Source organism: Hemiscyllium ocellatum, chromosome 27 (assembly GCF_020745735.1).
Source record: "Hemiscyllium ocellatum isolate sHemOce1 chromosome 27, sHemOce1.pat.X.cur, whole genome shotgun sequence".
Classification (NCBI taxonomy): Eukaryota; Metazoa; Chordata; class Chondrichthyes; order Orectolobiformes; family Hemiscylliidae; genus Hemiscyllium; species Hemiscyllium ocellatum.
The window spans coordinates 29,800-98,943 of NC_083427.1; the positions used below are offsets into that span (position 1 = coordinate 29,800).

At 47.8% G+C, this 69,144-nt stretch overlaps 30 non-coding genes across 30 annotated transcripts; 1 reads left to right on the plus strand and 29 right to left on the minus strand.

Moving 5' to 3' along the window:
* Positions 1–14,448: 14,448 nt before the first annotated feature.
* On the minus strand, positions 14,449–14,520 carry trnae-cuc (transfer RNA glutamic acid (anticodon CUC)). The gene has a single exon. It is a non-coding gene; the product is annotated as a tRNA-Glu (tRNA).
* Positions 14,521–18,890: 4,370 nt separating this feature from the next.
* Positions 18,891–18,962, plus strand: trnae-cuc (transfer RNA glutamic acid (anticodon CUC)). Its single transcript has one exon. It is a non-coding gene; the product is annotated as a tRNA-Glu (tRNA).
* A 1,617-nt stretch (positions 18,963–20,579) lies between these two features.
* Positions 20,580–20,651, minus strand: trnae-cuc (transfer RNA glutamic acid (anticodon CUC)). Its single transcript has one exon. It is a non-coding gene; the product is annotated as a tRNA-Glu (tRNA).
* A 655-nt stretch (positions 20,652–21,306) lies between these two features.
* On the minus strand, positions 21,307–21,378 carry trnae-cuc (transfer RNA glutamic acid (anticodon CUC)). The gene has a single exon. It is a non-coding gene; the product is annotated as a tRNA-Glu (tRNA).
* Positions 21,379–22,033: 655 nt separating this feature from the next.
* On the minus strand, positions 22,034–22,105 carry trnae-cuc (transfer RNA glutamic acid (anticodon CUC)). Its single transcript has one exon. It is a non-coding gene; the product is annotated as a tRNA-Glu (tRNA).
* A 656-nt stretch (positions 22,106–22,761) lies between these two features.
* trnae-cuc (transfer RNA glutamic acid (anticodon CUC)) lies at positions 22,762–22,833 on the minus strand. The gene has a single exon. It is a non-coding gene; the product is annotated as a tRNA-Glu (tRNA).
* Positions 22,834–23,488: 655 nt separating this feature from the next.
* trnae-cuc (transfer RNA glutamic acid (anticodon CUC)) lies at positions 23,489–23,560 on the minus strand. Its single transcript has one exon. It is a non-coding gene; the product is annotated as a tRNA-Glu (tRNA).
* Positions 23,561–24,216: 656 nt separating this feature from the next.
* On the minus strand, positions 24,217–24,288 carry trnae-cuc (transfer RNA glutamic acid (anticodon CUC)). Its single transcript has one exon. It is a non-coding gene; the product is annotated as a tRNA-Glu (tRNA).
* Positions 24,289–24,943: 655 nt separating this feature from the next.
* trnae-cuc (transfer RNA glutamic acid (anticodon CUC)) lies at positions 24,944–25,015 on the minus strand. The gene has a single exon. It is a non-coding gene; the product is annotated as a tRNA-Glu (tRNA).
* Positions 25,016–25,670: 655 nt separating this feature from the next.
* On the minus strand, positions 25,671–25,742 carry trnae-cuc (transfer RNA glutamic acid (anticodon CUC)). The gene has a single exon. It is a non-coding gene; the product is annotated as a tRNA-Glu (tRNA).
* A 655-nt stretch (positions 25,743–26,397) lies between these two features.
* Positions 26,398–26,469, minus strand: trnae-cuc (transfer RNA glutamic acid (anticodon CUC)). Its single transcript has one exon. It is a non-coding gene; the product is annotated as a tRNA-Glu (tRNA).
* Positions 26,470–27,124: 655 nt separating this feature from the next.
* On the minus strand, positions 27,125–27,196 carry trnae-cuc (transfer RNA glutamic acid (anticodon CUC)). The gene has a single exon. It is a non-coding gene; the product is annotated as a tRNA-Glu (tRNA).
* A 656-nt stretch (positions 27,197–27,852) lies between these two features.
* On the minus strand, positions 27,853–27,924 carry trnae-cuc (transfer RNA glutamic acid (anticodon CUC)). The gene has a single exon. It is a non-coding gene; the product is annotated as a tRNA-Glu (tRNA).
* Positions 27,925–28,579: 655 nt separating this feature from the next.
* On the minus strand, positions 28,580–28,651 carry trnae-cuc (transfer RNA glutamic acid (anticodon CUC)). Its single transcript has one exon. It is a non-coding gene; the product is annotated as a tRNA-Glu (tRNA).
* A 655-nt stretch (positions 28,652–29,306) lies between these two features.
* trnae-cuc (transfer RNA glutamic acid (anticodon CUC)) lies at positions 29,307–29,378 on the minus strand. The gene has a single exon. It is a non-coding gene; the product is annotated as a tRNA-Glu (tRNA).
* A 655-nt stretch (positions 29,379–30,033) lies between these two features.
* On the minus strand, positions 30,034–30,105 carry trnae-cuc (transfer RNA glutamic acid (anticodon CUC)). The gene has a single exon. It is a non-coding gene; the product is annotated as a tRNA-Glu (tRNA).
* Positions 30,106–30,760: 655 nt separating this feature from the next.
* trnae-cuc (transfer RNA glutamic acid (anticodon CUC)) lies at positions 30,761–30,832 on the minus strand. The gene has a single exon. It is a non-coding gene; the product is annotated as a tRNA-Glu (tRNA).
* Positions 30,833–31,487: 655 nt separating this feature from the next.
* On the minus strand, positions 31,488–31,559 carry trnae-cuc (transfer RNA glutamic acid (anticodon CUC)). The gene has a single exon. It is a non-coding gene; the product is annotated as a tRNA-Glu (tRNA).
* Positions 31,560–32,214: 655 nt separating this feature from the next.
* trnae-cuc (transfer RNA glutamic acid (anticodon CUC)) lies at positions 32,215–32,286 on the minus strand. The gene has a single exon. It is a non-coding gene; the product is annotated as a tRNA-Glu (tRNA).
* Positions 32,287–32,941: 655 nt separating this feature from the next.
* Positions 32,942–33,013, minus strand: trnae-cuc (transfer RNA glutamic acid (anticodon CUC)). The gene has a single exon. It is a non-coding gene; the product is annotated as a tRNA-Glu (tRNA).
* A 655-nt stretch (positions 33,014–33,668) lies between these two features.
* Positions 33,669–33,740, minus strand: trnae-cuc (transfer RNA glutamic acid (anticodon CUC)). The gene has a single exon. It is a non-coding gene; the product is annotated as a tRNA-Glu (tRNA).
* A 655-nt stretch (positions 33,741–34,395) lies between these two features.
* trnae-cuc (transfer RNA glutamic acid (anticodon CUC)) lies at positions 34,396–34,467 on the minus strand. Its single transcript has one exon. It is a non-coding gene; the product is annotated as a tRNA-Glu (tRNA).
* A 655-nt stretch (positions 34,468–35,122) lies between these two features.
* Positions 35,123–35,194, minus strand: trnae-cuc (transfer RNA glutamic acid (anticodon CUC)). Its single transcript has one exon. It is a non-coding gene; the product is annotated as a tRNA-Glu (tRNA).
* Positions 35,195–35,849: 655 nt separating this feature from the next.
* On the minus strand, positions 35,850–35,921 carry trnae-cuc (transfer RNA glutamic acid (anticodon CUC)). Its single transcript has one exon. It is a non-coding gene; the product is annotated as a tRNA-Glu (tRNA).
* Positions 35,922–36,576: 655 nt separating this feature from the next.
* Positions 36,577–36,648, minus strand: trnae-cuc (transfer RNA glutamic acid (anticodon CUC)). The gene has a single exon. It is a non-coding gene; the product is annotated as a tRNA-Glu (tRNA).
* Positions 36,649–37,303: 655 nt separating this feature from the next.
* trnae-cuc (transfer RNA glutamic acid (anticodon CUC)) lies at positions 37,304–37,375 on the minus strand. The gene has a single exon. It is a non-coding gene; the product is annotated as a tRNA-Glu (tRNA).
* A 655-nt stretch (positions 37,376–38,030) lies between these two features.
* Positions 38,031–38,102, minus strand: trnae-cuc (transfer RNA glutamic acid (anticodon CUC)). The gene has a single exon. It is a non-coding gene; the product is annotated as a tRNA-Glu (tRNA).
* A 655-nt stretch (positions 38,103–38,757) lies between these two features.
* On the minus strand, positions 38,758–38,829 carry trnae-cuc (transfer RNA glutamic acid (anticodon CUC)). The gene has a single exon. It is a non-coding gene; the product is annotated as a tRNA-Glu (tRNA).
* Positions 38,830–39,484: 655 nt separating this feature from the next.
* On the minus strand, positions 39,485–39,556 carry trnae-cuc (transfer RNA glutamic acid (anticodon CUC)). The gene has a single exon. It is a non-coding gene; the product is annotated as a tRNA-Glu (tRNA).
* A 655-nt stretch (positions 39,557–40,211) lies between these two features.
* trnae-cuc (transfer RNA glutamic acid (anticodon CUC)) lies at positions 40,212–40,283 on the minus strand. Its single transcript has one exon. It is a non-coding gene; the product is annotated as a tRNA-Glu (tRNA).
* Between the last annotated feature and the right edge of the window lie 28,861 nt (positions 40,284–69,144).

Here is a 69,144-nt window from a genome sequence, read left to right on the forward strand (position 1 = left end):
GTGCTGGGACCGCAGCTTTTTACAATATATATTAATGATATAGAAGATGGTATTAATAGTAATATTAGCAAATTTGTTGATGATACAAAGCTGGGTGGCAGGGTGAAATGTGAGGAGGATGTTAAGAGATTACAGGGTGACCTGGACAAGTTAGGTGAATGGACAGATGCATGGCAGATGCAGTTTAATGTGGATAAATGTATGGTTATCCACTTTGATGGCAAGAACAGGAAGGCAGAATACTACCTAAATGGAGTCAAGTTAGGTAAAGGGGCAGTACAAAGAGATCTGGGTGTTCTTGTACACCAGTCAATGAAGGCAAGCATGCAGGTACAGCAGGTAGTGAAGAAAGCTAATAGCATGCTGGCCTGGAATATTGTGTGCAGTTCTGATCTCCAAATTTGAGGAAAGACATTCTGGCTATTGAAGGAGTGCAGCATAGGTTCATGAGGTGAATTCCTTGAATGGCAGGACTATCTTATGTTGAAAGATTGGAGCGACTGGGCATGTATACCATTGAGTTTATAAGAGTGAGGGGGATCTGATTGAGACGTGTAAGATAATTAAAGGATTGGACACTCTGGAGGCAGGAAACATGTTTCCGCTGATGGGTGAGTCCTGAACCAGAGGACACAGCTTAAAAATAAGGGGTAGGCCATTTAGGACAGAGATGAGGATAACCTTCTTCAACCAGAGAGTGGTGGGTGTGTGGAATGCTCTGCCCCAGAAGGCAGTGGAGGCCCAGTTTCTGGATTCATTTAAGAAAGAGTTGGATAGAGCTGTCAAGGATAGTGGAATCAAGGGTTATGTAGATAAGGCAGGAACAGGATACTGATTGAGGATGATCAGCCATGATCATAATGAATGTTAGTGCAGGCTCGAAGGGCAGAATGGCCTACTCATGTGCCTATTGTCTATTGAGTTCATGTGCCATTGCAGGGGGATTGAAGGAACGACGGCTGAGTGCCATTATCGACTGGACTATCAACCCAGTTCCAGGGATTCCCGGGGTTTGAATCCCGCCGAGGCAGATGGTGGGATTGGAATTCAATCAGAAATTTGAAGTTCTGAATCTAATAATGAAACCATTTTTGGGGGGAGAAACTGCCATCTAATTCACTCATGTCCCTTTTAGGAAAGGAAACGGCCATTGTGGGAAAGGCTCCCCCCCCCCCCCCCCCACCCTTTTGGCAATGAATGGGAGTAAATTAAATGGATACGGTGTGTGGGTTGAAATTGCTGAGTGAGGCAATACTTCCTTCAGCTTAAGGCTGTACCAAGGACCAATTATAAAGGGACAACTCGGTGCTGACCAACAATAAAGGAAGTGGATTTGGGAGGAGTGTGTGAGCTTTGAGCTGTTTTAAAAAAAAGCTTCTTTTCAAACACTTTTTTTTGGCTGGGGAGATCTGAAGCTGTAACAAAGTTGGGTGGCAATAAAGGTTACTTGAACTTAACCCCAGTCTCAGACTGTCAATGAAACCTATGAGATCCAATAGGTTTTTGTTTTGAAGCTGCTCATTTCTTTCAACCTCTTGCACTAAGTTTCCAATATTGTGTATCAGAAGGAGAAGTGAATGAATAGCTAATACCATTAGAAATTGTAAACTTTTCATCTCTACAGGTATTGCATCATTTCATCGACATTGTAAGGTTTACTGGCAGCACCTGGAGGTGTGGGGTGTATTCACGAGAAACAAAGTTAAAAATCATACAACACCAGATTATAGTCCAACATGTTTATTTGGAAGCACTAACTTTCGGAACACTGCTCCTTCATCAGGTGTTTGTGGAGCAGGATCAGAGGAGAATTTATAACAAAAGATCGCAGTTTCATGCAACAGAAATGATATAGAACAAACTTAGATTGTTTGAAATCTTTCATCTTTTAGGATGGGTTGCAGGTTTTGGTTCATTAATATGTAAATCCCAGAACTTGTTTGAAGACACATTCTCGAGACAACTTAAGGTCTGTATCCCAATCTTGAGTGAGACTGGTTCTATTTCCAAAGTAGGAATTTATAAAATCTCACATGGATTGACTGCCTGTAGATTGTATTTGGCTCAAAAAGCGCACAATATATCTGCAAATACAAAATCACACCAAAGCCTTGTATGTAAGTGTGCACGCATGAGAGTATGTGTAAGTGTGTGCATGCTTGATAAAGTGTGTGAGTGATAGAGTATCAGCCTGTGAGAAGGTGTATATGTGTGTGTGTCAGAGAGGGATCTCTGTGAATGTGAGAACGTGTGCTTTGTGTGGGTGTGAGAGAGCGTGACAGTGAAGTGGGGTTACCTGTCATGTGACAGGAATCCAAGGTCCTGGTTGATGCCATCCTCATGTGTTCCGAACTTGGATACCAGCCTCTGCTGGACCACTAAAACTGAATAAGCAGTTACATAGCACACATTGGAGAGGGCAGGGTGGGACTTGTCTTTCGATTTGCAGAAAGTTGGAGGTTTTGGGTGCTGGAAACTAGGGAAAACACATGCTGGAGGACCTTCGGCTCAGAGAGATGCAGCTAGAAGCCAGGCTGCAGACACGTTGGGGGAATCATCAAACCCCCTACACTGTGGAAACAGGCCCTTTGGTCCAATAATACACACTGACCCCTCTTAGAGCATCCCACCCAATAACCTCCACAGCTAATCCCTGAATTTAGAACATCCAATCCACTCTAAACTGCACATCTTGGGACCTTGGGAGGAAACCAGAGCACCCAGAGATTGGGGAGAGGGGGTAGTAAAATGCAAACTCCACACAGACAATCACCCTGAGGGTGGGATCAAACTCAAGTCCCTGGCACTGTGAGGCAGCGACGCTAACCACTGAGCTGCTGCCGCGCCGCCCACAGTCTTGGATTGAAGGAATCGATTGACTTCATTCCAGGATTGAAGGAATGGATTAGCTTCATGCCAGTCCTGGTGACACTCCAGCCCGTTTGGGGAATTGAATTTGCTTCCACAGAGTTTCCACTGTGCAGGGGTCATTGCGTCTCAGCAGCTTCAACGATCCAAAGAAGGGCTCGTCTACAGCGAGAACACTAGTCCACATTTCGCTACAGAGTTAAAGTTCTCTGCACAGTCAGAACCCTGGAACACTCCCACGCAGGCTGTGTGTAATCACGGGGCTTCTCAAGTCACGTTGATGTTTCAAATAATTTCCCCTCCTGGATTCAAACGCTGGTGATATTCAGGCCCTGAGTAAATTTCTTGTGTGCGCCTGAACAGCAAATCCTCCTCTGCTAATACCTTGAGAAAACAGATCATTGCTGTCAGTGCAGGGCAGGAAATAGGATAGGAGAATTCTAGTTTGTACCGAACAGCCTTCCCTATCTCCTACCCAAAATCTCTGTTTCCCAATTCCTCCACCTTTCAATGGATTCCAACTCGAATTCATCCCTCCATCCTCCTGTTTTTGCCTAGCTCCCCTCACCGGAGAGCGCTCTCAGTTCAGTTTCTTAGTCTCTTCTTGCTTTTCCCAGTATATTTCCCACATCCTTATTTAGTTTTTAAAACAGAAAGGCAGTGGTTTGCTGATGCCAGGATCTGAGGGTAACTGCGCTCACGCTCCAGATTCTCTCTCGCATCATTCACAACAATCTGCACTGCACATGTGGAAAGAAGGGGATGCTGGGAGTGGGTGGGACGCATTCACCAACTCCCCATTCAATCAAGATCCAATCATGCCCACAGCACCCCCAGTCTATTCTCTCTCACTATTCCTAGCTTCCCCCGCCCTTTGACACACATGCCACTCTCTGCACCTCCGTCCATTCTATCTCCATACCATCTGTCCCCGTCCAGTCCAGTCTCTCATCCACCCTCTGCCTTCCTACATCCAGTCCCTCTCCCCACACTCGTTCTCTCTCTCCTCCCACTCTCTGCCCCCTCCATTCTCTCTCTTCCCCACCCTCTGCTCTCCATCCATTCCCTCTCTCTCTCCCACCATCTCCTAACATTCATTGTTGCTCTCTTTCTCCACCACCCTCTGCCCCCCTTCCATTCTCTCCCCACCCACTGACCCACGTCCATTCTCTCTCCCCACACTCTGCAACCCCATTCTCTCTCTCTCTCTGACAAACGTTCTGCCGCCCATCCTGTGCACCCCCAGGGTTTCTATAACTCCAATACTCTGTCCCCATGTCCATTTCTCTCTCTCTCTTCCGCCTAGCCTCTGCTTCCCATCCAATTTCTCTACCCACACCACCCCGCTCCCCCATCCTTTCTTGTGCCTCGAACCCTCTTCGTTCACTGTGTCAGCCCTTCTCAGGACAGAGAGAGAGCGGATGGTGATGACTTTATAGGGAAATAAACCTACCCTGGTAAGTTTGCGCTACACCAGCTTCCGGGTCCGCTCCGCGCTTTTTTCCAATAAAGGCGCGCAGGTGAGTCCCGGAGATGTGACTTGACTCTCCAGTCTCCCCAATGTTACAGAGATCGGATCAAGTCTTCTTACTGCCGCAGCCCGGGTTCGATTCCCGTGCAGCGAGGCAATTTTCAGCACAGCTACAAGAGCGGATTTACGTCTCCCTGGTGGTGTAGTGGTTAGGATTTGGCGCTTTCACCGCCGCGGCCCGGGTCCGATTCCCGGTCAGGGATGTAGTTTTCAATGGGTCTTAATGCGCTGTACAGTTGTTTCTTGATCTTCGTTGTTCCTGGGCACTGCAATGTGAAGTAGCTCGTTGAAATGGCATCCTGATGCAGATTTGTTTGCATGTGTTGGGATGATCGCTTCTGCAGCGACAAACAAGTGAACAATCCTCACTCTCACTGTTAGGCCCAACTTGTCATCTGCTTTGTAGGTAGAATCACAGGTCCTCAGCACTGCACACACCTTTGCAGTCATTCATGGCTTCTGATTGGGGCAAGAAGTGATGGTCTGGGACACAATGACACCGTCAATACACTTGCTAACGTAGGAAATCGTCGACACCATGTACTCCTCTAAATTGATGGGATCGCTAAAATTTGGGGTCTCCCTGAACACCCACCAGTCAGTGCGCTCAAAACAGTCTTGAAGAGCAGAAATGGCTCCACCTGGCCAGGTCTTACCTGCTTCAGAACGGGTCTAACACCCCTTATATACTGGGATGAGCATAATAGAGATGTTCTCTGAGGAGCTGAGGTAAGGCCGGGATATCATTTTAACCCCAGAATGAGAAAATAAATTGAAAAGGATGGGAAGGGTGTAGAAAGAAAGTGCCGTACTCACAGATGTTGGACAGAGGAAGGATGTTGCAGTCTCGGGTGAAGCTCTATCTTCATTCAGAGAAGTAGAGGCAGCTTCTGCAGCTCATTTAGACAATAGGTGAGCTCTGATTGGGAGGAGGACCAGACTCCTTTCGGGTCCTCCAGGGTTTGCAATTGGTCAGTCGCCAAGTATGGTTCATGTCTTTGTGCGACGTACGGGCCGTTGGCCAAAAGAACTTGTAACACAGCGACATCACTGGTCGGCGCTGCGATTCCTATTGGCTCCTTCATGACGCCCTGCCCTCCATCGTGAACGTCACAACGCGGGACGAGGCCACTTTCAGAAGGAAACTCCCTCCCTCTGGGCAACATCTGCTAGCAAATCAATGACTCCCCTTTCCATTCCTCATGCTGGCTTGGAGACGGGGAATGAGAGGGGGAGGGGTAAAACTATTCAATATAGCAGCTGGAAAAAGAGGAAGTGAATCAAATGGAAGAGGTTTCAACTTATCTTTGGCTCTCAGATCCGCAAAGCATTTATCAGGACTGGAACTAGAGAAGGAATAGAGATTGATCTAGTGTTATTAGATTACTTACAGAGTGGAAACAGGCCCTTCAGCCCAACAAGTCCACACTGACCCGCCGAAGCGCCACTCACCCAGACCCATTCCTTTACATTTACCCCTTTACCTAACACCACGGGCAATTTAACATGGCCAATTACCATTTTTGGATGGTGGGAGGGAAGGACAAAGGGAGAACGTGCAAACTCCACACAGTAAGTCACCTGAGGTGGGAATTGAACCCGGGTCTCTGGTGGTATGAGGCAACAGTGCTAACCACTGTGCCACCCATAAATGGCTTTATATTCATTATGCTAGTCTCCGAGATTCAAATACAATTATCTGTTGTATTTTTGTTCTTTAGCTATGTCATATACTTCCAATTATAGAATTATTGAAGGGAACAGTAAGTGACCATGGGACAGAGACCTCCCAATTCATATACTCGATGCTCTGACCAATATAGGGCTACTTTCTCTGGAGTGTCAGAGGGTGAGGGGTGACATTATACAGGTTTATAAAATCATGAGGGGCATGGATAGAGGAAATAGGCATGGTTTTTTTCCCTGGGGTGGGGGAGTCCAGAACTAGCAGGCATAATTTTACGGTGAGAAATGAAAGATATAAAAGGGACCTAAGGGGCAACTTTTTCACGCAGAGGGTGGTGTATGCATGGAATGCGCTATTAAAGGAAGTGGTGGAGGCTGCTACAATGACAGCATTCAAAATGGCATCTGGATGGGTAAATGAATAGGAAGGGTTCGAGGGATATTGGCCAAGTACTGGCAAATGGGACTAGTTTAGGTTTGGACGTCTAGTCAGCATGGACAATTTGGAATGAATGATCTGTTTCTGTATGTACATCTCCATGATTCTAAGATTCTTTGACTCTCCCGAGAGCTCAAACCCTCCAAGCCTGGCAACATCCTTGTGCAACTTTTCTCAACCCTTTCAATTTTAACATCCTTCTGATAGCAAGAAGGCCAGAATTGAACACAATATTTCAGAAGTGGCCTCACAATTTGGGATAACTGGTCAGCATGGATGAGTTGAACGGAAAGGTTTGTTTCCATGCGGTCAGGTTCTATGACTCTATGGTAGGGATATAAACCATGTCTGCATTCCCTTCTCCATCCTGCCATTTGTGGTGTGGCTCAGACTCTAGGAACATCAGTGGGTCACACAGACCCTGAAAATTTCAAAAATATCTCCAAAAGTCACCAGGATTGTAAGACATTATCAGAAACTCTCATTTTGCCAATTTGTCCAACCTTCAGTACCGGACAAGTATTCTCTGTTTCCCATGTTATCGTTCTGATAGCCTCCTGGGGAAGGGACAAACTGGAGCCAACCTTTCCATGGGATAGATTTCTTCACAGAGTAAAACATGACAAGTATACATTTCCTGACTCCACTGCTTCAGTAAGTGTGTCTTAATAGGTGCTCACCTGACCAGTGAATGTCAGCACTCTTGAGTACTATTAGTCGAGAGTGCGTTGCTGGAAAAGGACAGCAGGTCAGGCAGCATCCCAGGAGCAGGAGAATCAATGTTTTGGGCATAAGCCCTTCATCAGGATCGACGTTCGGGCAGACGACCTTCATCAAAATCAGCTATTCCGCAGAACTGCCTATGGAACTATCCGATCTCACATGGACTCCAGACCACATTCAGCCCAACACAGTTTGAACCTGATCAGGAAAGCCAGTACACCTACAAATTCGAAACCTTCAGCAACAATTCTCTTTCCGAATCCTCTGCTCCATGCTAGCAGCCATGCACCGCCACCTACTCTACCTGCATTCAGTCCAGCCTCAGCAATACTCCCCTTCCTCTTGAATACTAATACAAGTCACACCCACAAAGAATCCAAACGTGCTCTACTTGGTGTGACTGGATTGGTGTCTGAGCAGATGGGATGACTGACTAAATCCCTTTCTGCACGTGGAGCAGGTGAAAGGCCTTTCCCCAGTGTGAACCCGCTGGTGTCTCTGCAACTGGAATAATCTGTGAATCCCTTACCATACACAGACCAGGAGAACGGTCTATCCTCAGTGTGGATGCGCCTGTGCGCCAGCAGGATGGATGAATGGCTAAACCCTTTCCCACAGACGAAGCAAGTGAACAGCCTCTCCTTGGTGTAAATGTGCCGGTTTGTCTGCAGGTCAGAGGGGTTAATGGATCCCTTCCCACACTCGGACCAAGTGACTGACCTCTCCCCAGTGGGAACCTGCTGGTGAGTCACCAGGGTGGATAAATGAATGAACCCCTTCCTGCACATGGAGCAGGAGAGCAGTCTCTCCCTGGTGTGAACTCGAATGTGCATAAACAGGGCAGACAAGTTAATGAATACCTTCATGCAGACAGAGAAGGAGGATGGTCTCTTCCCTAGTATGATCTATTGGAGGACCAGCAAGGCAGATGACTGGGTGAATCCGTTCATGCACTTAGAGCAGGCGAACGGACTCTATCCGGTGTGAGCCGGCTGGTGGGTCACCAGGGGGATAAATAAATGAACTCCTTCCCACACACGAAGCAGATGAAAGGTCTTTTCCCCGTGAAACTCTACCGGTGGAGCACCAGGGTGGATAAATGAATGAAGCCCTTGCTGCATAGAGAGCAGGCGAAAGGCCGCTCTCCGGTGTGACCGTGGCAATGACGTTCAAGCAAATATGGCATTTTGAATTCCTTCCCACAGTCCTCACATTTCCACGGTTTCTCTATGATGTGGGAATCCATGTCTCTGTCCAGCTTCGACAACTGTTTGAAGGACGACTCACACATGGAACGTGTTAAATCTGTTGCCACTGCCATTCACCAGGCTTACTTTCCAATTAAGAAGATCATGCATGTCCCGCTGTAGTGCTAACTTCATTTGCCACCTGTACTCCATAACATTTCATTCCCTGTCACTCAAACTTCAGTTCAATTCAGCCCTGAATACATTCAAAGAGCCTGTCTCTATTACTCTTTGTGTGGGAGCATTGCAATAAAGAAGAGCGAATAAATTCCTCATTCTGCTGATATGGGAAAGCCCTTATTTATAATCTGTGTCATCGAGTTCTAGATTCTCTGACAAGGAAGCATTTTATTGGCATCTATCCTGACAAGCCTCCCCTCCTCAGAAAGTGCCGTACTCACATGTTGGACAATGGAAGGAAGTTGCAGTCTGGAATGAAGCTCTATCTTCATTCAATTTCAGTGTAAAACTCCCTCCTCTAGACAACACCGAGGAGCAAAGCAATGTCTCCCCTTTTCCATTCTTCATCTTGGGAGGGAGAGATGGGGGAAAACTGTTCACTTATTGCAACTGCAGTGAATCCAGGGAGGTACAAGACTCTGCAAAGGTGCTCAGATGCTCTCTGTCCCACTTAAATGTATTTTCACTTTTTTCTTTAATTTGACACATTCATTTGAATACAATTTGCACCCTAGAAATGGATAGCTTCTTTCCTCATGTACACAATTAAAAGGGTAGTTTCTGATGGAACCGAGCTGCATTTAAGGGATTAGCACATTGATATAAAAAGTACATATGTGTTGCTTCATTTTGAGTATATCTAATATGATTCACTGTTGTAAAAGTTTAATGGCTAATATGCTTTATCTTCTAATAACATTCTATATTTCTTGTCATCTTTTTCATTTAATAGAATAGAAGGAAGTCAATCAGCAACTTAAATGGCTTTCTTTTCTCAAGCGGCCTTGTTATTTCATTTTCATGTCCTTGATTCAGCTCCATTTGCAACATCTTTGACAGCATCTTGTTCTAGGTCATTGTGTATGGAGGAAAGCTTCACTTAGGTGCTTCTTAAGGCTGGCTGACTGGCTGCATGACAGTTTTCAGTTTTGGTGTCCTGGATAACGTGTGATCAGAAGGTATTTGGCAGTTTACATGAATTTGGTGCCTATGCTATGTTCATTTAACAGTACACTTACTTTGTTAATTTTTCTGAAGAACATCAAGTGGAAGACCAGGGTTGTCTCTACTACCCTTCTTGAACAAGGGAACCACATTTGCTATCCTCCAGTCTTCTGGCACTATTCCTGTAGACAACGAGGACATAAGAATCAAGGGCAATGGCTCTGCAATCTCCTCCTTTGCTTCCCAGAGAATCCTAGGATAAATGCCATCAGGCCCAGGAGACTTATCTATTTTCACCCTTTCCAGAATTTCCACACCTCTTCCCTACATACCTCAAAGCCATCCATTCTAATTAATTGTGACTCAATATTCACATCAGCAACAATGTCCTGTTCCTGAGTGAATACTGACGAAAAGTATTCATTCAGTGTCTTCTCAATCTCTTCAGCCTCCATGCGCAACTTCCCACTACTATCCTTGACTGGACCTATTCCTACCCCAGTCATTCTTTTATTCCTGACATACCTATAGAAAGCCTTTGGGTTTTCCCTAATCCTACCAACCAAAGACTTTTCATGTCCCCTCTTTGCTGCTCTTAGCTCTCTCTTCAGATCCTCCATGGCTACCTTATAACCCTCAATCACCCCAATTGAACCTTCACGCCTCATCTTTACATAGGCCGCCCTCTTCGCTTTAACAAGGGATTCCAATTCATTATTAAACCAGGGCTGCCTCACACGATGCTTTCCTCCCTGCCTGACAGGTACAAACTTATCAAGGACACTCAATAGTTGCTCCTTGAACAAGCTCCACATATCAATTGTGCCCTTTCCTTGAAGCCTACTTTTCTGAGCCGCGCTTCCTAAGTCATGCCTCACCGCGTCATAATTTCCCTGCTCTCAGCTATAACTCTTGCCCTACAGTGCACACTTATCCCTCTTCATCACCAGAGTAAAAGTCACCGAATTGTGGTCACTGCTCCCAAAGTGCTCACCTACCTCCAATTCTAACACCTGGCCTGATTCGTTAGCCAGAGCTAAATCCAGTATGGCCTCACCTCTTGTTGGCCTGTCAACATATTGTGTCAGGAAACCCTCCTGCACACATTGAACAAACACCGTCCCATCTAACGTACTCGAGCTATAGCTTTCCCAGTCAATATCTGGAAAGTTAAAGACCCCATCGCAACCACCCTATTACTTTCACTCTTCTCCTGAATCATCCTCGCAATCCTTTCTTCTCCGTCTCTCGGACTATTAGGAGGCCTGTAGAAAACGCCTAACAGGGTGACCTCACCTTTCCTATTTCTAACCTCAGCCCAAACTACCTCAGATGGCGAGTCTTCATCCATCGTCCTTTCCACCACTGTAATACTACCCTTGACAAGCAATGCCACTCCTCCCCCTCTTTTGCCCCCACCTCTGACCCTACTAAAGCATTTAAACTCTGGAACCTTCAACAGCCAATTTCTGTCCCTGTTCTACCCATGTCTCCAAAATAGCCACAACATCGAAATCCCAGGTACCAACCCACGCTGCGAGTTCACCTACCTTATTTCATATACTTCTCGCATTGAAGTATACACACTTCAAGTCACCTTCCTGTTTGCAGGCACCCTCCTTCGAGATTGATGCCATGTTCCTAACCTCCCTACACTCAAGGTCCTGCACCCTAAAGCGACAGTCTAGGTTCCCATGCCCCTGCAGAGTTTCACCCCCCCCCCCAAAGAGCACTAGCAAACCTCCCCCCAAGGATACTGGTGCCCCTCAGGTTCAGGTGTAGACCATCCTGTTTATAGAGGTCCCACCAGTCAACAATCCACAAGCCAGGGACACAGCCAGACAGAACGGACTCAGGATGATCCAGGTAATGATTACAGACGCTCACAACAGACTTCAAAAATACCGACAAGAAATTGCGCGCCAAAAATCGTTAATTTCAAAAACCACCAATCAGGAATGGACCCGGACCATAGAACAGGCCGTCACCATAGGACAGAACAGGACCACACACTGCAAAAAAAGGCACTAAAAGAAAAAAATGGCCAAACTAACACACAACGACGAGGACACCACAACACACACCTGGGTTAAAAACCTCTCCCACAGACAGCTCACAGACATGGAAAGAATAATACTGGCCAAGGGACTCAACTACAACCACAGGGACGCCAAGACAGCAGACGTCCTAGCAGCACTAGAATGCACACTCAGGAACAATGGACTGACAGAAGAGACACAACAAATAGTGAGACAAAGTATCACACCTCTGATAACAAGGAAAAGACAAACAAATAACCTCAAAACCCAGGAGAGAGAAGCACTAAAAACACTAAGAAACGATAAGAACATAATCATACTACCAGCAGACAAAGGCAGAATGACGGTCATCCTGGACAAAGCAGTGTACATCCAAAAAGCGCAACAACTACTTGCAGATATCAACACCTCCCAAAAGAGGGAGTTTGACCCCATCCCACAGCTCACCAATAGGATAAACAACACACTGAGGAATCTACAAAAAATGGACAGATAACCAGGTCGGACTACAAAGAATGAAACCTGAAAGCAACAACACCCCAAGATTCCATGGACTACCTAAAGTGCACAAACCAGACATCCCACTCAGACCCATCGTATCACTAACAGGGACACCATCACACAAACTGGCTAAAGAACTACAGCAGAAACTGAAACACCTGATCAGCGGATCCTGACACTCTATACAATCAATACAGGAATTCTTGGACATCATCAGAAATATACACATAGACAAGGAAGAAACCATGGTCTCCTTCAATGTAACAGCACTGTTCACCTCTATCGACAAAACCCTAGCCAGAGAAACAATAGCCAACCTGCTGGACATACAGAACAGACAACAGGACGCTGAACCTATCAACAAAGACGGCATACTTAAACTACTGGACCTGTGCCTCACAACACATTTCACATTCAACAACCAGATATACGAACAAATCAACAGAACACCCCATGGGCTCACCGATCTCTGGACTCATAGCAGAAGCAGTAATGCAAAGGTTAGAACAAACAGTCTTACCGCAAATTCAACCCAAACTCTGGGTCAGATATGTTGGATGACACCTTTGTAATCATTAAGAACACAGAAATAGAGAACACACACCGGATCATCAACGCCACACTCACAGGAATCCGATTCACGAGAGAGGAAGAAAAGGATAACCAACTCCCATTCCTAGACGTGATGGTACAGAGAACACCGAACGGAGAATTCATCACGAAGGTTTACAGGAAAGCCACACATACAGACCAAGTCCCGAACTACGAAAGAAACCACCCCAACACACACAAACGGAGTTGCATCAAGACACTATTCAAAAGGGCCACAACACACTGCAGTACACCAGAACTGCAAAAAGAGCAAGAAGAACACCTATACAATGTATTCGCCAAAAACGGATACCCACGCAATTTCATCAACAGATGCCGAAGGGAAAGACAACGGAACGAGGACATACCGCAACCCAAAGGACTAGCCATACTACCATACATAAGGAGCATTTGAGAACTGACAGCCAGACTACTGCGACCACTAGGACTCATAACAGCACACAAACCAACAGCCACTCGCAGACAACAACTCACCAGAACGAAGGACCCGATACCCATCCTGCGCGCCTTTATAGCAAAAAAAACCTACCCAGGTAAGTTTGCGCTACACCAGCTTCCGGGTCCGCTCCGTGCTTTTTTTGAAAAAAAAATTAAATTTTTTGTTGTTGTTTTTCTGTCGACGCTAGTTTGAAGTTCCCCATTGACTGTTCGCTCTACTGTGACATCTAAGAATGGGACTTTGTTGCTGTTCTCCTCCTCTTCAAACCAGGAGCACCCCTCAGGCCACAGTCTCACCACTTGGAACACCAATATACACACTAGTCAAAGACCTCCACTGAAGACGAAAACACCAAGTCGAAGATGCACGCCACTCCAGTTACTCCATCCAAGAATTCTTTAACACCAAAGACAACACGCGCAAACCAAATACTTAACCGCAGAAGCAATCATCCCAACACCCACACACGAGTGAACAATCCCCACTCTCTCCGTGGAGCAGGTAAGGGCAGTTTGGCACTGTCTGTTTGAAGACGAGGTTACGTTTGTTTAACGGTTTAAATTTAGTTTTTTTTAAAAAAAAGCGCGGAGTGGACCCGGAAGCTGGTGTAGCGCAAACTTACCTGGGTAGGTTTTTTTTCGTATAAAGGAGCGCAGGAGAGTCCCGGAGATGTGACTTGACTCTCCAGTCTCCCCAATGTTACAGAGATCGCATCGGGAGCAATGGATAAAAAAAAATTGCTGATGACGTTGGTGCTGTTTGGTGCTTGTGTCTTTGGTTCTTCAAGTAGTCTCTTCAGTTTTCTTTGGTCACGTTGATGTTAATGGATGTGAACAGGGCTGTATGTCAAAGGACAGCTTCATTCCATCCTCTTCTATCTTGGTGTCTTTGGTGTTCAAGAATTCTTGGATGGAGTAACTGGAGTAATCGTGAGTCTCCCTCGCCCCCTCAAAACCGCGTATCTGTGCCCCAAACAAGAGAGTCCCCAATAACTAATGCTCTGCTCTTCTCCACCCTTCCCTTCTGAGCAACAGGAACAGGCTCCGTGCCAGAGGCCTGAACCCCATTGCTTAACCCGGTAAGTCGTTCCCCCGACAAGTATCCAAAACAGTAAACTTGTTCTTGAGGGGAACGACCACAGGGGGTCCCTGCACTGGCTGCTTCCTCCAAGTCCCTCTCACTGTCACCCATTTGTCTGCAACCTTTGGAGTTAGTACTTCCCTAAAGCTGAAAACTGCTTCCCTGACCGGGAATCGCACCCGGGCCGCAGCGGTGAGAGCACTGAATCCTAACCACTAGACCACCAGGAAGACCGAGACCGGCTTTTGTAGTTCTGCTGAAAATTGCCTCGCTGCCTGGGAATCGAACCTAGGCTGCGGTGGTAAGAAGACTTTCACCGGTACATCCATCAATGTAATTTTTTTTGTATCCATTGCTCCCGGTGCGATCTCTGCAACATTAGGGAGACTGGAGAGTCATGTCACATCTCCGGGACTCTCCTGCGCTCCTTTATAGGAAAAAAAACCTACCCAGGTAAGTTTGCGCTACACCAGCTTCCGGGTCCGCTCCGCGCTTTTTTTGAAAAAAAAGTTAACTTAAACCGTGAAACAAACGAAACCGCGTCTACAACCAGACAGTGCCAAACAGCCCTTACCTGCTCCGCGGAGAGAGTGAGGATTGTTCACTCGTTTGTGGGTGTTGGGATGATTGCTTCTGCGGTTAAGTATTTGGTTGCGTGTGTTGTTTTTCTGTTGATGCTAGTTTGAAGTTCCCCATTGACTGTTCGCTCTACTGTGACATCTAGGAATGGCACTTTATTGCTGTTCTCCTCCTCTTCAAACCAGGAGCCCCCCTCAGGCCACAGTCTCACCACTGGGAACACCAATATACAGACTAGTCAAAGACCTCCACTGAAGACTAAAACACCAAGTCGAAGACTCACGCCACTCCAGTTTCTCCATCCAAGAATTCTTGAACACCAAATACAACAAGATAGAAGAGGATGGAATAATACTGGGAATAACAAACATCCCGAGTGAACGCAATCCTTCCTTGATTGGAAATATACGGAACCGCTTTCAATGAGCCTGACGTGATGTGAACACGTAACGTTCGGATGTGGAGTCAGATGCGCTACCGTTGCGCCACAAGCTCATGGAGTATTTGAGGCCTCTATTCATGCTTAAGGGAAGTCATCGCACTACAATGATTTTGCGTTATGTCTCTCCACCTCTCCTTCTGTTTCTCGAAACAATTTCCAACCCTACCTCAATTAAAAGCTGAAAGAACTGCGGACGCTGTATATCAGAAACAAAAAACAAACAGTAGTTGCCGGTGACCCTTCCATAGAACCGATGGTGATTGGGAAAACGTTGGTTTATATGCAGGAGATATTGTGGGAGGAAGGCGGATGCAGTAAATGATAGATCAGGACAGAGCCCAAAGCGAGGGAAGAACTGTTGGACAGGAAAGGGAGTTGATAACGATCTGCGTGGGAGGGTGAATAACTGTTAATAGAGACTGTTAGTGGCTAAGAATAGGTAGTGTGTAATGACAGACTATGTGATAACAAGGCTTGGTGTGTGTGGTAGAGACGAGGATACTATGGATTTCAGGCCCTAGAATTATTGAATTTGATATTGGGACCGGAGGGATGTATAGTTCCCAAGTGGAATATTCGGTGCTCTTCGTTCTGCTGGTCCTGAGCTTCGCTGGGACAATACAGCAAACCTGAGACAGAGATGTTGGTCAGGGAACAGGGTGGGGTTGGAATTGGCAGGCAACTGGAAGCTCAGGGTCTTTTTTGCAGGCAGAACATAGATGTTCTATAGATGTTTGGGGAACATTTTCCTGGCCCCATTAAAAGCACACATTGTCAAAGCCGAGGAAGAGCAGCAAATAAAGCCCTCCTGGATGGGTTCGAAACACCAACCTTCCAGTTAACAGCCGTGAAAGTATTACAAGCATTTTCGACAAGTGATACAGGGGACTGGGAAGAAAAGTATTATAAACTGTGAACAACAAAGTTCTGGAGTACCACACTTACATTCAAACACCAAAAACATCCAGATCCTGATTAATCAGATTGAATTGTGGTGCTTTTCTGCAAAGCATCCACCTGTAATGTCCTACAAAAGAGTGACAAAACCCATCCCTGTCAGCCCAGGATAGAAAATCCGAAGGGATGAAGGTTTGCTTATTTTCTGAAGATTCACAAAGCTAAGACTGGGTTTTGGTGATTGTTTCCTTTCCACTCCTAGGAGCCACAGTGGTTGGGGCGGTGAGTTGGGGAAAGTAAAATGTGCTGAAAGTGTGTTGCTGGTTAAAGCACAGCTGGTTAGGCAGCATCCAAGGAATAGGAAATTCGACGTTTCGGGCATATGCCCTTTCCTGATGAAGGGCATATGCCCGAAACGTCGAATTTCCTATTCCTTGGATGCTGCCTAACCTGCTGTGCTTTAACGAGCAACACATTTTCAGCTGTGATCTCCAGCATCTGCAGACCTCATTGTTTACCCGAAAGTAAAATTTGCCCGTGAGCAGCGTGTGGGGCTGTCTCAGCTTCCGCTGTGACTTGACTCCGATGTTCTGAGGGACATTTATTGACGCGAGACAGTGAAAAGATTCTCATTCCCGCAGATCAGGAATTCAAACAGTATGCCGGCTTCAGGACAATGAGAAAGATTAATTGGGGTGTGTGAAGAAGCTGTGAGCTGCATTTCAAACAGGTAGGTGGAGACAGATGCGTCATCCATTGCGCCCCGGCCCTGTGCGTATCTAACGCCACCATGCTGCAGAGTTCTGACGCTAACACGGACATGCGCAGCAATGGGAACATTCACAAGGTCAACAACCAAAGATAATCAGCGTCACTGATTCCCTTCCACAGTCACAACTTTGTGAAGCAGTATCTTTCACTGGCAAAGGAAACACCCTTGTCCTCAGGTGCCTGCTTCATTTCGATCACGATTTCCAGCCCCTCACTGTTCTTGTCTCATTTCCAGACACTTGGCTCAGCGCCTCAAAAGAAGCTCTGCGTGTATCTGCTTGTTCCACCTGAACAGGCAGTGGGTTACAGATTCCCACCAGTCCCAATGTGAGTGAAATAGTTTTCCCCCTCCACTGACTTGAATCTTAAAGAAGAAGCCGGGGAGCAAGCTCCCTTTCTTTTCGGCGACATTTCTCATTTTGTAGTCGGCAGGGGTCACACCTGCGTGGGGAAACCGCAATGGGTTTCAAGTCCATCGCATAAACCACTCGGCCCACGAATACAGAACCACACTGACAGCTTCACTTCCCAGATCTGTCTGCTTGTGGAGCTGACAAAGAGTGAATCATCGCAGAGTTTGTTTGAATCCATTCACTTTAGTGATTCGAAAGGGTTAAATATCTGCACACTGCGAGTCTAGGTGTTTCATCGCAAAAGATGAAATGAACTTTCAGTTAAAAACAAATCTAGAAATTTCAGGAGGAACGGAGAAGGTCAGGCAACATCTATGGAAAGCGAATCAGACACAGCATTTCAGAATTCCGTTTTCTCCGACAGGTGCTGTCAAACCTGCCGAGTTTCTTTTTTTGTCTCGGGTTCTCAGCATCCGCAGTCCCTTACGTTAGACAATAATACAACTCAGAAACCCCTTTATAGAGGAGGTTTCCGTTTGGATAACATTCTCCTGACCCCATTAAAGCGTACACAGCCGCGAAGCCTAGGAAGCGCATCGAAATAAGCGTCCCTGGGTGGTTACGAACCACCAACCTTTCGGTTATCTTTGCTGATGACGTTGGTGCTGTTTGGTGTTTGTGTCTTTGGTTCTTAAAGTAGTCTCTTCAGTTTTCTTTGGTCACGTTGATGTTAATGGATGTGAACAGGGCTGTATGCCAAAGGACAGTATTATTCCATCCTCTTCTATCTTGTTGTCTTTGGTGTTCAAGAATTCTTGGATGGAGTAACTGAAGTGGCGTGAGTCTTCGACTTGGTGTTTTAGTCTTCAGTGGAGGTCTTTGACTAGTCTGTATATTGGTGTTCCCAGTGGTGAGACTGTGGCCTGAGGGGAGCTCCTGGTTTGAAGAGGAGGAGAACAGCAACAAAGTGCCATTCCTAGATGTCACAGTAGGGCGAACAGTCAATGGGGAACTTCAAACTAGCGTCGACAGAAAAACAACACACGCAAACCAAATACTTAACCACAGAAGCAATCATCCCAACACCCACAAACGAGTGAACAATCCTCACTCTCTCCGCGGAGCAGGTAAGGGCTGTTTGGCACTGTCTGTTTGTAGACGCGGTTACGTTTGTTTCACGGTTTAAATTTAAATATCTTTTTCGAAAAAAGCGCGGAGCGAACCCGGAAGCTGGTGTAGCGCAAACTTACCTGGGTAGTTTTTTTCCCAATATATGCGCGCATTTATAGGAAGAAAAACCTACCCAGGTTAGCTTGCGCTACACCAGCTTCCGGGTCCACTCCGCGCTTTTTTCCAATAAAGGCGCGCAGGAGAGTCCCGGAGATGTGACTTGACTCTCCTGTCTCCCCAATGTTATAGAGATCGCATCGGGAGCAATGGACACAAAAAAGTTACATTGATGGATGCACCGGTGAAAGTCTTCTTACTGCTGCAGCCCGGGTTTGATTCCCGGGCAGCGAGGCCATTTTCAGCAGAGCTACAAGGCCGGCTATATGTCTCCCTGGTGGTCTAGTGGTTAGGATTTGGCGCTCTCACCGCCGCGGCCCGGGTTCGATTCCCGGTCAGGGAAGCAATTTTCCGCGGGTCTGCAGGCTATCCATTCTTTTTAAATGCGCTGTATCGTTGTTTCCTGATCTTCGTCATTCCTGGGTGCTGCAGTGTGAAGTAGCTGGTTGAAATGTGTTGGGATGATTGCTTCTGCAGCTTAAGTACTTGGTTCGCGTGTGTTGTTTCCTGTAGACGCTGTTTTGAATTTACCATTGACTGTTCGCTCTACTGTGACATCTAGAACAACACCACTTTTTGTTGTTCTCCTCTTTTGTGAATTTTATGCCAGTAAGGAGATTGTTGATGGTGTTGTAGGTTTCCTCTAAGTTGTTTCACGTTGTGATGACAAAAGTGTCATCACTGTAGCCGACCCAAAGTTTGGGTTGGATCTTTGGAAGGGCTGTTTGTTCGAAACTCTGCATTATTGCTTCTGTTAGGAATCCTGATATTGGTGGTTTCATGGGTGTTCCGTTGATTTGTTTGTTAGTCTTGTTACTGAATAGGAAGTGGGAGGTAAGGCACAGCTCCACGAGCTTGACAGTGTTATCTTTGCTGATGACGTTGGTGCTGTTTGGTGTTTGTGTCTTTGGTTCTTAAAGTAGTCTCTTCAGTTTTCTTTGGTCACGTTGATGTTAATGGATGTGAACAGGGCTGTATGCCAAAGGACAGTATTATTCCATCCTCTTCTATCTTGTTGTCTTTGGTGTTCAAGAATTCTTGGATGGAGTAACTGAAGTGGCGTGAGTCTTCGACTTGGTGTTTTAGTCTTCAGTGGAGGTCTTTGACTAGTCTGTATATTGGTGTTCCCAGTGGTGAGACTGTGGCCTGAGGGGAGCTCCTGGTTTGAAGAGGAGGAGAACAGCAACAAAGTGCCATTCCTAGATGTCACAGTAGGGCGAACAGTCAATGGGGAACTTCAAACTAGCGTCGACAGAAAAACAACACACGCAAACCAAATACTTAACCACAGAAGCAATCATCCCAACACCCACAAACGAGTGAACAATCCTCACTCTCTCCGCGGAGCAGGTAAGGGCTGTTTGGCACTGTCTGTTTGTAGACGCGGTTACGTTTGTTTCACGGTTTAAATTTAAATATCTTTTTCGAAAAAAGCGCGGAGCGAACCCGGAAGCTGGTGTAGCGCAAACTTACCTGGGTAGTTTTTTTCCCAATATAGGCGCGCAGGAGAAGAAAAACCTACCCAGGTTAGCTTGCGCTACACCAGCTTCCGGGTCCACTCCGCGCTTTTTTCCAATAAAGGCGCGCAGGAGAGTCCCGGAGATGTGACTTGACTCTCCTGTCTCCCCAATGTTATAGAGATCGCATCGGGAGCAATGGACACAGAAACTTACATTGATGGATACAAGAAAAATTAAATTTAAACTGTAAAACACACGTAACCGCGTCTGCAAACAGACACTGCCAAGCAGCCCCGACCTGCTCCGTCGAGAGAGTGAAGACTGTTCACTCGTTTGTAGCTGCAGGAGCAATCATCCCAACACATACAAACAAATCTGCATCAGGATGCGATTTGAACGAGCTACATCACACTGCAGCACCCAGGTACGGTGAAGATCAATAAACAACTGTAAAGCGCATTTCAGAAGAATGGACAGCCCGTAGGCCAGCTAAAAACAGCTTCCCTGTCCGGGAATCGAACCCGGGCCGCGGCGGTGAGAGCGCCAAATCCTAACCACTAGACCACCAGGGAGACATAAAGCCATCCTTGTAGCTCTGCTGAAAATGGCCTCGCTGCCCGGGAATCGAACCTGGGCTGCAGCAGTAAGAAGACTTTCACCGGTGCATCCATCAAGGTAACTTTGTTGTGTCCATTGCTCCCGATGCGATCTCGTGAACATTGGGGAGACTTAGAGTCAAGTCACATCTGCGGGACTCTCCTGCGCGCCTTTATTGCAAAAAAGCGCGGAGTGGACCCGGAAGCTGGTGTAGCGCAAGCTAACCTGGGTAGGTCTTTCTTCCTATAAATGCGCGCAGGAGAGTCCCGGAGATGTGACTTGACTCTCCTGTCTCCCCAATGTTATAGAGATCGCATCGGGAGCAATGGACACAGAAACTTACATTGATGGATACAAGAAAAATTAAATTTAAACTGTAAAACACACGTAACCGCGTCTGCAAACAGACACTGCCAAGCAGCCCCGACCTGCTCCGTCGAGAGAGTGAAGACTGTTCACTCGTTTGTAGCTGCAGGAGCAATCATCCCAACACATACAAACAAATCTGCATCAGGATGCGATTTGAACGAGCTACATCACACTGCAGCACCCAGGTACGGTGAAGATCAATAAACAACTGTAAAGCGCATTTCAGAAGAATGGACAGCCCGTAGGCCAGCTAAAAACAGCTTCCCTGACCGGGAATCGAACCCGGGCCGCGGCGGTGAGCGCGCCAAATCCTAACCACTAGACCACCAGGGAGACGTAAAGCCATCCTTGTAGCTCTGCTGAAAATGGCCTCGCTGCCCGGGAATCGAACCTGGGCTGCAGCAGTAAGAAGACTTTCACCGGTGCATCCATCAAGGTAACTTTTTTGTGTCCATTGCTCCCGATGCGATCTCGTGAACATTGGGGAGACTTAGAGTCAAGTCACATCTGCGGGACTCTCCTGCGCGCCTTTATTGCAAAAAAGCGCGGAGTGGACCCGGAAGCTGGTGTAGCGCAAGCTAACCTGGGTAGGTCTTTCTTCCTATAAATGCGCGCAGGAGAGTCCCGGAGATGTGACTTGACTCTCCTGTCTCCCCAATGTTATAGAGATCGCATCGGGAGCAATGGACACAGAAACTTACATTGATGGATACAAGAAAAATTAAATTTAAACCGTAAAACACACGTAACCGCGTCTGCAAACAGACACTGCCAAGCAGCCCCGACCTGCTCCGTCGAGAGAGTGAAGACTGTTCACTCGTTTGTAGCTGCAGGAGCAATCATCCCAACACATACAAACAAATCTGCATCAGGATGCGATTTGAACGAGCTACATCACACTGCAGCACCCAGGTACGGTGAAGATCAATAAACAACTGTAAAGCGCATTTCAGAAGAATGGACAGTCCGTAGGCCAGCTAAAAACAGCTTCCCTGACCGGGAATCGAACCCGGGCCGCGGCGGTGAGAGCGCCAAATCCTAACCACTAGACCACCAGGGAGACATAAAGCCATCCTTGTAGCTCTGCTGAAAATGGCCTCGCTGCCCGGGAATCGAACCTGGGCTGCAGCAGTAAGAAGACTTTCACCGGTGCATCCATCAAGGTAACTTTTTTGTGTCCATTGCTCCCGATGCGATCTCTACAACATTGGGGAGACAGGAGAGTCAAGTCACATCTGCGGGACTCTCCTGCGCGCCTTTATTGCAAAAAAGCGCGGAGTGGACCCGGAAGCTGGTTAAGCGCAAGCTAACCTGGGTAGGTCTTTCTTCCTATAAATGCGCGCAGGAGAGTCCCGGAGATGTGACTTGACTCTCCTGTCTCCCCAATGTTATAGAGATCGCATCGGGAGCAATGGACACAGAAACTTACATTGATGGATACAAGAAAAATTAAATTTAAACCGTAAAACACACGTAACCGCGTCTGCAAACAGACACTGCCAAGCAGCCCCGACCTGCTCCGTCGAGAGAGTGAAGACTGTTCACTCGTTTGTAGCTGCAGGAGCAATCATCCCAACACATACAAACAAATCTGCATCAGGATGCGATTTGAACGAGCTACATCACACTGCAGCACCCAGGTACGGTGAAGATCAATAAACAACTGTAAAGCGCATTTCAGAAGAATGGACAGCCCGTAGGCCAGCTAAAAACAGCTTCCCTGACCGGGAATCGAACCCGGGCCGCGGCGGTGAGAGCGCCAAATCCTAACCACTAGACCACCAGGGAGACATAAAGCCATCCTTGTAGCTCTGCTGAAAATGGCCTCGCTGCCCGGGAATCGAACCTGGGCTGCAGCAGTAAGAAGACTTTCACCGGTGCATCCATCAAGGTAACTTTTTTGTGTCCATTGCTCCCGATGCGATCTCGTGAACATTGGGGAGACTTAGAGTCAAGTCACATCTGCGGGACTCTCCTGCGCGCCTTTATTGCAAAAAAGCACGGAGTGGACCCGGAAGCTGGTGTAGCGCAAGCTAACCTGGGTAGGTCTTTCTTCCTATAAATGCGCGCAGGAGAGTCCCGGAGATGTGACTTGACTCTCCTGTCTCCCCAATGTTATAGAGATCGCATCGGGAGCAATGGACACAGAAACTTACATTGATGGATACAAGAAAAATTAAATTTAAACTGTAAAACACACGTAACCGCGTCTGCAAACAGACACTGCCAAGCAGCCCCGACCTGCTCCGTCGAGAGAGTGAAGACTGTTCACTCGTTTGTAGCTGCAGGAGCAATCATCCCAACACATACAAACAAATCTGCATCAGGATGCGATTTGAACGAGCTACATCACACTGCAGCACCCAGGTACGGTGAAGATCAATAAACAACTGTAAAGCGCATTTCAGAAGAATGGACAGCTCGTAGGCCAGCTAAAAACAGCTTCCCTGACCGGGAATCGAACCCGGGCCGCGGCGGTGAGAGCGCCAAATCCTAACCACTAGACCACCAGGGAGACATAAAGCCATCCTTGTAGCTCTGCTGAAAATGGCCTCGCTGCCCGGGAATCGAACCTGGGCTGCAGCAGTAAGAAGACTTTCACCGGTGCATCCATCAAGGTAACTTTTTTGTGTCCATTGCTCCCGATGCGATCTCTATAACATTGGGGAGACAGGAGAGTCAAGTCACATCTGCGGGACTCTCCTGCGCGCCTTTATTGCAAAAAAGCGCGGAGTGGACCCGGAAGCTGGTGTAGCGCAAGCTAACCTGGGTAGGTCTTTCTTCCTATAAATGCGCGCAGGAGAGTCCCGGAGATGTGACTTGACTCTCCTGTCTCCCCAATGTTATAGAGATCGCATCGGGAGCAATGGACACAGAAACTTACATTGATGGATACAAGAAAAATTAAATTTAAACTGTAAAACACACGTAACCGCGTCTGCAAACAGACACTGCCAAGCAGCCCCGACCTGCTCCGTCGAGAGAGTGAAGACTGTTCACTCGTTTGTAGCTGCAGGAGCAATCATCCCAACACATACAAACAAATCTGCATCAGGATGCGATTTGAACGAGCTACATCACACTGCAGCACCCAGGTACGGTGAAGATCAATAAACAACTGTAAAGCGCATTTCAGAAGAATGGACAGCCCGTAGGCCAGCTAAAAACAGCCTCCCTGACTGGGAATCGAACCCGGGCCGCGGCGGTGAGAGCGCCAAATCCTAACCACTAGACCACCAGGGAGACATAAAGCCATCCTTGTAGCTCTGCTGAAAATGGCCTCGCTGCCCGGGAATCGAACCTGGGCTGCAGCAGTAAGAAGACTTTCACCGGTGCATCCATCAAGGTAACTTTTTTGTGTCCATTGCTCCCGATGCGATCTCGTGAACATTGGGGAGACTTAGAGTCAAGTCACATCTGCGGGACTCTCCTGCGCGCCTTTATTGCAAAAAAGCACGGAGTGGACCCGGAAGCTGGTGTAGCGCAAGCTAACCTGGGTAGGTCTTTCTTCCTATAAATGCGCGCAGGAGAGTCCCGGAGATGTGACTTGACTCTCCTGTCTCCCCAATGTTATAGAGATCGCATCGGGAGCAATGGACACAGAAACTTACATTGATGGATACAAGAAAAATTAAATTTAAACTGTAAAACACACGTAACCGCGTCTGCAAACAGACACTGCCAAGCAGCCCCGACCTGCTCCGTCGAGAGAGTGAAGACTGTTCACTCGTTTGTAGCTGCAGGAGCAATCATCCCAACACATACAAACAAATCTGCATCAGGATGCGATTTGAACGAGCTACATCACACTGCAGCACCCAGGTACGGTGAAGATCAATAAACAACTGTAAAGCGCATTTCAGAAGAATGGACAGCCCGTAGGCCAGCTAAAAACAGCTTCCCTGACCGGGAATCGAACCCGGGCCGCGGCGGTGAGAGCGCCAAATCCTAACCACTAGACCACCAGGGAGACATAAAGCCATCCTTGTAGCTCTGCTGAAAATGGCCTCGCTACCCGGGAATCGAACCTGGGCTGCAGCAGTAAGAAGACTTTCACCGGTGCATCCATCAAGGTAACTTTTTTGTGTCCATTGCTCCCGATGCGATCTCTATAACATTGGGGAGACTTAGAGTCAAGTCACATCTGCGGGACTCTCCTGCGCGCCTTTATTGCAAAAAAGCGCGGAGTGGACCCGGAAGCTGGTGTAGCGCAAGCTAACCTGGGTAGGTCTTTCTTCCTATAAATGCGCGCAGGAGAGTCCCGGAGATGTGACTTGACTCTCCTGTCTCCCCAATGTTATAGAGATCGCATCGGGAGCAATGGACACAGAAACTTACATTGATGGATACAAGAAAAATTAAATTTAAACTGTAAAACACACGTAACCGCGTCTGCAAACAGACACTGCCAAGCAGCCCCGACCTGCTCCGTCGAGAGAGTGAAGACTGTTCACTCGTTTGTAGCTGCAGGAGCAATCATCCCAACACATACAAACAAATCTGCATCAGGATGCGATTTGAACGAGCTACATCACACTGCAGCACCCAGGTACGGTGAAGATCAATAAACAACTGTAAAGCGCATTTCAGAAGAATGGACAGCCCGTAGGCCAGCTAAAAACAGCTTCCCTGACCGGGAATCGAACCCGGGCCGCGGCGGTGAGAGCGCCAAATCCTAACCACTAGACCACCAGGGAGACATAAAGCCATCCTTGTAGCTCTGCTGAAAATGGCCTCGCTGCCCGGGAATCGAACCTGGGCTGCAGCAGTAAGAAGACTTTCACCGGTGCATCCATCAAGGTAACTTTTTTGTGTCCATTGCTCCCGATGCGATCTCGTGAACATTGGGGAGACTTAGAGTCAAGTCACATCTGCGGGACTCTCCTGCGCGCCTTTATTGCAAAAAAGCACGGAGTGGACCCGGAAGCTGGTGTAGCGCAAGCTAACCTGGGTAGGTCTTTCTTCCTATAAATGCGCGCAGGAGAGTCCCGGAGATGTGACTTGACTCTCCTGTCTCCCCAATGTTATAGAGATCGCATCGGGAGCAATGGACACAGAAACTTACATTGATGGATACAAGAAAAATTAAATTTAAACTGTAAAACACACGTAACCGCGTCTGCAAACAGACACTGCCAAGCAGCCCCGACCTGCTCCGTCGAGAGAGTGAAGACTGTTCACTCGTTTGTAGCTGCAGGAGCAATCATCCCAACACATACAAACAAATCTGCATCAGGATGCGATTTGAACGAGCTACATCACACTGCAGCACCCAGGTACGGTGAAGATCAATAAACAACTGTAAAGCGCATTTCAGAAGAATGGACAGCCCGTAGGCCAGCTAAAAACAGCTTCCCTGACCGGGAATCGAACCCGGGCCGCGGCGGTGAGAGCGCCAAATCCTAACCACTAGACCACCAGGGAGACATAAAGCCATCCTTGTAGCTCTGCTGAAAATGGCCTCGCTGCCCGGGAATCGAACCTGGGCTGCAGCAGTAAGAAGACATTCACCGGTGCATCCATCAAGGTAACTTTTTTGTGTCCATTGCTCCCGATGCGATCTCGTGAACATTGGGGAGACTTAGAGTCAAGTCACATCTGCGGGACTCTCCTGCGCGCCTTTATTGCAAAAAAGCGCGGAGTGGACCCGGAAGCTGGTGTAGCGCAAGCTAACCTGGGTAGGTCTTTCTTCCTATAAATGCGCGCAGGAGAGTCCCGGAGATGTGACTTGACTCTCCTGTCTCCCCAATGTTATAGAGATCGCATCGGGAGCAATGGACACAGAAACTTACATTGATGGATACAAGAAAAATTAAATTTAAACTGTAAAACACACGTAACCGCGTCTGCAAACAGACACTGCCAAGCAGCCCCGACCTGCTCCGTCGAGAGAGTGAAGACTGTTCACTCGTTTGTAGCTGCAGGAGCAATCATCCCAACACATACAAACAAATCTGCATCAGGATGCGATTTGAACGAGCTACATCACACTGCAGCACCCAGGTACGGTGAAGATCAATAAACAACTGTAAAGCGCATTTCAGAAGAATGGACAGCCCGTAGGCCAGCTAAAAACAGCTTCCCTGACCGGGAATCGAACCCGGGCCGCGGCGGTGAGAGCGCCAAATCCTAACCACTAGACCACCGGGGAGACATACAGCCATCCTTGTAGCTCTGCTGAAAATGGCCTCGCTGCCCGGGAATCGAACCTGGGCTGCAGCAGTAAGAAGACTTTCACCGGTGCATCCATCAAGGTAACTTTTTTGTGTCCATTGCTCCCGATGCGATCTCTATAACATTGGGGAGACAGGAGAGTCAAGTCACATCTGCGGGACTCTCCTGCGCGCCTTTATTGCAAAAAAGCGCGGAGTGGACCCGGAAGCTGGTGTAGCGCAAGCTAACCTGGGTAGGTCTTTCTTCCTATAAATGCGCGCAGGAGAGTCCCGGAGATGTGACTTGACTCTCCTGTCTCCCCAATGTTATAGAGATCGCATCGGGAGCAATGGACACAGAAACTTACATTGATGGATACAAGAAAAATTAAATTTAAACTGTAAAACACACGTAACCGCGTCTGCAAACAGACACTGCCAAGCAGCCCCGACCTGCTCCGTCGAGAGAGTGAAGACTGTTCACTCGTTTGTAGCTGCAGGAGCAATCATCCCAACACATACAAACAAATCTGCATCAGGATGCGATTTGAACGAGCTACATCACACTGCAGCACCCAGGTACGGTGAAGATCAATAAACAACTGTAAAGCGCATTTCAGAAGAATGGACAGCCCGTAGGCCAGCTAAAAACAGCTTCCCTGACCGGGAATCGAACCCGGGCCGCGGCGGTGAGAGCGCCAAATCCTAACCACTAGACCACCAGGGAGACATAAAGCCATCCTTGTAGCTCTGCTGAAAATGGCCTCGCTGCCCGGGAATCGAACCTGGGCTGCAGCAGTAAGAAGACTTTCACCGGTGCATCCATCAAGGTAACTTTTTTGTGTCCATTGCTCCCGATGCGATCTCGTGAACATTGGGGAGACTTAGAGTCAAGTCACATCTGCGGGACTCTCCTGCGCGCCTTTATTGCAAAAAAGCACGGAGTGGACCCGGAAGCTGGTGTAGCGCAAGCTAACCTGGGTAGGTCTTTCTTCCTATAAATGCGCGCAGGAGAGTCCCGGAGATGTGACTTGACTCTCCTGTCTCCCCAATGTTATAGAGATCGCATCGGGAGCAATGGACACAGAAACTTACATTGATGGATACAAGAAAAATTAAATTTAAACCGTAAAACACACGTAACCGCGTCTGCAAACAGACACTGCCAAGCAGCCCCGACCTGCTCCGTCTAGAGAGTGAAGACTGTTCACTCGTTTGTAGCTGCAGGAGCAATCATCCCAACACATACAAACAAATCTGCATCAGGATGCGATTTGAACGAGCTACATCACACTGCAGCACCCAGGTACGGTGAAGATCAATAAACAACTGTAAAGCGCATTTCAGAAGAATGGACAGCCCGTAGGCCAGCTAAAAACAGCTTCCCTGACCGGGAATCGAACCCGGGCCGCGGCGGTGAGAGCGCCAAATCCTAACCACTAGACCACCAGGGAGACATAAAGCCATCCTTGTAGCTCTGCTGAAAATGGCCTCGCTGCCCGGGAATCGAACCTGGGCTGCAGCAGTAAGAAGACTTTCACCGGTGCATCCATCAAGGTAACTTTTTTGTGTCCATTGCTCCCGATGCAATCTCGTGAACATTGGGGAGACTTAGAGTCAAGTCACATCTGCGGGACTCTCCTGCGCGCCTTTATTGCAAAAAAGCACGGAGTGGACCCGGAAGCTGGTGTAGCGCAAGCTAACCTGGGTAGGTCTTTCTTCCTATAAATGCGCGCAGGAGAGTCCCGGAGATGTGACTTGACTCTCCTGTCTCCCCAATGTTATAGAGATCGCATCGGGAGCAATGGACACAGAAACTTACATTGATGGATACAAGAAAAATTAAATTTAAACTGTAAAACACACGTAACCGCGTCTGCAAACAGACACTGCCAAGCAGCCCCGACCTGCTCCGTCGAGAGAGTGAAGACTGTTCACTCGTTTGTAGCTGCAGGAGCAATCATCCCAACACATACAAACAAATCTGCATCAGGATGCGATTTGAACGAGCTACATCACACTGCAGCACCCAGGTACGGTGAAGATCAATAAACAACTGTAAAGCGCATTTCAGAAGAATGGACAGCCCGTAGGCCAGCTAAAAACAGCTTCCCTGACCGGGAATCGAACCCGGGCCGCGGCGGTGAGAGCGCCAAATCCTAACCACTAGACCACCAGGGAGACATAAAGCCATCCTTGTAGCTCTGCTGAAAATGGCCTCGCTGCCCGGGAATCGAACCTGGGCTGCAGCAGTAAGAAGACTTTCACCGCTGCATCCATCAAGGTAACTTTTTTGTGTCCATTGCTCCCGATGCGATCTCGTGAACATTGGGGAGACTTAGAGTCAAGTCACATCTGCGGGACTCTCCTGCGCGCCTTTATTGCAAAAAAGCGCGGAGTGGACCCGGAAGCTGGTGTAGCGCAAGCTAACCTGGGTAGGTCTTTCTTCCTATAAATGCTCGCAGGAGAGTCCCGGAGATGTGACTTGACTCTCCTGTCTCCCCAATGTTATAGAGATCGCATCGGGAGCAATGGACACAGAAACTTACATTGATGGATACAAGAAAAATTAAATTTAAACTGTAAAACACACGTAACCGCGTCTGCAAACAGACACTGCCAAGCAGCCCCGACCTGCTCCGTCGAGAGAGTGAAGACTGTTCACTCGTTTGTAGATGCAGGAGCAATCATCCCAACACATACAAACAAATCTGCATCAGGATGCGATTTGAACGAGCTACATCACACTGCAGCACCCAGGTACGGTGAAGATCAATAAACAACTGTAAAGCGCATTTCAGAAGAATGGACAGCCCGTAGGCCAGCTAAAAACAGCTTCCCTGACCGGGAATCGAACCCGGGCCGCGGCGGTGAGAGCGCCAAATCCTAACCACTAGACCACCAGGGAGACATAAAGCCATCCTTGTAGCTCTGCTGAAAATGGCCTCGCTGCCCGGGAATCGAACCTGGGCTGCAGCAGTAAGAAGACTTTCACCGGTGCATCCATCAAGGTAACTTTTTTGTGCCCATTGCTCCCGATGCGATCTCGTGAACATTGGGGAGACTTAGAGTCAAGTCACATCTGCGGGACTCTCCTGCGCGCCTTTATTGCAAAAAAGCGCGGAGTGGACCCGGAAGCTGGTGTAGCGCAAGCTAACCTGGGTAGGTCTTTCTTCCTATAAATGCGCGCAGGAGAGTCCCGGAGATGTGACTTGACTCTCCTGTCTCCCCAATGTTATAGAGATCGCATCGGGAGCAATGGACACAGAAACTTACATTGATGGATACAAGAAAAATTAAATTTAAACTGTAAAACACACGTAACCGCGTCTGCAAACAGACACTGCCAAGCAGCCCCGACCTGCTCCGTCGAGAGAGTGAAGACTGTTCACTCGTTTGTAGCTGCAGGAGCAATCATCCCAACACATACAAACAAATCTGCATCAGGATGCGATTTGAACGAGCTACATCACACTGCAGCACCCAGGTACGGTGAAGATCAATAAACAACTGTAAAGCGCATTTCAGAAGAATGGACAGCCCGTAGGCCAGCTAAAAACAGCTTCCCTGACCGGGAATCGAACCCGGGCCGCGGCGGTGAGAGCGCCAAATCCTAACCACTAGACCACCAGGGAGACATAAAGCCATCCTTGTAGCTCTGCTGAAAATGGCCTCGCTGCCCGGGAATCGAACCTGGGCTGCAGCAGTAAGAAGACTTTCACCGGTGCATCCATCAAGGTAACTTTTTTGTGTCCATTGCTCCCGATGCGATCTCGTGAACATTGGGGAGACTTAGAGTCAAGTCACATCTGCGGGACTCTCCTGCGCGCCTTTATTGCAAAAAAGCGCGGAGTGGACCCGGAAGCTGGTGTAGCGCAAGCTAACCTGGGTAGGTCTTTCTTCCTATAAATGCGCGCAGGAGAGTCCCGGAGATGTGACTTGACTCTCCTGTCTCCCCAATGTTATAGAGATCGCATCGGGAGCAATGGACACAGAAACTTACATTGATGGATACAAGAAAAATTAAATTTAAACTGTAAAACACACGTAACCGCGTCTGCAAACAGACACTGCCAAGCAGCCCCGACCTGCTCCGTCGAGAGAGTGAAGACTGTTCACTCGTTTGTAGCTGCAGGAGCAATCATCCCAACACATACAAACAAATCTGCATCAGGATGCGATTTGAACGAGCTACATCACACTGCAGCACCCAGGTACGGTGAAGATCAATAAACAACTGTAAAGCGCATTTCAGAAGAATGGACAGCCCGTAGGCCAGCTAAAAACAGCTTCCCTGACCGGGAATCGAACCCGGGCCGCGGCGGTGAGAGCGCCAAATCCTAACCACTAGACCACCAGGGAGACATAAAGCCATCCTTGTAGCTCTGCTGAAAATGGCCTCGCTGCCCGGGAATCGAACCTGGGCTGCAGCAGTAAGAAGACTTTCACCGGTGCATTCATCAAGGTAACTTTTTTGTGTCCATTGCTCCCGATGCGATCTCGTGAACATTGGGGAGACTTAGAGTCAAGTCACATCTGCGGGACTCTCCTGCACGCCTTTATTGCAAAAAAGCGCGGAGTGGACCCGGAAGCTGGTGTAGCGCAAGCTAACCTGGGTAGGTCTTTCTTCCTATAAATGCGCGCAGGAGAGTCCCGGAGATGTGACTTGACTCTCCTGTCTCCCCAATGTTATAGAGATCGCATCGGGAGCAATGGACACAGAAACTTACATTGATGGATACAAGAAAAATTAAATTTAAACTGTAAAACACACGTAACCGCGTCTGCAAACAGACACTGCCAAGCAGCCCCGACCTGCTCCGTCGAGAGAGTGAAGACTGTTCACTCGTTTGTAGCTGCAGGAGCAATCATCCCAACACATACAAACAAATCTGCATCAGGATGCGATTTGAACGAGCTACATCACACTGCAGCACCCAGGTACGGTGAAGATCAATAAACAACTGTAAAGCGCATTTCAGAAGAATGGACAGCCCGTAGGCCAGCTAAAAACAGCTTCCCTGACCGGAAATCGAACCTGGGCCGCGGCGGTGAGAGCGCCAAATCCTAACCACTAGACCACCAGGGAGACATAAAGCCATCGTTGTAGCTCTGCTGAAAATGGCCTCGCTGCCCGGGAATCGAACCTGGGCTGCAGCAGTAAGAAGACTTTCACCGGTGCATCCATCAAGGTAACTTTTTTGTGTCCATTGCTCCCGACGCGATCTCGTGAACATTGGGGAGACTTAGAGTCAAGTCACATCTGCGGGACTCTCCTGCGCGCCTTTATTGCAAAAAAGCGCGGAGTGGACCCGGAAGCTGGTGTAGCGCAAGCTAACCTGGGTAGGTCTTTCTTCCTATAAATGCGCGCAGGAGAGTCCCGGAGATGTGACTTGACTCTCCTGTCTCCCCAATGTTATAGAGATCGCATCGGGAGCAATGGACACAGAAACTTACATTGATGGATACAAGAAAAATTAAATTTAAACTGTAAAACACACGTAACCGCGTCTGCAAACAGACACTGCCAAGCAGCCCCGACCTGCTCCGTCGAGAGAGTGAAGACTGTTCACTCGTTTGTAGCTGCAGGAGCAATCATCCCAACACATACAAACAAATCTGCATCAGGATGCGATTTGAACGAGCTACATCACACTGCAGCACCCAGGTACGGTGAAGATCAATAAACAACTGTAAAGCGCATTTCAGAAGAATGGACAGCCCGTAGGCCAGCTAAAAACAGCTTCCCTGACCGGGAATCGAACCCGGGCCGCGGCGGTGAGAGCGCCAAATCCTAACCACTAGACCACCAGGGAGACATAAAGCCATCCTTGTAGCTCTGCTGAAAATGGCCTCGCTGCCCGGGAATCGAACCTGGGCTGCAGCAGTAAGAAGACTTTCACCGGTGCATCCATCAAGGTAACTTTTTTGTGTCCATTGCTCCCGATGCGATCTCGTGAACATTGGGGAGACTTAGAGTCAAGTCACATCTGCGGGACTCTCCTGCACGCCTTTATTGCAAAAAAGCGCGGAGTGGACCCGGAAGCTGGTGTAGCGCAAGCTAACCTGGGTAGGTCTTTCTTCCTATAAATGCGCGCAGGAGAGTCCCGGAGATGTGACTTGACTCTCCTGTCTCCCCAATGTTATAGAGATCGCATCGGGAGCAATGGACACAGAAACTTACATTGATGGATACAAGAAAAATTAAATTTAAACTGTAAAACACACGTAACCGCGTCTGCAAACAGACACTGCCAAGCAGCCCCGACCTGCTCCGTCGAGAGAGTGAAGACTGTTCACTCGTTTGTAGCTGCAGGAGCAATCATCCCAACACATACAAACAAATCTGCATCAGGATGCGATTTGAACGAGCTACATCACACTGCAGCACCCAGGTACGGTGAAGATCAATAAACAACTGTAAAGCGCATTTCAGAAGAATGGACAGCCCGTAGGCCAGCTAAAAACAGCTTCCCTGACCGGGAATCGAACCCGGGCCGCGGCGGTGAGAGCGCCAAATCCTAACCACTAGACCACCAGGGAGACATAAAGCCATCCTTGTAGCTCTGCTGAAAATGGCCTCGCTGCCCGGGAATCGAACCTGGGCTGCAGCAGTAAGAAGACTTCCACCGGTGCATCCATCAAGGTAACTTTTTTGTGTCCATTGCTCCCGATGCGATCTCGTGAACATTGGGGAGACTTAGAGTCAAGTCACATCTGCGGGACTCTCCTGCGCGCCTTTATTGCAAAAAAGCGCGGAGTGGACCCGGAAGCTGGTGTAGCGCAAGCTAACCTGGGTAGGTCTTTCTTCCTATAAATGCGCGCAGGAGAGTCCCGGAGATGTGACTTGACTCTCCTGTCTCCCCAATGTTATAGAGATCGCATCGGGAGCAATGGACACAGAAACTTACATTGATGGATACAAGAAAAATTAAATTTAAACCGTAAAACACACGTAACCGCGTCTGCAAACAGACACTGCCAAGCAGCCCCGACCTGCTCCGTCGAGAGAGTGAAGACTGTTCACTCGTTTGTAGCTGCAGGAGCAATCATCCCAACACATACAAACAAATCTGCATCAGGATGCGATTTGAACGAGCTACATCACACTGCAGCACCCAGGTACGGTGAAGATCAATAAACAACTGTAAAGCGCATTTCAGAAGAATGGACAGCCCGTAGGCCAGCTAAAAGCAGCTTCCCTGACCGGGAATCGAACCCGGGCCGCGGCGGTGAGAGCGCCAAATCCTAACCACTAGACCACCAGGGAGACATAAAGCCATCCTTGTAGCTCTGCTGAAAATGGCCTCGCTGCCCGGGAATCGAACCTGGGCTGCAGCAGTAAGAAGACTTTCACCGGTGCATCCATCAAGGTAACTTTTTTGTGTCCATTGCTCCCGACGCGATCTCGTGAACATTGGGGAGACTTAGAGTCAAGTCACATCTGCGGGACTCTCCTGCGCGCCTTTATTGCAAAAAAGCGCGGAGTGGACCCGGAAGCTGGTGTAGCGCAAGCTAACCTGGGTAGGTCTTTCTTCCTATAAATGCGCGCAGGAGAGTCCCGGAGATGTGACTTGACTCTCCTGTCTCCCCACTGTTATAGAGATCGCATCGGGAGCAATGGACACAGAAACTTACATTGATGGATACAAGAAAAATTAAATTTAAACTGTAAAACACACGTAACCGCGTCTGCAAACAGACACTGCCAAGCAGCCCCGACCTGCTCCGTCGAGAGAGTGAAGACTGTTCACTCGTTTGTAGCTGCAGGAGCAATCATCCCAACACATACAAACAAATCTGCATCAGGATGCGATTTGAACGAGCTACATCACACTGCAGCACCCAGGTACGGTGAAGATCAATAAACAACTGTAAAGCGCATTTCAGAAGAATGGACAGCCCGTAGGCCAGCTAAAAACAGCTTCCCTGACCGGGAATCGAACCCGGGCCGCGGCGGTGAGAGCGCCAAATCCTAACCACTAGACCACCAGGGAGACATAAAGCCATCCTTGTAGCTCTGCTGAAAATGGCCTCGCTGCCCGGGAATCGAACCTGGGCTGCAGCAGTAAGAAGACTTTCACCGGTGCATCCATCAAGGTAACTTTTTTGTGTCCATTGCTCCCGATGCAATCTCGTGAACATTGGGGAGACTTAGAGTCAAGTCACATCTGCGGGACTCTCCTGCGCGCCTTTATTGCAAAAAAGCACGGAGTGGACCCGGAAGCTGGTGTAGCGCAAGCTAACCTGGGTAGGTCTTTCTTCCTATAAATGCGCGCAGGAGAGTCCCGGAGATGTGACTTGACTCTCCTGTCTCCCCAATGTTATAGAGATCGCATCGGGAGCAATGGACACAGAAACTTACATTGATGGATACAAGAAAAATTAAATTTAAACTGTAAAACACACGTAACCGCGTCTGCAAACAGACACTGCCAAGCAGCCCCGACCTGCTCCGTCGAGAGAGTGAAGACTGTTCACTCGTTTGTAGCTGCAGGAGCAATCATCCCAACACATACAAACAAATCTGCATCAGGATGCGATTTGAACGAGCTACATCACACTGCAGCACCCAGGTACGGTGAAGATCAATAAACAACTGTAAAGCGCATTTCAGAAGAATGGACAGCCCGTAGGCCAGCTAAAAACAGCTTCCCTGACCGGGAATCGAACCCGGGCCGCGGCGGTGAGAGCGCCAAATCCTAACCACTAGACCACCAGGGAGACATAAAGCCATCCTTGTAGCTCTGCTGAAAATGGCCTCGCTGCCCGGGAATCGAACCTGGGCTGCAGCAGTAAGAAGACTTTCACCGCTGCATCCATCAAGGTAACTTTTTTGTGTCCATTGCTCCCGATGCGATCTCGTGAACATTGGGGAGACTTAGAGTCAAGTCACATCTGCGGGACTCTCCTGCGCGCCTTTATTGCAAAAAAGCGCGGAGTGGACCCGGAAGCTGGTGTAGCGCAAGCTAACCTGGGTAGGTCTTTCTTCCTATAAATGCTCGCAGGAGAGTCCCGGAGATGTGACTTGACTCTCCTGTCTCCCCAATGTTATAGAGATCGCATCGGGAGCAATGGACACAGAAACTTACATTGATGGATACAAGAAAAATTAAATTTAAACTGTAAAACACACGTAACCGCGTCTGCAAACAGACACTGCCAAGCAGCCCCGACCTGCTCCGTCGAGAGAGTGAAGACTGTTCACTCGTTTGTAGATGCAGGAGCAATCATCCCAACACATACAAACAAATCTGCATCAGGATGCGATTTGAACGAGCTACATCACACTGCAGCACCCAGGTACGGTGAAGATCAATAAACAACTGTAAAGCGCATTTCAGAAGAATGGACAGCCCGTAGGCCAGCTAAAAACAGCTTCCCTGACCGGGAATCGAACCCGGGCCGCGGCGGTGAGAGCGCCAAATCCTAACCACTAGACCACCAGGGAGACATAAAGCCATCCTTGTAGCTCTGCTGAAAATGGCCTCGCTGCCCGGGAATCGAACCTGGGCTGCAGCAGTAAGAAGACTTTCACCGGTGCATCCATCAAGGTAACTTTTTTGTGTCCATTGCTCCCGATGCGATCTCGTGAACATTGGGGAGACTTAGAGTCAAGTCACATCTGCGGGACTCTCCTGCGCGCCTTTATTGCAAAAAAGCGCGGAGTGGACCCGGAAGCTGGTGTAGCGCAAGCTAACCTGGGTAGGTCTTTCTTCCTATAAATGCGCGCAGGAGAGTCCCGGAGATGTGACTTGACTCTCCTGTCTCCCCAATGTTATAGAGATCGCATCGGGAGCAATGGACACAGAAACTTACATTGATGGATACAAGAAAAATTAAATTTAAACTGTAAAACACACGTAACCGCGTCTGCAAACAGACACTGCCAAGCAGCCCCGACCTGCTCCGTCGAGAGAGTGAAGACTGTTCACTCGTTTGTAGCTGCAGGAGCAATCATCCCAACACATACAAACAAATCTGCATCAGGATGCGATTTGAACGAGCTACATCACACTGCAGCACCCAGGTACGGTGAAGATCAATAAACAACTGTAAAGCGCATTTCAGAAGAATGGACAGCCCGTAGGCCAGCTAAGAACAGCTTCCCTGACCGGGAATCGAACCCGGGCCGCGGCGGTGAGAGCGCCAAATCCTAACCACTAGACCACCAGGGAGACATAAAGCCATCCTTGTAGCTCTGCTGAAAATGGCCTCGCTGCCCGGGAATCGAACCTGGGCTGCAGCAGTAAGAAGACTTTCACCGGTGCATCCATCAAGGTAACTTTTTTGTGTCCATTGCTCCCGATGCGATCTCGTGAACATTGGGGAGACTTAGAGTCAAGTCACATCTGCGGGACTCTCCTGCGCGCCTTTATTGCAAAAAAGCGCGGAGTGGACCCGGAAGCTGGTGTAGCGCAAGCTAACCTGGGTAGGTCTTTCTTCCTATAAATGCGCGCAGGAGAGTCCCGGAGATGTGACTTGACTCTCCTGTCTCCCCAATGTTATAGAGATCGCATCGGGAGCAATGGACACAGAAACTTACATTGATGGATACAAGAAAAATTAAATTTAAACTGTAAAACACACGTAACCGCGTCTGCAAACAGACACTGCCAAGCAGCCCCGACCTGCTCCGTCGAGAGAGTGAAGACTGTTCACTCGTTTGTAGCTGCAGGAGCAATCATCCCAACACATACAAACAAATCTGCATCAGGATGCGATTTGAACGAGCTACATCACACTGCAGCACCCAGGTACGGTGAAGATCAATAAACAACTGTAAAGCGCATTTCAGAAGAATGGACAGCCCGTAGGCCAGCTAAAAACAGCTTCCCTGACCGGGAATCGAACCCGGGCCGCGGCGGTGAGAGCGCCAAATCCTAACCACTAGACCACCAGGGAGACATAAAGCCATCCTTGTAGCTCTGCTGAAAATGGCCTCGCTGCCCGGGAATCGAACCTGGGCTGCAGCAGTAAGAAGACTTTCACCGGTGCATCCATCAAGGTAACTTTTTTGTGTCCATTGCTCCCGATGCGATCTCGTGAACATTGGGGAGACTTAGAGTCAAGTCACATCTGCGGGACTCTCCTGCACGCCTTTATTGCAAAAAAGCGCGGAGTGGACCCGGAAGCTGGTGTAGCGCAAGCTAACCTGGGTAGGTCTTTCTTCCTATAAATGCGCGCAGGAGAGTCCCGGAGATGTGACTTGACTCTCCTGTCTCCCCAATGTTATAGAGATCGCATCGGGAGCAATGGACACAGAAACTTACATTGATGGATACAAGAAAAATTAAATTTAAACTGTAAAACACACGTAACCGCGTCTGCAAACAGACACTGCCAAGCAGCCCCGACCTGCTCCGTCGAGAGAGTGAAGACTGTTCACTCGTTTGTAGCTGCAGGAGCAATCATCCCAACACATACAAACAAATCTGCATCAGGATGCGATTTGAACGAGCTACATCACACTGCAGCACCCAGGTACGGTGAAGATCAATAAACAACTGTAAAGCGCATTTCAGAAGAATGGACAGCCCGTAGGCCAGCTAAAAACAGCTTCCCTGACCGGAAATCGAACCTGGGCCGCGGCGGTGAGAGCGCCAAATCCTAACCACTAGACCACCAGGGAGACATAAAGCCATCGTTGTAGCTCTGCTGAAAATGGCCTCGCTGCCCGGGAATCGAACCTGGGCTGCAGCAGTAAGAAGACTTTCACCGGTGCATCCATCAAGGTAACTTTTTTGTGTCCATTGCTCCCGACGCGATCTCGTGAACATTGGGGAGACTTAGAGTCAAGTCACATCTGCGGGACTCTCCTGCGCGCCTTTATTGCAAAAAAGCGCGGAGTGGACCCGGAAGCTGGTGTAGCGCAAGCTAACCTGGGTAGGTCTTTCTTCCTATAAATGCGCGCAGGAGAGTCCCGGAGATGTGACTTGACTCTCCTGTCTCCCCAATGTTATAGAGATCGCATCGGGAGCAATGGACACAGAAACTTACATTGATGGATACAAGAAAAATTAAATTTAAACTGTAAAACACACGTAACCGCGTCTGCAAACAGACACTGCCAAGCAGCCCCGACCTGCTCCGTCGAGAGAGTGAAGACTGTTCACTCGTTTGTAGCTGCAGGAGCAATCATCCCAACACATACAAACAAATCTGCATCAGGATGCGATTTGAACGAGCTACATCACACTGCAGCACCCAGGTACGGTGAAGATCAATAAACAACTGTAAAGCGCATTTCAGAAGAATGGACAGCCCGTAGGCCAGCTAAAAACAGCTTCCCTGACCGGGAATCGAACCCGGGCCGCGGCGGTGAGAGCGCCAAATCCTAACCACTAGACCACCAGGGAGACATAAAGCCATCCTTGTAGCTCTGCTGAAAATGGCCTCGCTGCCCGGGAATCGAACCTGGGCTGCAGCAGTAAGAAGACTTTCACCGGTGCATCCATCAAGGTAACTTTTTTGTGTCCATTGCTCCCGATGCGATCTCGTGAACATTGGGGAGACTTAGAGTCAAGTCACATCTGCGGGACTCTCCTGCACGCCTTTATTGCAAAAAAGCGCGGAGTGGACCCGGAAGCTGGTGTAGCGCAAGCTAACCTGGGTAGGTCTTTCTTCCTATAAATGCGCGCAGGAGAGTCCCGGAGATGTGACTTGACTCTCCTGTCTCCCCAATGTTATAGAGATCGCATCGGGAGCAATGGACACAGAAACTTACATTGATGGATACAAGAAAAATTAAATTTAAACTGTAAAACACACGTAACCGCGTCTGCAAACAGACACTGCCAAGCAGCCCCGACCTGCTCCGTCGAGAGAGTGAAGACTGTTCACTCGTTTGTAGCTGCAGGAGCAATCATCCCAACACATACAAACAAATCTGCATCAGGATGCGATTTGAACGAGCTACATCACACTGCAGCACCCAGGTACGGTGAAGATCAATAAACAACTGTAAAGCGCATTTCAGAAGAATGGACAGCCCGTAGGCCAGCTAAAAACAGCTTCCCTGACCGGGAATCGAACCCGGGCCGCGGCGGTGAGAGCGCCAAATCCTAACCACTAGACCACCAGGGAGACATAAAGCCATCCTTGTAGCTCTGCTGAAAATGGCCTCGCTGCCCGGGAATCGAACCTGGGCTGCAGCAGTAAGAAGACTTCCACCGGTGCATCCATCAAGGTAACTTTTTTGTGTCCATTGCTCCCGATGCGATCTCGTGAACATTGGGGAGACTTAGAGTCAAGTCACATCTGCGGGACTCTCCTGCGCGCCTTTATTGCAAAAAAGCGCGGAGTGGACCCGGAAGCTGGTGTAGCGCAAGCTAACCTGGGTAGGTCTTTCTTCCTATAAATGCGCGCAGGAGAGTAACCCGAGGCACTACAGGGGTAGTCCCTCCCACCCGCCCTCCTCCTCTAACCTTATAATAAGATCCGTTATGGTAAGCAGGTTAGTGCTGCATTTTGCTTGTTCTATTCTTCAGACCTAGTTTTTTTTAAAGGTTACTTTTAGAGGGATGGCAGCGAAGACAGTGCAATGTTCCTCTTGCAACATGTTTGAGCTGAGGGATGCCATGGTCGTCCCTGCAGATTACACTTGCAGGAAGTGCACCCATCTCCAGCTCCTCCAAGACCGTCTTCGGGAACGGGAGCTGGAGTTGGATGAAATTAGAATCATTCAGGAGGCAGAGGGGGCCATGGATCGGAGCTTTAGGGAAGTAGCAACTCCAAAGATTGCAGACAGATGGGTGATAGTGAGGGGTACTTGGAGATAGCAGCCAGTGCAGCGACCCCTTGCGGTCGTTCCCCTGAAGAACAAGTGTATCATTTTGGATACTTGTAGTGGGGGACGACTTACCAGGGGTAAGCAGTGGGGTTCAGGCCTCTGGCACGGAGCCTGTTCCCAATGCTCAGAAGGGAAGGTTGGAAAAGAGCAGAGCAATAGTTATTGAGGACTCGATAGTTTGGGGCACAGACATGTGGTTTTGTGGGGACGAGAGAGACTCACGATTGGTATGTTGCCTCCAGGTGCGTGATGTCTGTGATCGTGTTTTCCGGCTCCTTAAGGGGGTCGGAGAGCAGCCCGAAGTCATGGTCCACATTGGCACCAACGACATAGATAGGAAGAGGGATGAGGATGTTATGCATACTTTCAGGGAGTTAGGTTGGAAGCGCAGAGTTAGAACAAACAGAGTTGTTGTCTCTGGTTTGTTACCCATGCCACTTGATCGCGAGTTGAGGAATAGTGAGAGAGAACAGATAAATGCGTAGCTACAGGGATGGTGCAGCAGGGAGGGATTCCGGTATCTGGATAACTGGGGTTCTTTCTGGGGAAGGTGGGACCTCTATAAACAGGATGGTCTACACCTTAACCTGAGGGGCACCAGTATCCTTGGTGGGACGTTTGCTAGTGCTCTTTGGGGTGGGGGGTTAAACTAACTCTGCAGGGGCATGGGAACCTAGACTGTAGCTTTAGGGTGCAGGACCTTGAGTGTAGGGAGGTTAGGAACATGGCATCAATCTCGAAGGAGGATGCCTCTAAACAGGAACGTGACTTGAAGTGTATATACTTCAATGCGAGAAGTATACGAAATAAGATAGGTGAACTTGCAGCGTGGGTTGGGACCCGGGATTTCGATGTTGTGGCTATTATGGAGACATGGGTAGAACAGGGACAGAATTGGCTGTTGCAGGTTCCAGTGTTTAAATGTTTTAGTAGGGTCAGAGGTGGGGGTAAAAGAGGGGAAGGTGTGGCACTGCTTGTCAAGGATAGTATTACAGCGGTGGAAAGACGATGGATGAAAACTCGCCATCTGAGGTAGTTTGGGCTGAGGTTAGAAATCGGAAAAGTGAGGTCACCCTGTTAGGAGTTTTCTGCAGGCCTAATAGCCCTAGAGACGTAGAAGAAAGGATTGTGAGGGTGATTCAGGAGAAGAGTGAAAGTAATAGGGTGGTTGTTATGGTGGACTTTAACTTTCCAGATATTGACTAGGAAAGCTATAGCTCGAGTACTTTAGATGGGTCGGTGTTTGTCTAATGTGTGCAGGAGGGTTTCCTGACACAATATGTTGACAGGCCAACAAGAGGTGAGGCCGCACTGGATTTGGTTCTGGGTAACGAATCAGGCCAGGTATTAGAATTGAAGGTAGGTGAGCAATTTGGGGACAGTGACCACAATTCGGTGACTTTTACTCTGGTGATGAAGAAGGTTACGTGTGCACTGTAGGGCAAGAGTTATAGCGGGGGGCAGGGAAATTATGATGCGGTGAGGCATGACTTAAGATGCGTGGCTTGAAAAAGTAGGCTTCAAGGGAAGGGCACAATCGATATGTGGAGCTTGTTCAAGGAGCAACTATTGAGTGTCCTTGATAAGTATGTACCGGTCAGGCAGGGTGGAAAGGGTCGTGTGAGGGACCCGTGGTTTAATAATGAATTGGAATCCCTTGTTAAAGCGAAGAGGGTGGCCTATGTCAAGATGAGGCGTGAAAGGTTCAATTGGGGCGATTGAGAGTTATAAGGTAGCCAGGGAGGATCTAAAGAGAGAGCTAAGAGCAGCAAGGAGGGGACATGAAAAGTCCCTGGTTGGTAGGTTTAGGGAAAACCCAAAGGCTTTCTATAGGTATGTCAGGAATAAAAGAATGACTCGGGTAGGAATAGGTCCAGTCAAGGATAGTAGTGGGAAGTTGCGCATGGAGGCCGAAGAGATTGGGGAGACACTGAATGAATACTTTCCATCAGTATTCACTCAGGAACAGGACATTGTTGCCGATGTGAATATTGAGTCACAATTAATTTTAATGGATGGCTTTGAGGTATGTAGGGAAGAGGTATTGGAAATTCTGGGAAGGGTGAAAATAGTTAAGTCCCCTGGGCCTGATGGCATATATCCTAGGATTCTCTGGGAAGCAAGGGAGGAGATTGCAGAGCCATTGGCCTTGATTTTTATGACTTCGTTGTCTACAGGAATAGTGGGGGTTTTGTGAACAACGAAGAGCCGATGAGAAAGATGTATATAGTGTATTTAAGGAGAACAGGTACCTAATAAATCCAGTCCGCCGATTTCTCAATGATGCTTCCAAGTTGACTTCAAAAATTCGGTTTGTCCTTCCATTTTTTCATGTTTGATTTTGTGAGTTTTAAAAACTTCCGCAATCTTCTGACTTGAGTATTGGAGTTGGGAAGTTACGTTGTGGCTGGACAGGACACTGGAATATTGTGGAATACTTTTGGAATATTGTGTGCAATTCTGGATTCCCTCCTATCAAAAGGATATTGTGAAATTAGAAAGGGTTCTGAAGCACCAATGTGTCCACAGAGAGGAGAGGCCCTTCTACTGCCCTGATTGCGGGAAGGCCTTTAGTGATTCCTCTGCCATGCGGACACACCAGTTGGTCCACACCCGGGACGGCTGTTCTCATGCCCTGAGTGTGAGATGGCTTTCAGCAGTTCTTCCCACCTGCTGAGACACCAGTGGGTCCACACCCAGGAGAGGCCGTTCTTCTGCCCCGAGTGCAGGAAGGGCTTTGCTCTTTCTTCTGACCTGCTGGCCCACTGGTGGGTCCACATGGGGGAGAGGTTGTTCAGTTGCTCTAAGTGCAGGAAGGCCTTCATCAAACCTCAGACCTGCATATCTTTGGACAGGACCACCCAGAGAAAGCCCACGCAGACACTGGGAGAATGTGCAAACTCCTCACAGACAGTCACCCATCTTCCACAACTACACTGGCACCACACCCCACCTTTTCCTCCGTTATATCGATGACTGTATCGGCGCTGCCTCGTGCTCCCACGAGGAGGTTGAACAGTTCATCAACTTTACCAACACCTTCCATCCCGACCTCAAATTCACCTGGACTGTCTCAGACTCCTCCCTCCCCTTCCTAGACCTTTCCATTTCTATCTCGGGCGACCGACTCAACACAGATATCTACTATAAACCGACTGACTCCCACAGCTACCTGGTCTACACCTCCTCCCACCCTGCCCCCTGTAAAAACGCCATCCCATATTCCCAATTCCTTCGTCTCCGCTGCATCTGCTCCCAGGAGGACAAGTTCCAATACCGTACAGCCCAGATGGCCTCCTTCTTCAAGGACCGCAGATTCCCCACAGACCTGATCGACGATGCCCTCCACCGCATCTCCTCCACTTCCCGCTCCTCCGCCCTTGAGCCCCGCCCCTTCAACCGCCACCAAGACAGAACCCCACTGTCTCTCACCTACCACCCCACCAACCTCCGTATACAGTGTAGCATCCGCTGTCATTTCCGCCACCTCCAAACGGACCCCACCACCAGGGATATATTTCCCTCCCCTCCCCTATCAGCGTTCCACAAAGACCACTGCCTTCGCGACTCCCTCGTCAGGTCCACATCCCCCACCAGCCCAACCTCCACTTCCGGCACCTTCCCCTGCATCCGCAGGAAATGCAAAGCTTGCGCCCACACCTCCTCCCTTACTTCTCTCCAAGGCCCCAAGGGATCCTTCCATATCCTCCACAAGTTCACCTGTACCTCCACACACATCATCTATTGCGTCCACTGCACCCGATGTGGCCTCCTCTATATTCCGCCTACTTGTGGAAGGCTTCAGGGAACACCTCTGGGACGCCCGGACCAACCAACTCAACCACCCCGTGGCTCAACACTTTAACTCTCCCTCCCACTCCACCGAGGGCATGCAGGTCCTTGGACTCCTCCATCGCCAGAACATAACAACACGACGGTTGGAGGAAGAGCGCCTCATCTTCCGCCTGGGAACCCTCCAACCACAAGGAATGAACTCAGATTTCTTCAGTTTCCTCATTTCCCCTCCCCCAACATTGTCTCAATCGGTTCCCTCAACTCAGCACCGCCCTCCTAACCTGCAATCTTCTTCCTGACCTCTCCGCCCCCACCCCACTCCGGCCTATCACCCTCACCTTGACCTCCTTCCACCTATCACATCTCCATCGCCCCTCCCCCAAGTCCCTCCTCCCTACCTTTTATCTTAGCCTGCCTGGCACACTCTCCTCATTCCTGATGAAGGGCTCTGGCCCGAAACGTCGAATTTCCTGTTCCTTGGATGCTGCCTAACCTGCTGTGCTTTAACCAGCAACACATTTTCAGCTTCAATCAGCTTGATGCGATTTGAACACGCAATTTTCTGGTCTGGAGTTAGACGCGCTACCATTGTGCCACAAGCTCACAGACAGCTCAGGAACTCTATTCATGCTTAAGGGAATTGATCGCACTACAATGATTTTATGTTATGAGTAACAACGGAGATCAACAGTTCATGTCTGTTCTGTCTCTCCTCCCTCTCATTCTGTCTCTCGAAACAATTTCCAACTCCACCTCAATAAAAAGCTGAAAGAACTGTGGATGCTGTAGATCAGAAACAAAAAAAAAACAGTAGTTGCCGGTGACCCTTCCATAGAATTGATGGTGATTGGGAAAACGTTAGTTTATATGCAGGAGATATTGTGGGAGGAAGGCGGATGCAGTAAATCATAAATTAGGACAGACCCTAAAGCGAGGGAAGAACTGTTGAACAGGAAAGGGAGTTGATAACGATCCGCGTGGGAGGGTGAATGGAGACTGTTCGTGGCTAAGAATATGTAGTGTGTAATGACAGACTATGTGATAACAAGGCTTGGTTTGTATGGAAGGGACGAGACACTATGGAGTTCAGGCCCTAGAATTACTGAATTCGATATTGGGACCGGAGGGATGGATTGTCTCCAAGTGTAATATTCGGTGCTCTTCGTTCTGCTGGTGCTGAGCTTCGCTGGGACACTACAGAAAACCTGAGACAGAGATGTCGGCCAGGGAATAGGGTGGGGTGTGGAATTGGCAGGCAACTGGAATCTCAGGGTCTTTTTTGCGGGCAGAACGTAGATGTTCTGTGCAGCAGTCACCCAGTTTATGCTTCGTTTTCCCCATTGTAGATGAGACCACAAGGTGAGCAGCAAATGCAGTAGACTGGGTTGTGGGAAGTGCAGGTAAAGTGCCACTTCACCTGGAAGGTAAGTTTGGGCCTTTGGAGAGTGAGGAGGGTGCAGGTGAATGGGCTGGTGTCACACATTCGGCGGTTGCAGGGGAAAGTACCGTTGGACTATTGGGGTGGGAATGGGGTTGGGTTGATGGGAATGAAGGAAGATTTGACCCCAGGTATAACTCCTGCCCATTTAATTATCCGCCAAATCGAGGAATTTGTTGAGTCTGTACAAGGAAATTTTCTAATTCTAAATGTGGATGTACAGACTGGCGAGGGTGCAAAACCTAAGTGTCAGCAACCATAATTCTATTAACATTAGAATCGTGATCGAAAATAATATATCCGATCTAAAAGTTGAAGTTCTAAATTGGATGAAGACTCAGGTATTAGACAAGATCTTTCAAAAGCTGATTGGGGGCAGTTGTTCGCAGGTTAAAGGACTGCTGGAAAATGGGAAGCCTTCAAATATGAGATAACAAGAGTCCAGACACAGTATGTTCCTGTTAGGGTGAAAGGAAAGGCTGGTAGGTGTAGGGAATGCTGGATGACTAGAGAAATTGAGATTTTGGTTAAGATAAAGAAGGATGCATGTATCAGGTATCGACAGAGCGATAGAGTGAATCCTTAGAGTATGAAGGCAGTACGAGCATACATAAGAGGGAAATCATGAGGGCAAAAAGGGGACATGAGATAGCTTTGGAAAATAGAGTTAAGGGTAACCCAAAGGGTTTTTTTTATATATACGTTGAGGACAAAAGGATAACAAGAGAGAGAATAGGGCCCCTCCACACACGGCCTTTGTGTGGAGCTGCAGGAGATGGGGGTGGGGGGCGGTGGATGCTGAACGGATATTGTGCATCAGTGTTTGCTATGGACAAGGGCATGGAAGATATAGAATGTGAGAAAGTAGATGGTGACATGTTGAAAAAATGTCCATATTACAGATGAGAAATTGCTGCATATCTTGAAAAGCATAGAAGTGGATAAATCCTAAGGACCTGATCAGGAGTACACTAAAACTCGGTGGGAAACTGGGGAAGTGATTGCTGGGCCTCTCACTGAGACATTTGTATCATCAATAGTCACAGGTGAGGTGCCGGAAGGCTAGAGGTTGGCTAACATGGTGCCACTATTTAAGAAAGGTGGTAAGGAAAAGCCAGGGAACTATAGACCAGTGAGCCAGACATCCGTGAAGGGCAAGGTTTTGGAGAGAATCCTGAGAGATAGGATTTACATGTATTTGGAAAGGCAAAAATTGATTAGGGATAGCCAGCATGGCTTTATGCTTGGGAAATCATGTCTCACGAACATGATTGAGTTTTTGAAGAAGTACAATGTGGACTAATGAGGGCAGAGCGATGGACGTGATCTATATGGACTTCAGGAAGGCGTTCATCAAGGGTCCTCATGGGAGACTGGTGAGCAAGGTTTAATCGCATGGAATGCAGGGACAACTAGCCATTTGGATACAGAACTTGCTAGAAGGTAGAAGACAGAGGGTGTTGATGGAAGCTTTTGCTCCACATTTTGGTATTTTGTGCTAGGTTTCTTCTGTAATTTACGAGGAGAAAGTGAGGACTGCAGGTGTTGGAGATCAGAGTTGAAAATGTGTTGCTGGAAAAGCGCAGCAGGTCAGGCAGCATCCAAGGAGCAGGAGAATCGACGTTTCGGGCATGAGCCCTTCTTCAGGAATTTTTAACTATAAACTATAAAAATTCCCTTAGTTATATATTGTGAAGTGTGAAGGCATTGTGTTCGTCCCCAAGTTCGACCTGAGGCCACCCTTCCTCCATCCCAGTAACTCTGTTGACAGCCTTCATGTTACATTTAAAACTAGGATCGATAGATTCATGATCAGTTGGGGGATGAATAGTTACAGGAAAAGGGCAGGAGAGTGTATGTGGGGAATGTCAGATCAGCCACAATTCTATTGAATGGAGAAGTCGGCTCAAGGGGTTGAATGGCATTTTCCTATTCCTATTGCTTATGGTTCCCGAGCCCTCAACTCTGATACAGTGTCCTGGCTTCAGTATGTGCCATTACTGAGAGCGCTGATGTTCCCTTGTGTAATATCAACAACTTAGCAGCTGCTGAAACCTCTTGCTCCTCTGTTTCCTCTAAACACAATAACACAATATGCCAATGTGTTCAGGGGAGGCAATGGCCGACTTTATTGTCAGCAGACTATTCACCCAAGTAATGTTCTGGGGACCTGGGTTCATAACCTGCCACGGCACATGGTGGAATCTGAATTCAATAGAAATCTGGAATTAAAAGTCTAATGATGAAACCGTTGTGGTTTGTTGTAAAAATCTTATCTGGTTTCCTGCTGTCCAAACCTGATCTGATCTGATCTACATGTGATCTCAGATCCGCTGTCAGCTGGTTGAATCTTCACTGCCCTTTCAGTCAATTCTTAAAGCTCACCTTTTTTAACTATGATGTTGCCAGAATGATTTATAGACGGCATAGGCTGGGACTTTTTTTCACTGGAGTGTAGAAGGTTGTGGGTGGAGGTTATGGAGGTTTGTTACATCATAAGGGACAAAGATAAGTTGAATAACCAGGGAGTTCAAAATTTTGGAGTATATTTTTAAGATGAGAGGGAGAAGATTTAAAATGGACTAGGGCAGGGGAACCTCTTTTACATTGAAGGTATGGAATGAACTGTCAGAGGAAGTGGTGGATGCAGGTAATGTTACAATGTTTAAAATTATTTGGATAAGTACATATGAGCCAAACACAGGAGTGTGGGTCTAATCTTCCCCCAGATATTCAAAGTGACAACCAGTCAGAGGGTGGACAGGGCCATGCGATTCGTTGTTGTGTGGCATGTGTGACAGCTGCAACAAGATGTCCCAACTCCTGTGCTCAATGTTCTGACCAATGAAAACAAGCATGCCAAAAGCCTTCTACACCACCCTGTCTACCCACGACTTCATTTTCTAGGAACTAAAAACCCGTAACACGAGATCTCTTGGTTCAAAATGCTGCATATGAAAAAGATTTGGTGCTTGTTGGTAGACGTTAATATTTGGTGCATGTATCTCCTCTAATTTGGTATCTTATACTGAATGCCATCACTGATGAAGTCCAGTGTGCCAAAACCTGAACTTCAAAATCTCTCTGTTCAACGACACTCAAGGTCCTACCATTCACCATGTAAATCCGACCTTGGTTTGACTATACAAAATGTAAGACCTCATACTTAGCTATATTAAACTCCATTTGCCAATAACTTTAAACTTATGCAATCTAGTTCTGGACTCGCCCTCCCCAGGGAAAAGACCTTTTCAATTTACCCTATCCATGCCCTCATGATTTTATAAACATCTATAAAGTCACCCCTCATCCTACAAAAATTCTGGGAAAATGACCCCAGTCGATTCAGCCTCTTCCTGTAGCTCAAACCCTCCAACCCTGTCAGCATCCTTGTAAACGTTTTCTGAATCCTTTCAAGTTTCACAACGTCCTTCCTGTAGCAGAGAGCCCAGAATTGCATGCAGTATTCCAACAGTGGTGTAATCAATGTCCTCTCTGAAGAGGATTTAAAAAAATATATAACTACAAGCAAATCAGGTTAGTTGGGCATGACTTTCACATAGCAGTTTGTTTTGGCTGTCCTTCATGAATCTATGTTTTTCTTCAATTATGAGAAAATATTTTGTGGGATGTGATAATTGTGAGCACATCCAACATTTGCTCATTAACCCTCATGGCCCTTGGACAGAGTAATTGTGACTACATGCTAGAAGGCAGTTGAGAGTCAACCACATTATAGTCGGTCTGGAGTCACAAGGGGTATGTGTGTGTGTGTGTGCACGCACATGCATACATGCATGCAGGGTTCATGAATGGTAGGTTTCCTGCCTTAAAAAAGAAAGTTTCTGGAGAAACACAACAGTTCTGGTAGCATCTATGAAGAGACAACAGTGTTACTGCTTTGAGTCCAGTGGTCCTTCAAAACTTGACTGGATTCAAAACATCTCTCCAAAGATTCTGCCAAACCTGCTGAGTTTCCCAAGCAATTTTGCCTTTTGTTGCTGATCTCCAACATCTGCAATTCATTATTTTAGTGAATAACTGTTTCCTGTTTGCCCAGACCGAGAGAAACTCTCACTTCCAGATCTTTTAATTAGTTGAACATAAATTCTACCAGAAGCCATGATACGATTTCAATTTGTGTTCTCAGAAGACCTTGATCTCTAGGTTGCTCAATCATTATCACTGGATCCCAATCTTCCCTTAAATGAAAGTGTTCTCCTGAATATTTTCCTTTATTTATTCATGGGATGTCGCACTTTGTCTCCCACTATTATTCTGGGAAACATCAACTTCACTTTCCTGCTGTTTCCCCATAATCCTCAATTCCCTTTCTGATTAAAAAAAATGTTAGTTTTGAATGCACTTAACAATCCAGGTTCAACAACTGTCCTAAACATACAATCCCTTATTTGCAAGTTATTCCCTCAGGTTCTAAACTCACCCACAAGGGTAACCTTTCCCACATCTAGCCTGTCGCGTCTCCTCAGAATCTTGTTTGTGACAATAATGTTACCTCGAAATCTTCTAACTTCTAATAATCACGAGCCCAATCTATTCATTTCTCCTTATAAGACATTATTTCCATTCCTGATATCGTCCTGGTCAACCTTCTCTAGTCTGCCTCCAATGCCAGTATATCTTCCCTTAGTTAAAAGGCCCAAACCTTTTGCTTAACCTGTCGATATCCCTCTCCATGTCATCCTCACCACCTGCATTCCCATCAACTGTCTCTACTGCAGTCTTGGCAATAGTATATTCACTTCACTTATCCAAGTAATTCATATACATATTGTAAATAATTTTTGTAAATAATAATTGTAAAACACTGATCCCTGTGCCACATTGCTAGTTACAAGTTGCGATCCTGAACATGCCTCTTATCCCTGCTGCATCATTGGTTAGCCAATCATGTATCCATACGGTTAGACTGTCTCCAATATCATGTGAATATCATTGGCTAGGCCAGCAAGTCTTCCCAAACTGTCCTTGAAAAAGTGGTGATGAGCTGCCTCTTAAATTGCTTCACAAATATGATGTGGTCTATAATGAAGGTTCAGGAGCGAGTTCCAGGATTTTGATCAATAACATCGAAGCAATGCGTATTTGTCACAGTTGGAATGTTGTGTTCACACTTATCTCCTCTTGCTGGTTGAAGTGATGGAGTGGAAGTTGCTCTTGAAGAGCCGCCACTCATATAATCAAGCCAGACAGATCGATTGTGGCTCGAGACTCTGCCATTTTGACTTCTCATCAATCTACATTCTTTCCATGCAAGGTTTAGTCACATCAAACTGCCGCGCAATGCTGTTATGGCCTCAGTAAACTATAATAACGTGAAGATCGCTGGGATGATTTTCTACACCCAACTGCAATATAAACACAGATCATTATTTCCAGTTTTGGTGGAACAAAAGACATGGTATTGGTGGATAATAACAGTTAGTGCAAACACAGTTAGCCATCGATAAATATTAATCCTGTTCACTTCAATGGCCAATTTCAATTCAGAAACCAAGTGCACTCGGCTGCTTGTAACATAGACAACATGACAAAATGGCTCATAGGAGGAGAAATGGGGCATTAAGGAGGAGTGAAATTCTTGCTTTTGGTCACCTCCACAATTGTTAGAAAAACAGGTTGAAAGGATTCTTAAAAGGTGGCTGAAGTAATGGTGTGGCATAACACTTCAGACAGCGCAAAGTGGAAGACCACTTTCTAGTGGAAGAAAAATAATTTTCTTATTTCTGAAAGAACTGGGAAACAGAAGAGGGGATGAAATCTGACATGGGAGCTATTTCCTATTTATTGAGGATGTTGCTTCATCACAGTCTTGGTTTAGAGCATAAGCTCTTGATCAGGAATAAAGGGTGGCCCAAGGGGACTGAGAGATAAATGGGAAGGAAGTGGGGCTGGAGGGAAGGTAGCTGGGAGTGCAATAGATAGATGGAGGCAGCAATTGATGGTGATAAGTCAGAGATGAGGGTGGAGCAAATAGGTGAGAAGCAAGGTGGACAGGTTTCACAGGTCAAGAGATTGGTGTCGAATTGGAAGGTTGGATCTGAGACAAGGTACGGGTGAGGAAATGAGGAAAGTGATGAAATCTACATTGATCCCATGTGGTTGGAGGTTCCGAAGGCAGAAGATGAGGTGTTTTTCCTACAAGCATCGGGGAGCAAGAGTTTAGCAGTGGAGGAGGCCCAGGACTTGAATGTCCTTGGTGGAATGGGAGGGAGAGTTTAAGTGTTCAGCCACAGGGCCGTTGGTCGTTTAGTGTCAGTGTCCCAGAGTTGTTCCCTGAAACGTTACGCTTGTTGGCATCCAGTGTCCCCAATGTGGATGAGACCATATTGCTAGCAATGGCCATTAACTTATGAATAGATTGCATAAATCTTAGCCTGCCAGAGTTATTTTCTTTCATTAAATTAAAGAAAATTTTAATTAAATTGTGTGACTGCATGAAACGGTTTGTTGGTCAGATTTGAATCATCACTCCCAAATGAGACAATGCCATGAATATCAGCGAACTGCTCTTTTTGTTAAAAACCACAAGTTCTTGATTTATTTTCACAACTTACTGGTATTCACACCTGCACATTCAATGTCAAACTCTGACATCAGAAATGAAATTACACCATTAATTTTGACTTACAATATTCGAACAAACAAATTAATAGCACACAGTGAATACCAAGTCTGATTAATATGAAATTAAATTTGACCAAACAAATCTAAAATCAAGATGGGAGATAAGAAATGGAGGAAGGGCAGAAGGCAAGAAATGCAGCATCATAGAAGGTGCTCCTCCAGGGAGTGTATTTTACCAACTACTACAGCTAAATATAAACACTCTGATATGACCCTCCAGTTTTAATGTAAACCATAGCCCCATACAGTAGGTACCATTTGAATGAGTAAAAAATGCAAGCCTTGAGCAAATCCAGCCTCCAGCCTTACCCCCCGCTTCTTGGTGCTTGGACCTTCCTCCAGTTCCGGGGGGTTGTTGAACCCCTGGGCTCCAGCTGCCACTCCTCCATTGAAGAAGCTTTTGGGAAACAGATGCAAAGGCAAGATACAGAACAGAGCATCTTTGCAAATGAAAGCAGCTTACAGAGACATCACATGATTTTTAGCCATCGACCTCAAGGTTATCTGCCCAGCATACTCACGCAGCACTACTCTGCTTCTGTGCTCCCAGCAGCCGGATTGTGGATCAGTTTAAAGTCGATCCTATATCTCTGACAACATCGGTACACAAGGCAGTGAAGAAAGGTTTCAGCACACTGGCCTTCATCAGTTAGGGAATTGAGTACAGATGTTGGCAAGTTATGTTGCAGTTATACAGTACGTGGATGAAGCTGCACCTGGAATATTGTGACCAGTTTTGGTCCCCTTGGTGTTCTGACTTCTGACTTCTTCAATTCTGCGTTTGTGTTGAACTTGATGGGATATTTTCGAGTAAAAAGTGAGGTCTGCAGATGCTGGAGATCACAGCTGCAAATGTGTTGCTGGTCAAAGCACAGCAGGCCAGGTAGCATCTCAGGAATAGAGAATTCGACGTTTCGAGCATAAGCCCTTCATCAGGAATGAAGGGCTTATGCTCGAAACGTCGAATTCTCTATTCCTGAGATGCTGCCTGGCCTGCTGTGCTTTGACCAGCAACACATTTGCAGCAGCAGTTGATGGGATATTTTGTCTAACTTAGCATGTTTAAACAGTATCGCTCAGAGGCATTCATCTGAAACTTTTCAGGAGGTGAGCTCAACAAGATTGAAAAATTCCGAGTTACTTGGAGTCTATTTTAAACTTACATCAGGACCAGTAGTCAGAGACACGTACAACATGGAAACAGATCTTTCGTCCAACTTATCCATGCTGACCTGATATCCTAAATTAACCTAGTCCTAGTGGTTGTTGGGTGTAGGGGAGGCAATTGCAGTCCAGCAGAAAACAAAAACAGCCCACCTACTCTCCCACTGCACCCAGTGTCAGAACTGCCAGAAGGTTCAGTCCTGGGAGGTGACCCAAGGCAGCGTCACCGGTAGGATCTGATTGCTGGGAGCACTGGTGCCCGCTCAGGTGCTTCTGCAAGTTGCAGGAAAACATGAATCTCTTCCCACACTCGGGCCAACTGAAGGGCATCTCCCCAGTGTGGACACACTGATGCTTCAGCAGGGAGGAGGAATTGCTGAAGGCCTTCCCGTACTCAAGGCAGCAAAATGGCCTCCTCCCTCCACCCCACCCCCATCCCCGTGTGGACCAGCTGGTGCATCAGCTGTGTGGAGGAGCGGGTAAAGCCCTTCCCACATTCGGGGCAGGAGAACAGCTTCTCCCCGGTGTGGACGGACTGGTGCCTCAGCAGGGCTGAGGAATTGCTGAAGGCCTTCCTGCACTTAGGGCAACTGAACGACCTCTCCCCCATGTGGACCCAGCAATGGGCCAGCAGGTCGGAAGAAAGAGCAAAGCACTTCCTGAACTCGGGGCAGAAGAACGGCCACTCCTCAGTGTGGACCCACTGTTGTCTCAGCAGGTGAGAAGAACCGCTGAAGGCCATCTCGCACTTAGGGCCGGAGAACAGCCTTCCCCGGTGTGGAAACAACTGGTGCGTCAGCAGGGCAGAGGAATCACTGAAGGCCTTCCCACACTCAGGGCAGCAGAAGGGCCTTTTCCACTCTGTGGACCCATTGGTGCTTCAGAACCCTTTCAAATTTCACAATATCCTTCTGATAGGAGGGAGACCAGAATTGCACTCAATATTAACCCAAAGTGGTCTAACCAATGTCCTCTACAACCACAACATAACTTCCCAACTCCAATACTCAGTCAGAGGATTCCAAAAGCTTTCAAAACGCACAAAAAACAAACAGGAAAGAATGGAGGACAAACCGAATTTTTGATAGTCAGCTTGGAAGCATCACTGAGAAATCGGCGGACTGGGTTTATTGGGTACCCGTTCTCCTAAAATACACTATATACGTATTTCTCTTGTGCTCTTCCTAATTTCTCTGTGCTGCAGTGTGTCATGGCGCGTTGAAATAATGTCCTGACGCAGCTTCGATTGTGGGTGTTGGGATGATTGCTTCTGTGGTTAAGTATTTGGTTTGTGTGTGTTGTTTTTCTGTAGATGCTAGTTGAAGTTCCCCATTGATTGTTCGCTCTACTGTGACATCTAAGAATGGCACTTTGTTGTTGTTCTCCTCCTCTTCAAACCAGGAGCCCCCCTCAGGCCATAGTCTCACTACTTGGAACACCAATATACAGACCAGTCAAAGGCCTCCACTGAAGACTAAAACACCAAGTCGAAGATTCACGCCACTCCATTTACTCCACCCAAGAATTCCTGAACATCAATGACCCGAAGATAGAAGAGGATGGAATAATGATGTCAGTTGACAAAGCAGCCCGGTTCACATCCATTAACATCAACGTGGCCAAAGAAAACTGAAGAAACTATTCGAAGAACCAAAGACACAAACACAGCACCAACTTCATCAGCAAAGATAGCACTGTCAAGCGCATGGAACTGTGCCTTACCTCCCACTTCATATTCAGTAACAAGCCCTACAAACAAATCAATGAAACACCCATGAAACCACCAGTATCAGGATTCCTAGCAGAAGCAATAATGCAGAGACTGGAACAAACAACCCTTCCAACGACCCAACCCAAACTTTGGGTCAGCTACAGCGATGACACAGTCATCAAAAACTGAAACAAATTAGAGGAAACCTACAACACCATCAACAATCTCCTTACTGGCATAAAATTCACAAAATAGGAGAACAACAGCAAAGTGCCATTTCTAGATATCACAGTAGAGCGAACAGTCAATGGTAATATTCAAAACAGCGTCTACAGGAAGACAACACACGCGAACCAAGAACTTAGCTACAGGAGCAATCATCCCTAAACATACAAACAAGCCTGAATCAGGACACTATTTCAACGAGCCATGCACACTGCAGCAGCCAGTCACTACGAAGACCAATAAGTAACTGTACAGCACATTGAAGGAGAATGGGTAGCCAAAATATCCATTGAAAAATGCTTCTCTGACCGGCAATCGAACGCGGGCTGCGGCGGTGAAAGCGCCGAATCCTAACCACTAGACCACCAGGGAGATGCAGGTATGGGCTGACAGCTCTACTATAAATTTCTTCCCTGCCCAGAAATCGAATCCGGGACGCGGTCGTAAGAAGGATTTCACCTGTGCATCCAACAATGTCTTTTCTTGAATCCATTGCTCCCGATGCAGTCTCCTCTACTTTGGGGAGACTGGCGATTCCTCGCCAAGTCAAGTCACAGCGCTTGAGGGAACATCTCCAGGACATCCGCACCAATCAACCCCATCGCCCTCTGGTCCAACATTTCAACGCCCCCTCCTACTCTCCCGAGGGCATGCAGGTCCTGGGCCTTCTCCATCGCCGCTCCCTCCCCACCCGATGCCTGGAGGATGAACGCCTCATCTTCCGCCTCGGATAAATTCAACCCCAGGCCATCAATGTGGACTTCACCAGTTTCCTCATTTCCCCTTACCTCAGTTCCAACCTTCTAGCTCAGGGCTGCCCTCATGACCTGTCCTACCTGCCAATCTCCCTTCCCACCTATTCGCTCCACCCTGCTCCCTGACCTGTCACCTCCATCCCCACTCCCGTTCACCTATTGTACTCTTTGCTACCTTCGGCCCAGCACCCCCCAATTTATCTCTGCACCCTGTCCCTGGAGATGGGACAAACAGCTGGCTCAGGGATAGCAGTCCACATTGCTCTCTTTGCCGCCAGTTCAGAGGGAGAACATTGGAAGGACAAAGAAGTGAATAATGATCTGTGTAGGAGGGTGACGAACTGCTAATGGAGACTATTCCTACCTAACAATAAGTCGTGTGTAACAGCAGACGATGTGATAACAAGGCTTAATTGCCGCATAAAGGTCACCAATGATTCTGACTCTGCCACTCCCACAGGCAGCGCTTTCCATGCCCCCACCACTCTCTGGGTAAAGAACCTACCCCTGACATCCCCCTTATACATTCCATCCTTCAACTTAAATTTATGTCCCCTTGTAACACTCTGCTGTACAATTTTCTGACTGTCTACTCTATCTATTCCTCTGATCATCTTATAAACCTCTATCAAGTCACCCCTCATCCTTCGCCGTTCCATGGGGAAAAGGCCTAGCACTCTCAACCTATCTTCGTACAACCTATTCTCCAGTCTAGGCAACATCCTGGTAAATCTTCTCTGCACCCTCTCCAAAGCTTCCACATCTTTCCTAAAGTGAGGCGACCAGAACTGCACACAGTACTCCAAATGTGGCCTCACCAAGGTCCTGTACAGCTGCAACATCACTTCAGGACTCTTGAATTCAATCCCTCAGCTAATGAACGCTAATACACCATAGGCCTTCTTACAAGCTCTATCCACCTGAGTGGCAGCCTTCAAACATCTATGAACATAGACCCAAGATTCCTCTGCTCCTCCACCTTACTATGAACCCTACCTTTAACCCTATATTCCCATTCTTACTGGTCCTTCCAAAATTGACAACCTCACACTTGACAGGGTCGAAGTCCATCTGCCACTCCTCAGCCCAGCTCTGCATCATATCTAAGTCCCTTTGCAGCCGACAACAGCCCTCCTCACTATCCACAACTCCACCAATCTTCGTATCATCTGCAAATTTACTGACCAACCCTTCGACTTTCTCTTCCAAGTCATTAATAAAAATTACAAACAGTTACAATTTTGAAGTCGGTCGATGTTGAAGACTGGAGGTCTATAGGACCTCCAAGTGAAAAATGAGGCTTTGGTCTTCCATCTGGAGCTGAGCTTTACTGGAACACTGCTGCATGCCTGAGACAGAGATGTAGGCCAGAGAACAGGGTGGCGTGTTCAAGTGACAGGCAACCAGAAGCTCAGGGACATTTTTGCGGGCAGAACTGAGATGTTCTGCGAAGCAGTCACCCAATTTATGCTTCATGCTGCGTTGGTGAAACGACACTGTGAGCAGAGAATGCAGTAGACTAGGCTGTGGCAAATGTTCAGGTAAAGTTGCTTCGCCTGGAAGGATGTTTGAGCCCTTGGATATTCAGGAGGGAGCAGGTAAATGGGCGGGTGTTACACATTCGGCGGTTGCTGGGGAAAGTGCCTTGGGACAATACGAGGTGGGTGTGGGGTGTTGCGAGTGAAGGAAGAGTGGACCCGAGGTGTAACGCTGCCCATTTACCTCCTCTCATATATAAATCCGTGAAGTTGAAAGAACATTCCATAGAATGATTCAGTACCACGTGACTCATGAACTAATTCATATTCATGTTCCGGGGCCAGCATCATTATTGTGTCACAGCAGCTGCAGGCCATCACCGCGGGCTCGTCCTATGACGTCACGGTGCGGTTGGACGCCTCCGGGACAGTTTATCAAAGAAACCTCCCTGTGGGTCAGGGCAGCCCTGCATCGGGAAGCACTGGGATGGCTAACCACTATCAGTTTACATGGGGAACATATCTCCACATTTCACAGCCTCGAGGCAAATTTCCCGTCCTTCTACTTAAAATTCAAGAACACTCAACCGAAATTCCCCAGGTAAGTTTGGAAGATTTTTTTCCAAGTGTTCGCAAAGTATATCAAAGAGCATATTGTTAAAGTTTGAACATTGCGAGTGTTGAAATTGTGTGATTCTGAGCGAAATCACAGTTCGAAAAACAGAATGTGGGAACTTCGACAGAGTTTATACGATTTGCACGTCGGATATATGTCTGCGGGTGCGTGATGGGAGCATAACCCAGGAGGGAAACTATCTGTCCCATTCACTAAATGTCATCTTTAGCAGCTTTCCCGTATGACGGCGCACTGTTCAGCACCTCGTCTTCTGATCTGCTTTCCAAAGATCTTCGACATAATTATTTCACATTGATATATTGGCCCAATGTGCACAGGTGAGATGGCACACTCGTGGAGGTCTGCGGGGTCTTCTCCTTTTCTGTGTATCCTATGTTGAGGAGGGCAATGCTTGTCACTGGTCACTCCGGTGTCAGAGAAAAGTTTAGAAACAAAACGGTTTAATTTTCTGCCAGTAGAGAGGGCCCGGTTCCTGGGGACGGGCAAACAGCAGCAGGGAGACTGAATGAGAAGCAGCTGTCCGGGAAACTCTTTGCCGCTTGCAATTCTGAGAGCAATGTCAAATGTATTTCACACTGAGCAAGACTCAGCTGGTTCAAGAGGTAGGGCGGGGATGGATGGGGGTTCGATGTGTCGCTCGTTGGTCTCGGGGAATGATTCTCGCTTTGGGTCTTTTTCTACGCAGACTTGCGAGAGATCCAGGACGAGCCCGCGTTTCATGGCTTGTACCAAAGTGCTTTCAAAAATTTCACAAAAAGTACCTTCGTTAAACGAGATTGGGCTCCTTGGAGTACGGGTGGTGCAGAAAGCAAGGAAGTGAAATGATTGGAGATAGCGTTAAACAGGTTGACGTGAGTGGTGCGATGTTTGAGGAATGTCAGTGATAAAGCTAGATTAGAAAATGCGAACAGCTCTCCTCGGAGAACAGAAGTTTGAAATCTGGCCTGAAGGAACTTTACCAAGTCATGCGGGGTCTAGACAGAGAAAGTAATGTAGTCAAAATGCTCCCACGCCTGAAAGGATCGGCTGGGTTTTTAAGTCTTGAGGAAAAGAACTAGAAGTGACATTAGGAAGAATGCTTTCGTACAGGGAGTGGTTGGGGTCAGAAAATCCCGATCTGACATTTACACAGAGGCATAGACGCAAAAGGGAAATTGGTGGTCATGTTTAAAGTAACAATGTGTAGAATTACATGGAGAAGGCAAGAGAATGATACGAATAGACACGCACATTTACTTACTGTTTCGAACCAGCAGAGCGAAGGTGGGCCGCATGGCCTCCGTCTGCGCTATGACACATGTTGTAATTCAGAATGAAAGCACAGTTCGACCAACAGAATGTGGGAATTTAGAAAAAACGTTTCTATTTGCACAGTCTCCATACGTCTGCGAAACAGCATATTACACGACAGCAGTGGAGGTCTTTGACATCAGGCTCGAACGAGCCTGCTGCGTGCCAGATGAAAGGCTGAAGGGACCTGTGGAAAGCGGCAGCTAGAGTAGGTGCAGAGTGGCACAGCGAGAGTGTGCTGGTCTCCTAAGCCAGAGGTCGATGAATCGAAGCTGCCCCTTGTCATAGAACTTTGTTTTGTATCTTGCCTTTGCATCTGCTTCCTGAGGGTCTGAATGCCATGTATCATTCAGAAACTCACGCGGTTCAAGTAACATGCTTTTTGGAGGTCTGAGTGGATTTTCCCTATTCTTCATAGGTTTCCTATGAACGAAATCGCAAAACCACTTCTGTGAAATGCCAATGAATTGATAAAGTTGAAACACATGCCTTGCAGTTTCGTCCATTCCCTGCAGTAATTCGCCACGTCTGTTCGGACGTGAATGACAAGTCGATCAGTATGTCACAAACCGTACCACCACTCAGACACAGTCCCCCACTATTAGTACGCATTTCACGGGTTGTGAATAACCTCAAAGAGAGACAAGTGACAGACAGTCGCCATGGACTTGATCTGCTGAACGGCTTCTGCCTGCGCGAGAATGGTGCTACGTGTTTATGCCGTCCCACTGCCTGTCTCTGGGACAGAGAGGCTGAGGGAGCAACAATGGTTCATTTTTAACCATCACTTCCGTGTTGGACTGCCTGCAGTCCCTCAGCTCCGGGCCATGGGGATGACTCTCAGTGAGTGAAGGTTTCACTCGGATTCTCTTCATCTGGGACACTTGGGACTCAGATGTTAACTGCTGCGCAGTCGCAGCAAAGAAAGCGATGCCCACTTTGCAACAGACTTTCCGTAAGATTGCTGCGTGAAGACGATTTCTGAACACCAAGAAGGCTGCACAACAATGTGAATTTACCTGGGCGAAGAGTCCTCGGTGTCCATTTCTCTCTGTCCAGCCAGCACAGCATCTTTCTATCTCTCCGATAACAGACCCTGGGAGCAAGTTCACAATCAAAGTTGCTCACTTCCCACGTATTAGTGTAACAGATACCTCTCATCCCAAGGAATTGAGAGAGAGAGAGCAGAAGAGCGAATGGACCCTTGCCCTCCAACCCCCGCCCCCCAGAACAACGTGCAAGTAGAAACAAATTGGTTTAATTATCCGCCAGTGGAGATTGTCCACTTCCTGGGGATAAGACATACATCAGCGCCCCGGGGACGGAATGACAAGCAGAAGTTCTGGAAACTCTTTGCTACTTGCAATACTTGGAGCAATGTGGAATGTACTTCACACTGAGCAAGTTTCGGCTGGCTCAGAGTCTCTAGTGTACATTGCTCTCTGAGTTTATATTTGCACATTGACGACATATCTGCACAACAGCACATGACACTACAGCAGTGAAGATCTTCTAACGTCATTCTCGAACTTGCAAGTCACACGCCAGATGAAAAGCTGAATGCTTCTCTGGAAAAGCTGCCGTGCAGGTGCAGGAGAATGGCACAGCGGGTACATGCTGGGATGATAACCCAGAAGCGAAACCATTTCCTCCTATTCACTCAATGTCATCTTTAGCAGCTTTCCCGTATCACGGCGCTCTGCTCTCTCCCCTACCTTGCTTCCCAAAACTTCGGGTATCTGAGTTAAATATGTCACATCGATCCGCAAGTCAAATTTATACAGTTGCGCTGGCACCCTGGTGGAGCTCTGAGTTGTCTTGTCCTGTTCTCTGTCGCTGTCTTCTGATCTCTTGTGAAACCTCTTCTCTCAGATGGCAATGAACCGGTGAAGTTGAAACACATGACTTGCTGCTTTTGTGCATTTGCTGCAGTAAAAAAAACCAACGCCCGTGTAACAAAAGACTCTCTGCAGGATTGCTGTGTCAAGACAAATTCTGAACCCCAAGCAGGCTGCACGAAAATGCACTCATACCAATTTCCCTGAGGGAAGAGTCTCCGGTGTCCATTTCTCTCTGTCCGGACAGCACAGCATCTTTCTATCTCTCTGTTAACAGGACCTTTGGAACACGTTCAAAGTTGCCCATTTCCTCCGCATGACTGTAACTGACTTCTCCTGCCTCACGTAATAGTGAGAGAGAGAGAGAGAGAGAGAGAGAGAGCAGAAGAGCGAATGGGCTCTGGCTTCCACCAGCACAGATGGTAAGTAGAAACAAAATGGTTCAATTATCCACCAGTGGAGACAGCCCGGTCCCTAGGGAACGGGACAAACAGCAGCGTCCAGGGAACAGGGAGGCAGATTGAGAAGCAGATGTTCTTGAAACTCTTCGCTGCTTGCAATTCTGGGAGCAATGTACAATGTATTTCGTACTGAGCAAGTCTCAGCTGCTTCAGCAGGTGGCTGCACCCATGGCTGGTGGCTCGTTAGTCTGGCATATGATTCTAGCTTTGGGTCTTCTCGCGAATGCAGACGTGTGAGAGTTCCTGGGTTCCAATACCAGGCGAACTCTCATTTCTTAAATTGACATGAGCAAAAATGCCCGATCAATTTTCTCAAAAAGCCGCTTCTTAAATAAGATCGGACTGCCTGAATTAGGGACGGCGCGGAGCCGCCATTGCGGTGAAGACGGCGAAGGGAAACACGTGTTGAAAGTGAAAACAAGTATTGCAGATTTTTCGCCCGCGCAATCCGAGTCTGAATGAATCCTCCACCTGCATTACGCTCAACTCTGAGGGTGATACTTCAGGAAGCGGGGAAGTGAAGTGATTGCAGACAGCACTGAACAGGTTAACGTGAATGGTATCGTTCTGAGGAATGTCAGCAATGAAGGGAGACTGGAAAGTTTGGGGCAACTCTCTTTGGAGAACAGAGGTCTGAAAGCTGGCCTGATTGAGGTTTTCCACATCATGAGGGTTTTAGACAGAGGAAATAATGCAGTGAAAATGATCCCAGGCCTGAAAGGATCGAGAACGATTTGGCAGAGATTTAAAGTCATCAGGAAAATAAGTAAAAGTGACATTACGAAGACCGTTTTCGCACAGGGAGTGGGGCCAGTAAATTCCTATCTGACAGTGACAAAAAGGCAGATTCAGTGGACACAAAAAGGAATTCTGTGGACATGTTCAATGTAACAACGTGCAGATTTACAGAGAACAGGCGACAGAGTGGGACACTTATTTACATATTGTTTTGAACCAGCAGAGCTAAGGTGGGCTGCATGGCCTCAGTCTGCGCTGTCACAGATTTCGTGATTCTCCGTGAAATCGGAGTTCGACCAACAGAACGTAGGAAATTTGACAATGGGATATATTCTGCCCAACAGGATACTCCATCACAGCAATTAAGGTGTTTTGACATCATTCTCGAAGGTACATGACACAATGCAGATTCAAAACCTTTGACTCACTCAGTAATTTGTTTACAGTTATTCAGTTGAGGTGAGCGGAGTTGCGCATTGGGAGCCACTCCAGTTGATCTGTCGAAGCCGTTTTCTCCTGTGTGATAGTCCCACCAGCACTCCAATTTGCTGTGCTTCCAGTCAGTAGATGCAGATTACTATCCCATACTGATCCACGGGCCACGATGACCCAGCTGTGGTGACAAGCTTGTGAAGGTCTGAGTGCTCTTCTCCTGTTCTCTGTCGGCCTCTTATGATCCGAATCATCAAACTTCTCTTCTCCGAGATGGGAATAAACTGGTGAAGGTGAAACACATCAGTTGCGGTGTGTTCCATGCGCAGGAGGCCCTGCAGTAATTCCCCACGCTGTCTCACACAGCAGCATCCTCTCGGTGAATTACACTTGGCAAATAAAAACGATTGAACCAAATCAGTGTCGGCCACTGGATTTTAGTGACACCGTTTATAAAATTCAGGCTCACCGTTAATGTGGAGGGGGGCCGTCAGACTGTAGTTTCCGCTCCTTCTGTTGAATAAAGGTAATTTTAACTGTGTCCGGTGAGAGGAAAGGATTTGCTGTTGGTGGGAAACATTTCTATCTGAACTCGCTGTCACTCTGCTGCAACAGGAGGAGCTGGGACCTCCTGATAGATTGAAATACAAAGATGGGAGGTTATGGATTATACTGTAAAACTGTTGGTATAATGTTATTCACACCGCGCTGTCACCAACTGACCGAAGAGGCTGTGTTTAAATCCCGTGATGAACAGTTTGTGTTTTACTTCTCACATTGGGGAGAGCTGAGCATTTACCCAAACACTGGGCACACCATCTCCCTGACACAGTGCTCACAAATTAAACTGACAGCAAAGCTTCACGTGTGATCGGAAGTTTCCGCAAAGAAGACTTAGCTCAACCAATATACGGAGGGAACACAATCCTTCCTTGAAGGTGAAATGTAAGAAGCAGACTTTCAGTGAACCTGACGGGATTTGAACACGCAACTTTCTAATCTGGAGTCAGACGCGATACCGTTGCGCCACAAACTCACGGGGGACGAGTCGCTTCTATTCATACTTAAGGGAAGTGATCGCACTGCAATGATTTTCCGTTATGAGTAACAACGGAGATCAACAGTTCATGTCTGTTCTGTTTCTCCCCCCTCTCTTTCGGTCTCTCGAAACAATTTCCAACTCTCTCTCAATGAAAATCTGAAAGAATTGCGGATGCTGTATATCAGAAACAAAAAACAGGATTTGCCGGTGCCCCTTCCACAGAACTGATGGTGATTGGGAAAATGTCGGTTTATATGCAGGAGATATGGTGGGAGGAATCAAGGACAATGAAAATGAAATGTCAAGGCTACATGAGAAAAACAAACCAGTAAAGTTGCTGAATGACTTTCTGCTATCCTATTCGATTAAAAAAGATGACAAGAAATACAGAATATAACTTCAGTGCTAGATTAGAATGTGAAAAACAATAGCCACAAAGCTTTTATAACAGTGAATAATATCAAATATACACCATATGAAGCAACATATGTCTACATTTAAATCAACGGGCCAATCCGTTATATTCTGCTCCATCCCATGAGTAATTACACTTTTAATTCTGAACATGAGGAAAGTAGCAATCTTTTTCCACAATGCAAATTGTATCCACTGTCTCCCATCAATCAATATCTCTGAGAACATCGGAGTCAAGTCACAGCGCTGTCAGATGAAGGGGAAGCTGAAATAACGCCACACGCTGCTCACGGGCATATTTTATTTTCCCCAACTCAACGCCTCAACCACTGTGGCTCCTGGGAGTGGAAAGGAAACAATCACCAAAACCCAGTCTTAGTTTTGTGAATCTTCAGAAAATAAGCAAACCTTCATCCCTTCGGATTTTCTATCCTGGGCTGACAGGGATGGGTTTTATCACTCTTTTGTCGGATATTGCAAGTGGATGTTTTGCAGAAAAGCTCCGCAATGCAATCTGATTAATCAGGATCTGGATGTTTTCAGTCTTTGAATGTAAGTGTTGTGCTCCAGAACTTTGTTGTTCACAGTTTATAATATTAATCTGCCCAGTCCCCTGTACCACTTGTCGAAAATGTTTAATTTGTGTCTTGAAATCCTTTCACTGTCTGCTAATTAGTGCTTTACCTAAGTTATCTTGACCTTGCATACCTGAAGCCTCAAGCTAATTTCACGAGAAACATTCTCCAGTTCAAAAGCCAACTGTTAGTGATGGCTCCTTTTCTTGTACCGTATCCAATTTCAGATCGATGTTGTTAATGTCTCTTTTATTAGAGTAAAAACTGAGGTCTGCAGATGCTGGAGATCACAGCTGAAACTGTGTTGCTGGTTAAAGCACAGCAGGTTAGGCAGCATCTCAGGAATAGGGAATTCGACGTTTCGAGCATAAGCCCTTCATCAGGAATGAGAGAGAGTAGCCAAGCAGGCTAAGATAAAAGATAGGGAGGAGGGACTTGGGGGGGGGCGATGGAGGTGGGATAGGTGGAAGGAGGTCAAGGTGAGGGTGATAGGCCGGAGTGGGGTGGGGGCGGAGAGGTCAGTAAGAAGATTGCAGGTTAGGAGGGCGGTGCTGAGTTGAGGGAACCGACTGAGACAAGGGGGGGGGGAGGGGAAATGAGGAAACTGGAGAAATCTGAATTCATACCTTGTGGTTGGAGGGTTCCCAGGCGGAAGATGAGGCGCTCCTCCTCCAGCCGTCGTATTGTTATGTTCTGCCGGTGGAGGAGTCCAAGGACCCGCATGTCCTCCGTGGAGTGGGAGGGAGAGTTAAAGTGTTGAGCCGCGGGGTGGTTGGGGTGGTTGGTCCGGGCGGCCCAGAGGTGTTCTCTGAAGCGTTCCGCAAGTAAGCGGCCCGTCTCCCCAATATAGAGGAGGCCACATCGGGTGCAGCGGATGCAATAGATGATGTGTGTGGAGGTACAGGTGAACTTGTGGCGGATATGGAAGGATCCCTTGGGGCCTTGGAGGGAAGTGAGTGTGGAGGTGTGGGCGCAAGTTTTACATTTCCTGCGGTTGCAGGGGAAGGTGCCTGGGGTGGAGGGAGGGTTGGTGGGGGGTGTGGATCTGACGCGGGAGTCACGAAGGGAGTGGTCCTTGCGGAACGCTGATAGGGGAGGGGAGGGAAATATATCCTTGGTGGTGGGGTCCGTTTGGAGGTGGCGGAAATGACGGCGGATGATACGTTGTATGCGGAGGTTGGTGGGGTGGTAGGTGAGAATCAGTGGGGTTCTGTCTTGGTGGCAGTTGGAGGAGCGGGGCTCAAGGGCGGAGGAGCGGGAAGTGGAGGAGATGCGGTGGAGGGCATCGTCGATCACGTCTGGGGGGAATCTGTGGTCCTTGAAGAAGGAGGCTATCTGGGCTGTGCGGTGTTGGAACTGGTCCTCCTGGGAGCAGATGCGGCGGAGACGAAGGAATTGGGAATATGGGATGGAGTTTTTGCAGGGGACAGGGTGGGAGGAGGTGTACCTCAGAATCACCCTCAGAATTAAGCAGTAATGCAGCTGCAGGATTCACTCAGAGTCCGATTGCGCAGGCGGAAAATCTGCAATCCTTGTGTTCACTTTGAACAAATGTTTCCCTTCGCGTATTCACTGCAATTGGAGCTCTGCCCCATCCCTAATTCAGGCAGTCCGATCATATTTAACGAAGCGGCTTTTTGAGAAAATTGTCCGGGCATTTGTGCTCAAAGTTTGCCTGGGATGGGCACCCGGGACCTCTGACACAGGCGTGGGAGCATTTTCACAACATTATTTCCGGAGTCTAGATCCTACATGACTAGGAAAACTTTCGTTCGCCGAAGAGAGCTGTCCCAAATTTCCAATGTAACTTCATTGCTGACATTTTTCAAACACGGCACCACTCACGTCAAACTGTTCAACGTCACCGCCAATGATGTCACTTCCCTGGTTTCTGCCCCATTCGTACTCCAGGCAGCCCGACCTCGTTTGACCAAGGTGCTTTTTGAGAAAATTGACCATTCAGTTTTGGACGAGATAAGAAACGGTGGCTCGTCTGAGATTTGAACGCAAGACCCCTCACAAGTCTGCGTAGGAGAAGAATCAAAGGGAAAGTTTGGCATGGAGCTAGAACACTGCTGCAAGCCTGAGACAGAGATGTTGGCCAGGGAACAGGGTGATGTGTTAAAGTGGCAGACAACCGCCAGGTCAGGGCCTTTTTCCTGCGGGCAGAACCGGGATGTTCTGCGAAGCAGTCACCCAGTTTATGCTTCATGCAACAATGGGGAAACGACACTGTGAGCAGCGAATGCAGTGGACTAGGTTGTGGCAAAAGTGCTGCTTCACCTGGGCAGGAATGTTTGAGCCCTTGGATATTCAGGAGGGAGCAGGTAAATGGGCAGGTGTTACACATTCGGCGGTTGCAGGCGATAGCGACTTGGCACTATGGGAGGTGGGTGTGGGGTGTTGCGAGTGAAGGAAGAGTGGACCCGAAGTGTAACCCCTGGCACAACGGGTGCGTGTTGGGACCATAACCCACTCTCTCCTATTCACTCAATGTCGTCTTTAGCAGCTTTCCCTTATAACTGCGCTCTGTTCTGCACCTCGCCTTCTCATCTGCTTCCGAAAAAAAGCTTGGACATAAATATTTCACAGTGATATACTGGCCCAATGTGCACAGTCGAGTTGATACACTCGTGGAGATCTGCGTGGTCTTCTCCTGTTCTCTGTATCCCATGGTGAGGAGGGTAATGCTTGTCACTGGCCGCTCGGGTGTCATAGAAAAGTTTCAAAACAAAATGGTTGAATTGTCTGCCAGTGGAGAGAGCCCGGTTCCTGGGGACGTGACAAACAGCAGCAGGGAGACTGAATGAGAAGCAGCTGTTCGAGAAACTCTTTGCCGCTAGCAATTCTTAGAGCAATCTCAAATGTATTTCATAGTGAGCACGTCTCAGGTCACTCAAGCGGTGTGGGGCATTCATCGCGCGCCGGCTCGCTGGCTCGTTGGTCTAGGCGTATGATTCTCGCTTAGGGTGCCTTACTGTGATGAGTTGCGAGAGGTCCCGGGTTCAAATCCCGGACGAGCCCGAGGTTTTTCTAAAACTTGACTTGTGCAAAACTGCCTGATTAATTTTCTCAAAAAGCACCTTGGTGAAACGAGGTTGGGCTGTCTGGAGTACGGACAAGGCAGAAAACAGGGAAGTGAAATGGTTGGATGTCGTGTCGAACAGGTTGACGTGAGCTGTGCGGTGTTTGGGGAATGTCAGCAATGAAGGTAGATTGGAAAATTGGGACAGCTCTCCTCGGAGAACCGAAGTTTTCCAAGTCATGAGGGACCTAGAAACAGGAAATAATGTTGTGAAAATGTTCCCACACCTGAAAGGTCCACAACGATTCGGCAGAATTTTAAGGTCACCAGGAAAACAAGTAAAAATGACAGGAGGAAGAACGTTTTCGTACAGGGAGTGGTTAGTGTCAGTAAGTCCCTGTCGGACATTGACAAAGAGGAAGATTCAATGAACACAAAAGGGAATTCGGTGGTCACGTTCAGATGTGCAGATTTACGCTGAGAATGCGA